Here is a 72,089-nt window from a genome sequence, read left to right as displayed (position 1 = left end):
CGCCAGCCTTAAGGTTGGACGGGCAGGTCTTTAAGTACTTTAATTACCCTGTCAATGGCCTTAATTGGTCATTGACAGGTCGGCGGGTGGACAGCTGATTTCGCTGTCCGCCCGCTTTCCTGACAATTTAAATGGCCCGGGATGACATTGGGGATTCCTCCCAACGTCACCCCACATCATTTTCCCGTCGGCGACCGGGCCCCGCCCCCAAATCGCCAAGGGGAAAATCCTGGCCTATGTTTTTGTGTGTCTTATGTGCCTTGTTTGTGTGTGTGTTTATAGGGATTTAAGAAGGGATAGAGTTTAGGTTATAGAGTTAGAAATTATCAGTTCATTTTTCTTTCTTTTGCCACTGGTTAATGTCAGTTTGTTCAATAAACAGTTATTTACTTATTAAGTTTACAAACCTGGTGCTTGTAATCTGTTAACCTAAATTAAACAGTCACGTAGAATCGGGGCAGTCTGGTGGTTTGATCAAATTTTTTCACGTTGGTTGTGGCTCGGGGGAGCAGTGGGGCTCGATATTACAGCGCACTACCCCCAGTGGGCCGAGACAACATAAAGCCAGTAAGTTCACTCCATAACAATTTGCTGTAGGCCCAATGTTTTGTGACGTACTGATGACGTGATATATTCTATCTGTCTATCACCTCCAGTAGTATTCTATGCTCTGAAGTAAACTTTTGTTTTCTAGTCGTGTAGAATTCCCATATAATGTACAAGGACCAAGGTTCATCCTGATAATTAATAGCAGTTTAATAATTATGATTAACCTCCTAACAACCTACTCATCTTCTCATAGCTATGAAGTTTAGAATAGTGGTAATATTACTGGTAGTCCAGAGGCCTGAACTAATGATCCAGGGGCATGAGTTTAAAACCCACCTGAGCTAAGGTAATTTAATTTCAATTAATTAATAAACCTGAAAAAAAACGCTAGTCTCATTAATAATGATCGTGAAACTCCTGGAATTTAATAAAAACCTATCAGGTTTACCAATGATCTTCAAAGGGGGAAAGCTGCCATCCTTACCCAGTCTGGCCTACATTTGACTCTAGGGCCACTACAGTGTGGTTGGCACTTGACCGCCCTATGAAATTGTCCAGAAAGCCACCGAATTCCACCACATGGACTGCAGCAGTTCCAGGCGGCAGTTCAGCGCCACCTTCTCTTGGGCAATTAGGAATGGGCAATAAACGTCGACCTTGTCAATGATATTCACATCCCAAGGACAAAATGCTCGTGCTGATTTTATGCTGTGTGAGCGATTGGGTTTGGAGTGAGTTAAAATCTCGACCCTGCTATCTGTGGTGAAGAGGTAAAATAGTCAATGTGGTCAGAGTTGCAAAAGGAATATGCCTCGAGAAAGGTAGAAACGCAGAAATAAATCAAACAGCAAATATCAAAAGTTGACAGGTAGAAGTGTGGGAGTTCACATCAATGGTCTCAACTTGAGAGTTCAGATCTCTCAATTTCTGACCTCATTCGACGCTTTTGAGTGCGTTGCACCTTCTTTTGCTCACTTGAGGTTTTGGTTCGTGTCCGAGCAACTTTTTTTAAAATTCAGTCATGCAATGTGGGCGTTGCTGGCTGGGCCAGCATTTATAGCCCACCCCAAATTGCCCTTGAGAAGGTGGTGGTGAGCTGCCTCCTTGAACTGCTGCAGTCCATGTGGTGTAGGTACACCCACAGTGCTGTTAGGGAGGGAGTTCCAGGATTTTGACTCAACGACAATGAAGGAATAGTGATATATTGCCAAATCAGAATGGTGAGTGCCTTGGAGGGAAACTTCCAGGCGATGATGTTCCCATGTGTCTGCTGCCCTTGTCTTTAGAAACATAGAGAAAAGGAGCAGGAGTAGGCCATTTGGCCCTTCGAGCCTGCTCTGCCATTCAATATGACCATGGCTGATCATCTATCTCAATGCCATACTCCTGCTGTCTCCCCATACCCATTGACACCTTCAGAGTCTAGAAATCTATCTACTATCTTCTTTAATATATTCAGTGACTTGGCCTCCACAGCCTTCTGAGCTAGAAAATTCTACAGGTTCACCACCATCTGAGTGGAGAAGTTTCTCCTCATCTCAGTCCTAAATGGCCTATCTGTATCCCTGTATCCTGAGACTGTGACCCCTTGTTCCAGACCCCAACCCCCCACCCCCAGCCAGAGGAACATCATCCTTGCATCCAATCTGTCCAGCTCTGTCAGAATTTTATATGTTTCAATGAGATCATCCCATTCTTCTAAACCCCAGTGAATAGAGTCGACCCAATCTCTGCTCATAAGACAACTCCGCTGTCCCAGGATTCAGTCTGGTGAACCTTTGCTCCACTCCCTCTGTGGAAAGTACATCCTTTCTTAGGTAGGGAGACCAAAACTGCACACAATACTCCAGGTGGTCTCACCATGGCCCTGCACAGCTGCAGTAAGACATCCTTGCTCCTGTACTCAAGCCCTCTCGCCAACATACCATTTGCCTTCTTAACTGTTTGCTGCACCTGCATGGTTGCTTTCTGTGATTGTTGTACAAGGACACATCAACATTTCCCAATCTATCACCATTTAAATAATACTATGCCATTCTGTTTCTCCTACTGAAGTGGATAACTTCACACTTATCCACATTATAAAGCATCTGCCATGTATTTGCTCACTCACTCAATTTGCCTAAATTGTCTTGAAGCCTCTTAACAAAACAACAGACCTGAGGATTGGGAGCAGTTTAGAATTCAGCAAAGGAGGACCAAGGAATAGATTAAAAAGGGGAAAAACGAGTACGAGAGTAAGCTTGCAGGGAACATAAAAACCGACTGTAAAAGTTTCTATAGGTGTGTGAAGAGAAATAGATTGGTGAAGACAAATGTAGGTCCCTTACAGTCAGAAACAGGGGAATTAATAATGGGGAACAAAGAAATGGCTGACCAACTAAATACATATTTTGGTTCTGTCTTCACAAAGGAGGACACTAATAACATACCAGAAATGTTGGGGAACACAGGGTTTAGTGAGAGAAACTGAAAGAAATCAGTATTAGTAGGGAAATGGTGTTGGGGAAATTGATGGGATTGAAGGCCGATAAATCCCCAGGGCCTGATAATCTACATCCCTGAGTATTTAAGGAAGTGGCCCTAGAAATAGTGGATGCATTGGTGATCATCTTCCGAGATTCTATAGACTCTGGAACAGTTCCTACAGATTGGAGGGTAGCTAATGTAACCCCACTATTTAAAAAGGCAGGTAGAGAGAAAACAAGGAATTATAGACCAGTCAGCCTGATGTAGGTAGTGGGGAAAATTCTAGAGTCCATTATAAAAGATTTAATAGCTGAGCACGTGGAAAACAGTGGCAGAATCGGACAGAGTCAGCATGGATTTACAAAAGGGAAACCATGCTTGACGAATCTACTGAAATTTTTTGAGGATATAACTAGTAGAGCTGATGAGAGGGAGCCAGTGGATGTGGCTTATTTGGACTTTCAGAAGGCTTTCAGCAAAATCCCACATAATCCCGCATGTAAAATTAAAGTGCATGGGATTGGGGGTAGTGTATTGAGATGGATAAAAAACTGGTTGGCAGACAGGAAACAAACAGTAGGAATAAACGGGCCTTTTTCCGAATGGCAGGCAGTGACTAGTGGGGTACCGCAGGGATCGATGCTGGGACCCCAGTTATTCACAATATATATTAATGATTTAGATGAGGGAATTAAACGTAATATCTCCAAATTTGCAGATGAAACAAAGCTGGGTGGGAGGGTGAGCTGTGAGGAGGATGCAGAGATGCTTCAGTGTGATTTGGACAATGTGAGTGAGTGAGCAAATGCATGGCAGATGCAGTATAATGTGGATAAATATGAGGTTCTCCACTTTGGTAGTAAAAACAGGAAGGCAGATTATTATCTGAATGGCTATAAATTGAGAGAAGAGAATGTGCAATGAGACCTCGGTGTTCTTGTACACCAGTCGCTGAAGGTAAGCATGCAGGTGCATCAGACGGTAAAGAAGGCAAATGGTATGTTGGCCTTCATATCGGGAAGATTCAAGTACAGGAGCAGGAATGTCTTGCTGCAATTATACAGGGCCTTGGTGAGACCACACCTGGAATATTGTGTGCAGTTTTGGTCTCCTTATCTGAGGAAGGATGTTCTTGCTATAGAGGGAGTGCAGTGAAGGTTTACCCAACTGATTCCTGGGATGGTGGGACTGATATATGAGGAGAGATTGAGTCGGTTAGGATTATATTCACTGGAGTTCAGAAGAATGAGGGGGGATCTCATAGAAAACTATGAAATTCTAACAGGACTAGACATGGGAGATGCAGGAAGGATGTTCCCGATGGTGGGGGAGTCCAGAACCAGGGGTCACAGTCTGAGAATACGGGGTAGACCATTTAGGACTGAGATGAGGAGAAATTCTTCACCCAGAGAGTGGTGAGCCTGTGGAATTCGCTACCACAGAAAGTAGTTGAGGCCAAAACATTGTATGTTTTCAAGAAGGAGTTAGATATAGCACTTGGGGCGAAAGGGATCAAAGGGTATGGGGAGAAAGCGGGAGCAGGCTATTGAGTTGGATGATCAGCCACGATCATAATGAATGGCGAAGCAGGCTCGAAGGGCCTATTGGCCTAATCCTGCTCCTTTTTCCTATGTTTCTAAGTTTCTATACCCCTCACCACTCACATTCCCACCTAGTTTCATGTCAACAGCAAACTTGGAAATATTGCATTTGGTTCCCTCATCCAAATCATTAATATATATTGTGAATAGCCGGGGCCCAAGCTCTGATCCCTGCGGTACCCCACTGGTCATCGTCTGCCACTCGGAAAAAGAACCATTTACCCCTACTGTCTGTTTCCTGTCTGCTAACCAATTCTTAATCCATGCTATATTTCCCCCAATCCCATGTGCTTTAATTTTGCACACTAACCCCTTATGTAGGACTTTATCAAAACCTTCTTGAAAATCCAAATACGCCACATCCACTGGCTCTCCCTTATCTACCTGCTAGTTAACTCCTCAAAAAATTCAAGTCGGCTTGTCAAACATGATTTCCCTTTCTTAAATCCATGTTGACTTTGTCTAATCCCATTGATATTTACTAAGTGTCCTGTTATCACATCCTTTATAATAGACTCTAGCATTTTCCCTACTGCTGATGTTAGGCTAAACAGTCTGTAATTCCCTGTTTTCTCCCTCCCTCCTTTTTTAAATAGTGGTATAGTGATATTATCACTGGATTAGTATTACAGAGACCCAGGGTAGTGCTCTGGGGACCTGGGTTTGAATCCTACCACAGCAGATAGTGAAATTTGAATTCAATAAAAATCTGGAATTACGAGTCTGATGATGACGACAAAACCATTGCCAATTGTTGTAAAAACCCATCTGGTTCGCTAAGCTCCTTTAGGGGAGGAAATCTGCTGTCCTTACCTGGTCTGGCGTATATGTGACTCCAGACCTACAGCAATGTGGTTGATACTTAAATGCCCTCTGAACAAAGGGCAACTGGGGATGGGCAATAAACTCTGGCCTAACCACCGATGCCCACATCCCATGAATGGATAAAACAATCTGCCAGGACTCTTCCAAAAACAACAGAGTTTTAGAAAATGACAACCAATGCATCCATTAATTCCATCGCCACCTTGTTTAGTACCCTGGGATGTAGATTATCAGGCCCTGAGAATTTATCAGCTTTCACTCCCATTAATTTCTCCAGCACTATTTTTTCTAGTAATACTAATTTCCTTCAATTCCTCCTTCTCACTAGACCCTTGCTTCCCTACTGATTCCGGGAAGTTATTTGTGTCTTCCTCCGTGAAGACATAACTAAAGTAGTTGTTAAATTGCTCTGTCATTTCCTTGTTCGATATTATAAATTTTCCAATTTCAGACTGTAAGGGACCTACATTTGTCTTCACTAATCTTTTTCCTTTTTACATACTTATAGAAGCTTTTAAAGTCTGCTTTTATGTTCCTTGCAAGTTTACTCTCATACTTCATTTTTCCCCTCAATAAACCTCTTGTTCCTCCTTTCCCAAATTCTAAACTGCTCCCAGTCCTCAGGCTTGCTACTTTTTCCAGTGACTTTATATGACTCCTCTTTGGATCTAATATTATTCTTCGTTTATTTTGTTATCTATGGGTGGGCACTTCTCCTGTTGTGACTTTGTGCAGAAATGAATGCAAAAGTGTTGCAATGCATATAATTGTTCCTTAAATATTAGCCATTGCCTATCCATCATCATGTCTTTTAATGAAGTTCCCCAATCCATCTTAGCCAACTCATACCTTCATAGTTTCCTAGATTTATGATCCTAGTTTCGAATCGGACAACTTCACTTTCCATTCTAATGAAGAATTCTATCATGTTATGGTTACTTTAGATGGTAGTGGTCGTGGGTTTGGAAGGTGCTGTCTAAGGACCTTTGGTGAGTTCTGCAGTGCATCTTGTAGATGGTACACACTGCTGCCACTGTGCGTCAGTGGCGGAGGGAGTGAATGTTTGTGAATGGGGTGCCAATCAAGTGGACTGCTTTGACCTGGACTGTGTCAAGCCTCCTGAGTGTTGTTGGAGCTGCACTCATCCAGGCAAGTAGAGGGTATTACCTTTTAGATGGTGAACAGACTTTAGGGAATCAGGAGATGAGCTACTCACTGCAGAATTCCTAGCCTCTGACCTACTCGTGTAACCATAGTATTTATGTGGCTAGTCCAGTTCAGTTTCTGGTCAATGGTAACCCCCAGGATGTTGATAGTGGGGGATTCAGTGATGGTAATGTCATTGAATATCAAAGGATGATGGTTAGCTTCTCTCTTGTTGGAGATGGTCATTGCCTGGCACTTGTGTGGCACAAATGTTACTTGTCACTTGTCAGCCCAAGTTTGGATATTGTCCAGGTCTTGCTGCATTTGGACATGGACTGTTTCAGTAGCTGAGGATTCGTGAACGGTGCTGAACATTATGCAATCATCAGCGAACATCCCCACTTCTGACCTTATGACGGAAGGAATGTCATTGATGAAAGAGCTGAAGATGGTTGAGCCGAGGACACTACCCTGAGGAACTCCTGCAGTGATGTCCTGGAGCTGAGATGACTGACCTCCAACAACCACAACCATCTCCCTTTGTGTTCGATATGATTCCAACCAGCGGGGAGTTTTCTCCCTGATTCCTATTGACTCCAGTTTTGCTAGGGCTCCTTGATGCCACACTGTCAAATGCTGCCTTGATGTCAAGGGCAGTCACTCTCACCTCACCTCGGGAGTTCAGCTCTTTTGTCCATGTATGAGCCAAGGCTGAAATGAGGTCAGGAGCTGACTGGCCCTGGCTGAATCTAAATTGAGCGTCACTCAGCATGTTATTACTCAGCAGTACGCTATGGGGAGGCAGTGGTGTAGTGATATCGTCATTGAACTAGTAACCCAGAGCCCCAGGGTAAAGCTCTGGGGACCCGGATTCGAATCCCACCACTGCAGATGGTGGAATTTGAATTCACTAAAAATCTGGAATTAAAAGTCTAAAGATGACCATGGAACCATTGTCGATTGTCATAAAAACCCATCTGGTTCACTAATGTCCTTGAAGGAAGGAATTCTGCCACCCTTACCTGGTCTGGCCTACATATAACTCCACACCCACAGTAATGTGGTTGACCCTGAACTGGCTTCTGAAATGGAAAGTTGTCCTGTTGTATTTCATTGGCAGAGCCCCACAGAGGTGGCAGTACAGTGGTATACAGTTGCCCTCGGAGCCCTCAACATTGACTCGGAACCCTATGAAGCCTCATGGCATCAGGTCAAACATGGACAAGGAAACCTCCTTCTGATTACCACCCCATCCACACACACCCCCTACCACCACCACCCCTCCACCCGCTTCAGTTGATGAATCAGTGCTCCTCCATATTGAACATCACTTGGATGAAACACTGAGGGTGGCAAGAGCGCAGGGTGCATTCTGGATGATGGGGTTCAATGTCCATCACCAAGAATGGCTCAGTAGCACCAGCACAGTCCAAACAGGTCCAGTCCTAAAGGACACAACTGCTAAACTGGGTCTGCGGCAGGTGGTGAGGGAAGCAACAAGAGGGAAAACCTACTTGTCCTCATCCTCACCACCTGCCTGCTGCAGATGCATCCATCAATGACAGTATCGGGTGGAGTGACCACTGCAATAGTACTGAAGAGTTGTGCTCCAGAACTCAAGAGTAGACTGATGGGCTGGTAATTGGCTGGGTTGAATTTGCCCAGTTTTTTGTGTACCGGACATACCTGGGCAATTTTCCACATAGCCGGGTTGATCCCAATTTTGTAGCTGTACTGGAAAAGCTTGGCTAGGGGTGCGGGGGGGTTCTAGAGCACAAGTCTTCAGTACTATTGCCGGAATATTGTTAGTTGAGTGTGGGGGGGCATTGGGGGTGGTACATGGTAATCAGCTTCCTTGCTCATCTTTGACCTGATGCCATGGAACTTTGTGGGGTCTGGAGTCAAGGACTCCCTCCCGACTGTATACCACTCTGCTGCCACCTCGGCGGGGTTTGTCATGCCGTTGGGACAGGGCAGACCCAGGAGTGGTGATGATGGTGTCTGGGACACTATGAGGATGACTATGCTAGGCTGTTGCTTGACTAGCCTGTGAGACAGCTCTCCCAATTTTGACACAAGCCCCCCAATATTAGTAAGGAGGAATTTGCAGAGTCGACAAGACTCATTGGCTATGAATGAATGTTCAAGCTGCTTTAACATTATCATTTGTCGCCGGCACGGTGTGTGAATCCACCTTCCCGTATCAAGGAGCTATCACAGAATGAAGACGGTCACCACACTCTGCCACTAGGGATCGTGGGTAAACAATTGCTAGAGCAACTCGAAGGATGAATTCCAGGTTTCCCACACTGCTAGTCGTGCACAACAATTACAGAAGGAAAGGTCTACATTTATGTAGAACCGCTCACAACCTCAGAACGTCCTAAAGTACTTTACAGCAAACGAAGTACTTTTTCAAGCGTTGCAATTATGGCAGCCAATTTGCACACAGCAAGCTCCCATGAACAACAAAGCAAATGTGACGGGATGATACATATGAACATGTGAATTAGGAGCAAGAGTAGGCCACTCAACCCCTCGAGCCTGCTCTGCCATTCAACAAGATTAAGGCTGATCTGGTTTTGACCTCATATTCCTTCCTACCCCCAATAATTTTTCACCTGCTTGCTTATCAACAACCTATCTACCTCCACTTTAAAGATGTTCAAGGACTCTGCCTCAGCCACCATTTGAGGAAGAGAATTCTAAAGTCTCACAACCCTCTGTGAGAATTTTTTTTCATCAACTCTGTCTTAAATGGGTGACCCCTTATTTTGAAACAGTGACCCCAGTTCTAGATTGTCCCACTAAAGAAAACATCCTCTCCACATCACCCTGTCAAGACCCCTCAGGATCTTATGTTTCAATCAAGTCACCTCTTACTCTTTGAAACTCCAGCAGATACAAGGCTAGCCTGTTTAACCTTTCCTCATAAGACAGCCCGCCCATTACAGGTATTCATCTAGTAAACCTTCTGAACTGCTTCCAATGCATTTACATCCTTCCTTAAATGAGGAGACTAATACTGTACACAGTACTCCAGGTGTGGTCTCACCAATGTCCTGTATAACTGAAGAATAAGCTCCCTATTTTTGTATTCAATTCCCCTTGCAATAAACAATAATATCATATTAACTTTTCTAATTTCTTGTGCACCTGCATATTAACCTTTTGCTATTCACGCACTAGGACACACAGATCCCTCTGCACCTGTTTTATTGATGTTATTTGAGGGGTAAATATTGGTTGGGACATCCGCCTATTCTTTGGATAGTTTGCAAACGATTTTTACATCAACCTGAGAGGGCAGATGGGGCCTTGGTTTATTTAAAAGGAGTGATGCATGTCGTCCAAAACTTTGTCCATCAGGGAATTCTCACCTATACACCTAATGACCCATATGGGGCTACATTTGGGAATCAAATTAGCCCAATTCAACACACTGATGCAAATCTCATCCATCTCATTTTCTTCCAGGGATTACTAATCTGTTTTCGGTACGTGTTGTGCACTTTCTGGAAAGATTTGATGTGCCAAGACTGGTCACATTCAGATGAATCTAATTTCCATGTTCAGCAAGTTCATTGTACATTGATATTCTGCATTCAGTCAAGCTTGAGAGGATAGCTGAATGCTAATTCACCGAAGGAGCACAGTACAGTGAGTGTGCATCACACTTCAATTCAGGTAGAGGTGAGATCAGTCTGTTGGGAAGTTTTTTGTATTGTTCATGATGCTACACTACAGGGGCCCTCTTAAGAACATAAGAACTTTAAGAATTAAGAGCAGGGGTAGGCCATTCAGCCTATCGAGCCTGCTCCACTGCTCAATAAGATCTTGGCTGATAAGATTGTGGCCTTAACACCACTTTCTTGCCTGTCCCTCCTCTCCCAAGATTAATGCCAAAATCAAAATATTTCTATTTGCACCTGCAATGAAGATCGTCATTTAATTCTTTCCAAACGAATTGCATGTCGGAACTCAGGAACACGTGAACAGTCAGCCCCATGAGATTGTTCTGGCTGTCAATCAGGTCATAGTTCATTACTACCTCAACCCTATTAACTCAAATGGATTCTACATCTTAAACTGAGTGAGGTCAATCAGGAATTTCTTGATGGGAAACTGATCCTTGTGGATCAGGAAAATTCCTGACTACTGTCCCTGTCAGAGCCCATGTGAGGACAGGAACGAGCGCCTGCAGTTAAATAGCAAGGGACTACCTCAGCTAGCATGGAAAGAATGGACCCTCAGGCAATGGTGTACAGATCTGTTGCAGTCTGACAGTGGCAGGAGTTACTAGGGCACAAATTAGTCTGGGCTCTGGCATAAGACAGGCCCAAATACACAAATTCCAATTTCTCGAGTGTCTTTCAGAACATCAAGACCCACAGCACCTTCACAGCCAATGACTACTTTTTGGCCTGTGGGGGAATGTTATTGACAATCTTCACGAAGACTGAATTTTGAGCCACTTACCTCATAGGCAAAAACCCTCGGGAGAACACCGGGGTGTATCTGGAGTTCCGGGGGAGGGGGGTGGGGGGGGTGGTGGTGGGGTTCTGGGGGTGGGGCGGAGAACAGGGACGGATTGGGAGGGCAATAAATAGAAGGTGGGTCAATCAGGGCTGTTGGAAGCATTTGAAACTGGGAGGAGCACTTGCTGATCATTATGAATCAACTACTGACAAGAAATTTACAGAGCTGGGTGGGGGACTGAGAAGGATGATTTAACAAAAAATGGATTGCATTGTTGCACATTAATAAGAAAAGGGCCAAAGGTATGAGGTAAATCTGTCACATAAAAGCTACATTTGTATAGCGCATTTCCTGGCCTGAAGACTTCTCAAAGTGGTTTGCAGCCAATGGGACTTTTTTTTGAAGTGTAGTCACCATTGCGTAGGGAGCGTGTAAATCTATTTGTACATGGCAGCCTCCCAAAAACAGCATTATGATAGTGACAAGAATATTTGTTTTAGTGAAGTCAGCTGACAGACAAATATTGGCCAGGATGCTGCGGACAATTCCATGCTCATGTTGAAATATTGTCATGGGGTCATTTATGCCGATCCAAGAGGGCAGACATAATTGTTTAGTTTTATTCTTCACAGGATGTGGGCACCACTGGCTGGGTCAGCATTTATTTACCATCCCATGCCCTTGAGAAGGTGGTGGTGATCTGCCTTCTTGAGCCGCTGCAGTCCATGTGGTGTAGGTACACCCACAGTACCAAAGGGGTGAGTGTTACAGGATTTTGACCCAGCGACAGTGAAGGAACGGCGATTTAGTTCCAAGTCAGGATGGTGTGTGGCTTGGAGGGGAACTTGCAGGTGGTGGTGTTCCCATGTGTCTGCTGCCCTTGTCCTTCTAGATGGTAGAGGTTGCAAGTTTGGAAGGTGCTATCAAAGGAGACTTGGCGAGTTGCTGCAGTGCACCTTGTAGATGGTACACACTGCTGCCACTGTGCAGCGGAGGTGGAGGGAGTGAAGGTTTAAGGTGTTGGATGCAGTACTAATCAAGCAAGCTATTTTGTCCTGGATGGTGTTGTTGGAGCTGCACTCATCCAGGCAAGTGGACAGTATTCCATCACACTCCTGATTTGTGCCTTATAGATGGTGGACAGGTTTTAGGGAGTCAGGAGGTGAGTTACTCGCCACAGGATTCCCAGTCTCTGACCTCCTCTTGTAGCCACAGTATTTATGTGGCCAGTCCAGTTCAGTTTCTGGTCAATGGTAACCCCCAGGATGGTGATAGTGGGGGATTCAGTGATGGTAATGCCATTGAATGTCAAGTGAAGGCGATTAGATTCCCTTGTTGGAGATGGTCATTACCTGGCACTTGTGTGGCATGAACGTTACTCGCCACTTCCAAGCTCAAGCTTGGATATTGACCAGGTCATATGGAGACGGACTGCTTCAGTATCTGAGAAGTTGCAAATAGTGCTGAACGCTGTGCAATCATCAGCAAATATCCGCACTTCTGACCTTCTGATGGAGGGAAGGTCATTGGTGAAGCAGCTGAAGATGGTGGGCCTAGGACACTACCATGAAGAACTCCTGTAGTAGTGGCCCAGGACTGAGATGATTGACCTTCAATAACCACAACCATCTTCCTTTGTGCTAGGTATGACTCCAACCAGTGGAGAGTTTTCTTAATTCTCATTGATCCAGTTTTGCTAGGGCTCCTTGATACCACACTTGGTTAAATGTTGCCTTAATGTCAAGGGCAGTCACTCTCACCTCACCTCTTGATTTCAGTTCTTTTGTCCATGTTGGGACCAAGGCTGTAATGAGGTTAGGAGCTGAGTGGCCCTGGCAGAACCCAAACTGAGCACCAGTGAGCAGGTTATTACTGTGTAAGTGCTGCTTGATAGCACTATCAACAACACCTTCCATCACATTGTTGATGATCAAGAGTAGACCAATGGGCAGTAATTGGTAGGGTTTGATTTGTCCTGCTCTTTCTGGACATGCCTCACCTGAATGACATATCTCTGACAGAATAGCACTCCCTCAACACTGCTGTGAGATGTTCAGCCTAGATTTAGTGTTTAAGTCTTTGGAGTGTGTAAGATCCCCTTGGGAGAATTATAAACCAAATGATCCCCAAATGAAGAAATTATTAACAAAATTTCCCTTTTTGGAACTTAGAGCCAGTGCAAATTAGAAATAAATTAACAGGCAAACTTTAAATAAAAAAGGAAAATTTCACTTTAAATAGACGATACAACAAAGGTACATATTGCATAACCGTAAGCACATGCGCTACTCCCCATAGACATGGCACCATGAACAATTCTAGTGATTTAACTCACTCTCTAGTAAGTAGAATCTCTCATTTTCCCACTCTATCGATCTAGAAGTGTGAGGTGATGCATTTTGGGAGGACTAACACAGCAAAGGGATACACAATGAATGGTAGGACCCTAGGAAGTGCAGAGGGTCAGAGGGACCTTGGTGTACATGTCCATAGATCCCTGAAGGCAGCAGCACAGGTAGATAAGGTAGTAAAGAAGGCATTTGGGATACTTGCCTTTATTAGCCGAGGTTTAGAATATAAGAGCAGGGAGGTTATATTGGAGCTGTGTAAAATGCTAGTTAGGCCACAGCTGGAGTACTGTGTGCAGTTCTGGTCGCCACACTATAGGAAGGATGTGATTGCACCGGAGAGAGTGCAGAGAAGATTCACCAGGATGTTGCCTGGGCTGGAGCGTTTCAGCTATGAAGTGAGACCCGATAGGCTAGGGTTGTTTTCCTTAGAGCAGAGAAGGCTGAGGGGGGATCCTGATAGAGGTATAGAAAATTATGAGTGGCATAGGTAGGAAGAAACTTTTCCCCTTAGCGAAGGTGTCAATAACCAGGGGGCATAGATTTAAGATAAGGGGCAGGAGGTTTGGAGGGGATTTGAGGAAAAAATTTTTCACCCAGGGGGTGGTTGGAATCTGGAACACACTGCCTGAGGGGGTGGTAGAGGCAGGAACCCTCATAACATTTAAGAAGTAATTAGATGAGCACTTGAAACGCCATAGCATACAGGGCTAAGTGCTGGGAAATGGGATTAGAATAGATAGGGGCTTGATGGCCGGCACGGACACGATGGGCTGAAGGGCCTGTTTCTGTGCTGCATAACTCTATGACTCTGAGCCCTCGAGTCGCGTTCACTGGCAGCCATATTCTCTCTGATGTCTCCGAGCCATTCATCATGCCAATGACACACTCCTGCAGAACCTCCTTAGCTAGGTCCATGACAGCCTGGGGCCAGATTCCCCAGAGACTCCTTTTTCCGATATCTTTAATGAATCCGGTTGAACGGTCTGGTCGGCTCTCACCAAACCTGAAGCAGCAGCAGTAAAATTGTCCAATTCGCCATCGCTGCTCCAGCTGAGTCTTCAGCTTTCTGCCCTTGTTAACCGTATTACACATACACACATCTCCACGCCAATGTGCCTCCTCTGCTCTCCCCTCTGACACAGCTCTCCTTTGTATCTTGCCACACGGCTTTCATACGTTAACTTTCTCCCTGTTGGTACTGTTTCCAGCTCGAGGGTCACCAGGTCGCTTGGCCCAGTGTTTCTTATTAGTCAAGAAAATTACAGTTGATTCCTTTACGCTTGTTGCAAACTCTTAAAAGTCCTTTTCAAATTTTCTTAAAACCAATTGCAGATTCCACAGACATTTTCAAAAATTTACAGATTTTCCTTACTGTACTGCTTCCAGGTCACAGGTGATGAGAAATGGAAGATTGAACCCACAAACTTCTGATTTAGCAAGAGAACTACCAACTGAGCCAAGAGTGTGTAAATATCACAGGAACATGGTAAGTATTCATCCACTGGTATTTTATATATTAATTTTGATTATTTGGTCTCTGGGCTCGATTGGATGAGCGCTGAGACTGGATACACTGGCTGCTTTTAATGCTTCATTTGTATTTGAACAAAGCTTTAAACACTTGTCTAGAATAATTGGTTTTGTGTTTGATGTTCTAAGTATCAGATAGTGACTGAAAAATATCCAATTGGGAATTCAGCAAAACTGGGAGTCCAGGAGCAGGGATGTCTTACAGCAGCTGTTCAGGGCCTTGGTGAGACCGCACACCTGGGGGCACAGTTTTACCCTTGGTGTGCGGGAAATAAAGCGCGTTGACATTGGACAAGCATCCCAACATCAGCGCGCACTCTCACAATATTTCGCTAGGCGGGCACACGGTGAAGATGGAGGCACGCCCGCCATTTGTTAAGTGGCCAGTTAAGGCCCTTGAGAGAGCAATTGACTCCGAGTTTACGTAGCTCATGCGATTTTCAGGCCGTCACACGGGGAAAATGGGCAGGCGGGCAGGCCACAATTTGCAAAACCTCATCCACGGGCGGGATAAGAGGGGCCACGAAGCAAATAGTGAGTAGTTTTGGATATCACTTGCTGCTGCTTGCTTCATTTCACTTCAGAGCTGCATTCAGAGCATTTAGAGACTTCAGGTCAGGACTCAGTGTTGTCTTTCAGGCCCCCCTAGAGGCTTCACACCGCATGGGGTCTTCCAGACATCAGACAGCCTTCCCTTTTCCTGGGAATGGGGATTGTGGTCTCTGCTGGAGGCACCTCCTCTGAGGGGGAAGAGAGGGGCAGGAGGGAGAGGAGGCCGGGTGTCCCTATGCAACTTCCAGGGGAGGGACCTGTGGGAGGAGAGGCGCAGGAACAAGGGGCGCAGGGCCAGCAGGAAGTCCAAGGTGGAAGGGGTCACAGAACACCCCACTATCCTGTTGACAGGGTTACCAGGCAACGATGCAGCTACCTCAATATGTCCGAGGTGCAAAGCGGAAGGAGGCTCCGCCTCTCAAGGGAGACAGTGACCTCGAGCTGTCAGATGATTGGCCCTGAGGTCAGCTCTGACTGGGTGGGTGGACACCCCATGCCAGTGGCTCTGAAGGTCACAATGCCCCTGAACTACTATGCCTCTGGCTCTTCCCCCAGTGGGGGATATGTGTGGAGTCTCCCAATCAGCTGTCTACACTTGCGTCAAACTGGTGACAGACGCTCTGTTCAGGCATGCATTGACTTTTATTCATTACAGTACGGACGAGGCCAGCCAGGCAGAGCGATCTAGAGGCATTGCAATGGTTCCTGGCTTCCCTCGAATCCAGGATGCAATCAACTGCACACATGTGGCCATCTAAGTGCCAACCAGTCAGTCGAGTGCCTTCATCAACAGGAAGGGCTTCCTCTCCATGAACGTGCAGATAGTGTGTGATCACAGGATGCTGATTCTACAAGTCTGTGCAAGGTACCCAGGCAGCTCCCATGACGCCTACATCCTCAGACACTCCCAGGTGCCGGGGCTCTTCAGTGCTCCAGCCCGACTGGATGGATGGCTGCTGGGTGACAAGGGCTATCCCCTCAGAAGGTGGCTCATGACGCCTCTCCGCCATCCAAGAACAGAAGCTGAGCAGCGGTACAATAGGAGCCACGGCACCACAAGGGCTGTGGTGGAGAGAACCATCGGTCTTCTCAAGATGCACTCCTGATGCCTGGATCGCTCAGGGGGCGCACTCCAGTACCCCCCAGATCGTGTGTCACTGATTGTGTAGAGTGCAGCTTGAAACCACTATCAGGACATGGAAAGGGGGAGCTCAGTGGAGGAAGATGATGTTGATGCAGCTGCATAGGCAACAGACAGTGAGTCCAGTAGTGAGTCCGAGGATGAGCACGGTCAGGAGGACGCTGAGGGCATAGATGCTGATCTGGGCAACCTCCAGGGAGGCACGGACGATACCCGGGAGGCTTTGATCCAACGCTCCTTCAGCTAGCCTACCAAATAAGAACCATTACCACATGCCAGGGCTGCAGGCTCCTTACTCAACCCCTGACAGGACCAGTTCCTTGGTCAACAACATAAACTTCACTGCAGTGGCACATACTGTCAGGAGTCACACGTCCATCAGAACACGATGACTTACCCACACCTACAGAGCAAATGAAGCATCCAGAGGCCAGTTGCACAAAAAACATCTCATTTACTTCTGAGTGACAAACAGCAGAAATTAACATTCACCGGTGTTTTATATCACACCATTAAAAATAAACCAGAAAAATGGGGGAAACACCCATGATCAGGCCGTGTTGTGCTTAAGGTGCTTTACGTTTTCGCTTGTGAGTGCTATGTCCAGGTGCTCCTGCCTCGCTGGTACTGGCATTGGAGGCAGTCTGCTCACTCTGCTGTCTTGTTAGCTTCAATGATCTTGGTGGGCATCCTCTGGCCAGTGGAGCCTGTGCTGGCCCCGCCTGGGAGGGAGCAGCCAGTGCCATGACTGGCATCTCCCCAGTTGCCGCAGGCTCAATGGATGCCACGGTCACGGGCAGAGGAGCTGCTGCTGTCAAACGGAGCGCCCTGAGAGGAGCCCGCAGAGACAACCAGCAGCTCATGCGCCAACGTCAGGTGGCTCTGAACCTCCCTGCTCACCAATGATGGACGGGCACCGAGCTGGGTTACTGGGTGCCCAATCCATCTCCCACATTGGCACTGACCAGCTAAGGTCATTGCCAGTGTGAGCACATCCCCGGGAAGCCCTGATTGAGTCACTGGAGGAGCCTCTCCACGAGAGTTGCCACTCTCTCCAGGGAGGGGGCAGTGCGCTCGGCCATGAGGGTCAACGCAGTGCTCACGCTCCGCAAAGACTCCTCCACAATGAAGACCATGGCACACATTCCCTCATGTATCTCCGCCAGATCCTCCCGCACTCCCTGCTGGATTCCCAGCATCTGCTGCCTCAGGGACAACTCCAGAGGCTCATCATCAGCCACCGACTGAGCATGTTCCTGGTCCCCTGCAGCCCTCTGACTGCCGGTGGCCTGGGCACTCTGCCTCCACCTGCACCTCAAGCCAGTATGAAGTGCCCTCACCGATGTGCACCGAGATACTAGACGCTGTTCCTATGCCCACTGAGGTGCTGGTATCTGCGTTGGTGCCTGCTTGACAGAGAGGGCGTGACGCTGGTATGTGCTCATTATGCTGGTCCTCAGGGGTTGGGGTGGACCTTCAGGCTCCTCACAATGAGAGGCTGCTGGTGAGCCTAAAAGGGAGAAGGAGGACATGTCATTAGTTTAAGTCATTAGACTGTCAGTGTGCATGCCTGACACCCTGATGAAACAGGAACCCGCATAATGGTGCCCTCGTCTTTCCATTATCAATGGACATTCCAGGTTCGGGGCTCACATCAATATACAGACTACACTGCAATGGTTGCAAAAAGCCACATTCTCACCTTAGTGCACGGCAATCTTACCTCCCTCTGGCACCCCAACCTCACCGCGGCCGCTTGACCGAGGTGCATAGTGCCTCTCCAGCTCCAGGGCCTCTTGCTTGTATCCACAGAGGATGAGGAAGTGCGGAGGAACCCCGCCAGTCCCCGACCTCTCTGCATTGCTATGGGGTGTTTTCTCCTGGAAGGATAGAGGAGCATTGGTTAGTGTACCCTCTACCTGCAGCGCCATTGCAGCCTGGCCAACCCCACCTGAGGAACACCTGGCAGGGCTCAGCACGTTCGTGACCCTGGAGCCGCAGGGCACTCAGTCCAAGCGGCCAGGGCTCACCCCCTCGCCCAGATCCTGCCTCATTGACATTTGCCACTCACACTCTAACACCTCTGAAGTCCACGGGGGGATGGGCAGCACTTACCTGTTCTGCAAGGTGACCCATGCCAACACGGAACCCACCCTTCCCGATCACAGGGGATCATTAAAGCGCTTCCGGCACGGGACCCATGTACACCCTCACACCTTCCTCTCCCTCCCAGAACCATGATAGGGTCTCCCTTGTCCTCACTTATCACCCCACCAGCCTCCGCATTCAAAGGATCATCCTCCGCCATTTCCGCCAACTCCAGCATGATGCCACCACCAAACACATCTTCCCTTCACCCCCCTTGGCAGCATTCCACAGGGATCGTTCCCTCCGGGACACCCTGGTCCACTCCTCCATCACCCCCTACACCTCAACCCCCTCCCACGGCACCTTCCCATGCAACCGCAGAAGGTGCAACACCTGCCCCTTTACTTCCCCCCTCCTCACCGCCCAAGGGCCCAAACACTCCTTTCAAGTGAAGCAGCATTTCACTTGCACTTCCCTCAAATTAGTCTACTGTATCCGCTGCTCCCAATGCGGTTTCCTCTACATTGGAGAGACCAAACGCAGACTGGGTGACCGCTTTGCAGAACACCTTCGGTCTGTCCGCAAGCATTACCCAGACCTCCCTGTCGCTTGCCATTTCAACACTCCACCCTGCTCTCATGCCCACATGTCTGTCCTTGGCCTGCTGCATTGTTCCAGTGAAGCTCAACGCAAACTGGAAGAACAGCACCTCATCTTCCGACTAGGCACTTTACAGCCTTCCGGACTGAATATTGAGTTCAACAATTTTAGATCATGAACTCTCTCCTTCATCCCCACCCCCTTTCCGATCCCCCTTTTTTCCAATAATTTATATAGATTTTTCTTTTCCCACCTATTTCCATTATTTTTAAATGTATTTCCATCCATTGTTTTATCTCTACCTTTTAGCCTATTTCGATCCCTTCCCCCCACCCAACCCCCACTAGGGCTATCTGTACCTTGCTCGTCCTGCTTTATACCCTTAATGTCCCCATAAGCATATTTCTTAGTTAATATCACCACCGTCAACACCTCTTTGTCCTTTTGTCTATGACATCTTTTGGTTATCTCCACCTATCACTGGCCCTATATCCATCTCTACCTGTCCCACCCCACCTTAAACCAGCTTATATTTCACCTCTTTTCTATTTTTCCTTAGTTCTGTTGAAGAGTCATACGGACTCGAAACGTTAACTGTGTTCCTCTCCGCAGATGCTGTCAGACCTGCTGAGTTTTTCCAGGTATTTTTGGTTTTGTTCTAATGAACTACTTACTCTGCCATTTAATAAGATATATCTGATCTTTGGCATCACCTCCATTTTCCTGCCCAATTCCCTTAATGCCCTTAAAATCCAAAAATCTCATCTTGAATGTAACAATGACTGAGTATCCACCGCTCCCTGCTGTGGAGAATTCCAAAGATTCACAACCCTCTGAGTGAAGAAATTTCTCCTTGCCTCAGTCCAAAATGGCTGATCCCTTATCCTGAGACTCTCCCATTTAATTCTGGACTCTCCAGCCAGGGAAAACAACCTCTCAACATCGACTTTGTCAAGCGCTCAAAAAAATCCTCTATCTTTCCATGAGACTACTTCTCAAACTCCAGAAGGTGTAAACCCGTTCTGCTCACACTCTCCTCGTAGGAAACACTCCCATTCCAGGAATTAATCCCGTGAACCTTCATTGCGTTGTATCTCAGTCAAGTATATCCTCCTTTACGCACAGAGACCAATACTGTACACAGTACTCCAGGTCTCACTACAGCGCTGTACAATTTTGGCCAGACATCCTTACTCTTGTGTTCCAATGTTCCCGATAGTGTGAGATGATGAGGGGCAAGAAGAGGTTAGTGTGGAGCATAAATGCTAGCATAGATCATTTGGGCAGAGTGGCCTGTTACGGTGGTGTGGACTCGCAGTTACTTGATGTCAGTCCCAGCTCTGTTGGCACGATATCATGCTAGTATGGTTTGGCTTCCTTTTTACAACATCTGGACGAAGTTTAAAAACAGCTGTCTGTGTGTGTGTGTATGTCGTGCCTCTACCATTCTTGTCAAGGGGCCAGAGGGTTGGTTAAAAGAATTTACGATGTGAATGTTGTGTGGGAATGTACCAAGCTGGAAATGTAGTCTTGTCATCATGTTTGTGGAACTAAAATTATTCATGAGAAAGGAAACAAAAAGGTCGAGGAAAATCATGATGTTTCGCCACTAGGGAAATTCAGGTGAGACGCCAGCTGAACTCCACCAGTCCCAAAAGGAAAGACCACTGGTCAACACTAGATTAAAAGAACAAGCAGATAGTCCAATTGTTTGGTTAATTTAATTGAAAGATTATACCTACCAGGAAAGATTGAACAGACTGGGGCTCTTTTCTCTAGAAAAGAGGAGGCTGAGGGGCAACTTGATAGAGGTCTTTAAGATTATGAAAGGGTTTAATAGGGTCGATAGATAGAGGATGTTTCCATTTGCAGGGTGGACAGAACTTGGGGCCATGAAAATAAGATCATTACCAATAAATCCAATAGGGAATTCAGGAGAAACTTCTTTAGCAAAGGGTGTGGTGAGAATGTGGGACTCGATGCCGCAGGGAGTGTTTGAGGCGAACACTATGGATACATTTAAGGGGAAGTTAGAAATCACATGAGGGAGAAAGGAATAGAAGAATCTGTTGGGGTGAGATGAAGAGGAGGGTGGGAAGAGGGTCATGTGGAGCATAAACATGGAGCATGGACCTGTTGGGCTGAATGGCCTGTTTTTGGGACTGTAAATTTCATCTGATAATTGACGTGCCTGGTGACCTATCAGGCCATCAGAAGTTTAGGTTTATTCTTACTCTGTGCTCAGTTGGTTGACGAGAGCTGGCAGGAGAGATGAGATTTATGGACACTGTGCAATCAGTCTCTGTGCTCCTGGACCAGGGTTGTGGTATATCTCACTCATGATCACCATCTATGGAAGTGCCACAAGCAAAGAATTGGACAGGATCAGGCCGGAGTGTGACTCCCGTGACTCCCATCCTTTCAATGTACCATCAGCAGTCACTCTCAAGGCTCACACAAGAATAACCCGAGATGAGAGACTAGCGGAATTGCCTTGAGGAAGGGGGATTAATGAAGTCTGATGGAGAGAATGCTGAAGCGTTTATAAAAAACGGCAAATAAAAATCAAACTAGGGGATGGAAACAGCAAGTGACAAGTGCAATTGGCAAAATACTTTGGGATCTAAATACCTTTAAGTGTGAAGCTTTTCAAATGTATCATGACTGCCAATTGTACACTATTCCCTGGGCACTGTGCTCTGTCCCCATAGAAAAGAAACATGTGTCAGATGGAAAGTTTCTGAATTTTTTCAGAATGTTTATATTGGACTTCAGTGGGAATATAAACTTTCAAACAGTAACTATTGTGGGAAGAATCAAATTCCCACATCTGGAATATGCGGAAAACTCACGCTTTTCGACAACAGAACTAATGGCAGATCAGAGGTCACATGTCCCCTGCAGATACTCCTTCCTATTTCGGAGGTGCCTTGCCTGTCCCTCCTGACAGAAGAAGAATGTGAATAATTTCTGATTAAATCATTTGCTAATTCTGAGATCGCTGCCTCACTCTGAAACTCGAGCCTAGAATCTTTGGCTGAAACCCCTCCTGTGCAGTGCTGAGGGGGGTGTGTCGGAGGGGGGCCATGCTTTGTTGGATTAAACCAAGGCCTTCTCTGCCTGTGGATGGGAAACATCGAAAAGAAACCATTTGAAGAAGAGTGGGGAGTTATCCTGTTGCCCAAGACACCATTCCTACTTCAGATAAAACCAGATTGACTGGCCTCTCCTCTCGCTGCAGTGGGATCTTGCTATGCAGCAATTGGAAGCTGCTATTACATAGGTCCCAAGCTCAATAATTACCTCTCTACCTTGTTTTCATCCTTTAAATGCTTCTTAAAATCTAACCACTGACCAAGATTGTGCTCATCTGGCCTAATATCTCCTTTTATGGCTCAGTGTCACACTGGGTTTTATAACGCCCCCTGTGAAGCGCTTTGTGATGTTTCATCATGTTGAAGGTGCTATATAAATATTTGTTGCTTGTGTTGCTCCTGCTACCACACCTTCCAAACAGAAGCTGTCGAGATACATTTGATCCGGTGTAAACTTATGAAACGGACGAATTCTAATCAGCTGCCCATGGTCCAGTGAGCCTTGATTTTGACACCACGAAGAAAAAGGTTTGAAGGAGAATGGGTGGAGTTAAATGGCAATGACATGGGTCCCATCCACCGGTTGGAGGACCAGTGGGAGCCCAGTGTTGCCATTCTACGGGAGGCCCGACCCGATTTCGAGGTAATTGGGCACCTACCTGGAGAGCATCTGGGCTCCCACTGAACTAAGGCCCCAGTAGGACAGAAACCCTGCCCCTGAAAGCTGCCAGCCAACCAGAGGTTGGCAGCTCTGCAGTACCGGGAGTGGTGACCACTGCCAGTATTGCACAGGGGCCTACCTAGAAGATCGGCGATGGATCCTAGGGAGACAGGTAAATGCGGTGGGATGGGTTTCCAAGGGATGAGCCCTTGACAGCAAGGGCAGAGGGGTTTGGCTTCCTGCAGCACCACCCCCCCCACCGATTCCTGATGCTGGGTTCCTCGGTTGAGCACACAGTGCCTTTGACAGAGGGACCTCACTCCAACCAAGGCTTTGCTGGGCAGCCTCCAGCAATGGGAGGCTTTTTTTTATTCATTCAGGGGATGTGGGCATCGCTGTCTAGGCCAGCATTTATTGCCCATCCCTAGTTGCCCTTGAGAAGGTGGTGGTGAGCTGCCTTCTTGAACCGCTGCAATCCATGTGGTGTAGGTACACCCACAGTGCTGTTAGGGAGGGAGCTCCAGGATTTTGACCCAGCGACAGTGAAGGAACGGCTGATATATTTCCAAGTCAGGGTGCTCAGCGGTTTGGAAGGGAACTTCCAGGTGGCGGTGTTCCCATGTATCTGCTGCCCTTGTCTTTCTAGGTGGTAGTGCTCATGGGTTTGGGAGGTGCTGCCTAATGAGTGGTGAGTTCGTGCAGTGCATCTTCTAGATGGTGCACACTGCTGCTACTGTGCATCGGTGGTGGAGGGAGTGAATGGTTGTGGATGGGGTGCCAATGAAGCAGGCTGCTTTGTCAAGCTTCTTGAGTGTCGTGGGAGCTGCACTCATCCAGGCAAGTGGAGAGTATTCTATCACACTCCTGATTTGTACCTTGTAGATGGGGGACAGGCTTTGCAGGGTCAGGAGGTGAGTTACTCACTGCAGGATTCCTAGCCTCTGGCCTGCTCTTGTAGACACAGTATTTATATGGCTGGTCCAGTTCAGTTTCTGGTCAATGGTACCCCAGGAAGTTGATAGTGGGGGATTGAGTGATGGTAATACCATTGAATGCCAAGGGGCGATGGTTAGATTCTCTCTTTTTGGAGATGGTCATTGCCTGGCACTAGTATGGTGTGATTATTACTTGCCACTTGTCAGCTCAAGCCTGGATGTTGTCCAGGTCTTGCTGCATTTGGACATGGACTGCTTCAGTGTCTGGGGAGTTGTGAATGGTGCTGAGCATTGTACAATCATCAGCGAACATCCCCACTTCTGACTTTATGATGGAAGGAAGGTCAATGATGAAGCAGCTGAAGATGGTTGGGCCTAGGGCACTACCCTGAGGAACTCCTGCAGTGAAGTCTTCTGCCTGCCACTAGTTGAATACCAATGATGGCAGAATGAGACCCTTAAGTGGCTACTTAAGATCTTAAATTGGCCTTGGGACAGGAAGGTAACTTGCAAGCCTTTTCGCTTGGACTTCATCAGAGGGAGGCAGGAAGGTAGCAGTTTCTTCACCCCACACTCCTGCTGACCCACCATAAATTTGATCTCAAGTTAACCTTCTCTGCTCTAAAGAGAGCAATCCCAGCTTCTCTACTCTCTCCATCAAAAGATCACAATAGGTTTTACTAGAACTCATGCTGCAGCAGAGACTATTAAAGACCTATCATTTGAACTGACACTCACATTTTGGCTTCAAAACATTCTAATTTTGAGATATTAACCATCGGTCCAGTTGATTGCAATGGTGCTCTGAAGAAGAGTCACATTGGACTTGAAACACTAACTCTGTTTCTCTCTCCACATATGCTACCAGACCTACTGAGTATTTCCAGCATTTTCTGTTTTTATTTCAATGGTTTTGCACTTGTTCTCGCTCTTTCTGACTCTGCTCTTTAACATTTATGCTTTAGAGATTTGATTTTGTAGTCTGGCTCACTCTAAAATGATGACATCTCTCTTCAGATGTGGGGTTTCCCATCGGGTATTTGGAAGTGATTGGTCTCTCCAGCTGGCCTCTCACATCATACCCTCCATAAACCTTGTCCTAAAACTCTACTGTCCTGTATCCTAACTCACACAAAGTCTCGTTCACCTGTTGTCCCCTGATGGTTGACCCACATTGGTTCCCCGTTCAGCAATGTCTCTATTTTAAAATTTTCATCCTTGTTTTCAAATCCGTCTATGGTCTCACTGCTCCCTGTTTCTGTAACCTCCTTTGGCTCAATATTCCTTTGAGATCGCTATCCACCTCTGAAGTGGGATAATGAAATGACTCGATATTAAAACTGATATTAAGATGTGCGTTAACCGCTTTAAGGTAGACAAGTGCAGCCATGAGGGCTCTTTCTAGGAATGATGGGAAATATAGTCAGCCCGTGAGAATTAGCTAAGAATCACAAGCTGTGAACCAAATGGCCTTCTCAGCTTGGGTAAACAAGGTGTTCAGGAGATAAGGAAACAGACAGGGAGTCATTAACCCCCAGACATGAATACATCCCTGCTGTAGCCAAATGCCGAAACTGTGGAGATAACAGGGAACATCTACAGGAGAAAGACTCCCCACTTTTAATTAGTAGTGGGAGACGGGGGTTGTAACAAACAGTGTTTTGCCATGTGAGAACTAAGGGCTATAAAATTGTCTCACAGGCTTTATATTGTCAGAGATCCTTGGAAAAACATCCAGGATAATCTTTCCCAGTATAGGCTTGAATAAAAACTTTTGCATACTGGAAACTCACAGACTAGAGCGATCTCATCTTTTTCCACATCACCCTCCAATTCTGGCCTCTTGCACATCCCCAATTTCCATCACTTCACCATTGGCGGCCGTGTCTTCAACTGCCTGGAACTTGAGTTCTGGAATTCCTTCCCTAAACCTCTCCTCCTCTCTTTTCTCTTTCCCTTAATTTAAGAGACTCCTCAAAACCACCTCATAGACCAAGATTTTGATCACCGTCCTTGTATCTCCATTGCAAAAATTTTATTTGATAATGCACCTGAAGAATTTGAGAAGTTTTACTGAATTAATAATGGCTTATTAAATGAAAGTTAGTGTTGTGTCCTGAACCTGCATCTGGTCCTCTTTTCACTCTGTTGACCTCTCAACTTCTGGTCAATACAGAATCGATCTATTTTGATTTTCAGTGCTGCAGGCTGACAATGTCCATGTAGCCTTATGTAACATTTTGTAACTAATTATTATAATGACATCCTGTATTCAGGATCTGGGATTGAATCCAACCTAGACAGATGGAATGAGCCTTCTATCTCTCTGATCATTACTGAGTGACAGAAGCAAAATTGTCAGAACGGTATTTTAGACCATAAGACCATAAGACATAGGAGCAGAAATTAGGCCATTCGGCCCATCGAGTCTGCTCCGCCATTCAATCATGGCTGATAAGTTTCTCAACCCCATTCTCCCGCCTTCTCCCCGTAACCTTTGATCCCCTTACCAATCAAGAACCTATCTATCTCAGTCTTAAATACACTCAATGACCTGGCCTCCACAGCCTTCTGTGGCAATGAATTCCATAGATTCACCACTCTCTGGCTAAAGAAGTTTCTCCTCATCTCTGTGCTAAAAGGTCTTCCCTTTACTCTGAGGCTGTGCCCTCGGGTCCTAGTCTCTTCTACTAATGGAAACATCTTCCCCACGTCCACTCTATCCAGGCCTTTCAGTATTCTGTAAGTTTCAATCAGATCCCCCCTCATCCTTCTAAACTCCATCGAGTATAGACCCAGAGTCCTCAAACGTTCCTCATATGTTAAGCCTTTCATTCCTGGGATCATTCTCGTGAACCTCCTCTGGACCCTCTCCAGGGCCAGCACATCCTTCCTGAGATACGGGGCCCAAAATTGCTCACAATATTCTAAATGTGGTCTGACCAGAGCCTTATAAAGCCTCAGCAGCACATCCCTGCTTTTATATTCTAGTCCTCTCGAAATAAATGCCAACATTGCATTTGCCTTCCTAACTACCGACTCAACCTGCAAGTTAACCTTAAGAGAATCCTGGACAAGGATTTTTCTGGACCTTACTGGATTGGAGACCACAGCACCAAGTTAAGGATAGAATTTAGACAGACTGCTCATTCCCCCTGGTTCCAGAGCCCTGCCACTTGAACCATAACATATTACTTACACATTTCACACAAGTGGTTAAGGGCCAGTCTCTCTGCCTGTCGCCTATCAATGAACTGCCTAATGTCGCACAGAAAGAAAATCTTGCATTTAGATAGCGCTTTCCACAACCACTGGCTGTCTCAGAGCAACTTTACAGCCAATGAAGTACAGTCCCTGTTGTAATGTAGGAAATGTGGCAGCCAAATTGTGCACAACAAACTCTCACAAACAGCAATGTGACAATGACCAGATAATCTGTTTTTCAAATGATTTTGACAATGTGGTTGACTCCTAACTGCTCTCTGACTGATGTAAAGTACAAAAGCTCAAGAGGCAGAGCTACGACCATCACCTCAGATCAACTCGGGATATGAACATAAGAACAACGGCCAGTCAGCCCCTGTTCCAAAAAAAAACACTTGCATTTATATGGCGCCTTTCACAACCTCAGGCATCCCAAAGTGCTTTACAGCCAATGCAGTACTTTTGAGGCGTATTAACTGCCGTAATATGGATGACACAGCAACAAATTTGTGCACAGCAAGCTCCCACAAATAGCAGTATGATAATGATCAGATATTCTGTCTGTCTTTAATGGTGTCGATTGAGTGGTACAAATTGGTCGGGCCAACAGGCAGTACTCAAATAACGCTACATGATATTTTACATTAACTGCCTCCTGAAAGACGGCACCTCCAACAGTGCAGCATTCCCTCAGCACCGCACCGGATTGTCAGCCTAGATTTATTGCGCTCAAACCTCTGGAGTGGGACTTAATCAACGGCATCAGGGACAGGTTGCGACTAAATGAGCCATGGCCAGCATCTTTATCAATTCATCATTCCACTATTCAAGTAGATCATGACTGAGTGCTACTTGAACACCATCAATCTATCGTGGTTCCAAGACCCTAAATACCCTGGGCGAACAGAAATCTAGCAATTTCGCTTTTGAAAACTTGAATTGACCCTGCCCCCAACCTCAACAGCTTTTTGAAGGAGAGAATTCTGGACTTCCACTACCCTTGATGTAGTACTCCCTGACATCACCACTGAACACCTCAGCTCTAATTTTCAGATTATGTGCTGCTTTGCCTGAACTCCAGCCCCCATTGGGGAAAGGAATTCCTCTCTATCCACCCTATCCATTCCTTTAATCAGCTTAAGCATTTCAATTAGATCATTCCTTAATCTTCTATATCCAGCGGAATATATAACAGTCTATAAAAGCTGTCCTCAAAGTTTAGCTCATGGGCATTGCTTAGTTCTGTTGGCTAGATAGCTAGAGTGTGGTGCAGGATGACACTAACAGTGATATTTCAACCCCCATGCTGGCTGTGCTGGGTCATGGAGGGACTGCCTCCTTGCCTTGCCCCGCACACCATTTTGAGTGGTGCCCCTCAAGCTGTATAACCAACTGTCTCTCGAGATGCCTATGGTCCCTCGTGGACTATGGCCAATTATTCTAATTTAACAAAACCAATATATTATTTCTGGGGTACAGTGGCTAGAACTGAAAATAAAACTCCAGATGGGGTCCGTATCAGAGAAAATAAATAACTTGCGCCTTGCCATAGAGGGAGTGCAGCGAAGTCTCACCGGACTAATTGCTGGGATGGCAGCATTGCTGTATGAGGAGAGATTGGGCCGACTGGATCTGTGTTCACTGGTGTTTAGAAGAATGGGTCGGGGAATCTCATTGAAACGTATACAATTCTGACGGGGCTGGACAGGCTGGATACAGGGATGACGTTTCCTCTGGCTGGGGGGGTCTAGAACAAGGGGTCACAGTCTCAGGATATGGGGTAGACCATTTAGCACTGAGATGAGGAGAAACATCTTCACTCGGAGGGTCGTGAGCCTATGGGGTTCTCTCCCACAGAAGGCTGTGGAGGCCAAACCACTGAAAAAATTCAAGAATGAAAGAGATAGATTCCTGGACTCTAAAGGCGTCAAGGGGTGTGGTGTCGAGATAGAGGATCAGCCATGATCATACTGAATGGCGGAGCAGAGTCGAAGGGTTGAATGGCCTACTCCCCTGCTCCTATTTTCCATGGGCAGAATTTTACGTTCTGCGGGTGTGTACACGCCCGACCAGAACGGGCATAAGATTGCGTGAGATGAGTCAGGCAAGCGTCCCAACATCATCGCACACTCAGGCGATATTTAGCTTGGCGGGGACACGCCTGCTGACAATTAAGTGGGCAACTAAGCCCATTAATGGCACAATTGTCTGCGATTTTTCATGGCCCGTCCAACATTACAGTTGGCAGATGGGTGATTGGCCAGGCGGCCTTTACATTTTTGATGAAACCTCACCCAAGGGTGAGGTGAAATAAAAAGAAATATCTGGGCCAGCGTTTTTATGAGGTATGCTTTCAGGTGCTTGATTGTGATGCATGGACATTTTTTTGCAGCTTTATAGTGTTTTACTTCATTATTTGCAGGTCTGCAGTTCCCCTGGGGCGGCTGTCTGCCTTCAGGGAGCTCTCTCACAGCGCTCGCCCGTGCCCACGGTGACATCGTCGCCCGCCCTCTTCCTGCCCCCCTACCCCGGCAGCGCTGAGCTTTTCAGTGCACGTTTCATGCCGGTTAATTGGCCAAGCAGCGTGAACTCGCAGTCAGGCACCAATCGCGGTGGGGGCCTGTTTCCTGACCACTCTGAGGCCCGCTGATCGCACGCGCTTGAAGAGGGAAAAATTCAGGCCTATGTTTTTATGTATTCAAAACCCTTTGAGATGAAGGCTGATATTGCAATGACCTTTTAAGTCATTTTTTTTTTAATACCTCCCCATAGATTTTGCCAATTTCTGAACTTGGATCCATCAATCTCTCCACCCCTCCACAACTTCTAGCATCTCACAATTTAAAAAAAAAACTTTGATCTCTCTCTCTCTCTTAGGTCCAAAGTGGGTGACCTCTCAGTTCACAACGCTGTCATAATTTCCCCCACTCACTCAATCTTTCGCTTGTTGAATTTCACCACCCAATGAGTCAGACTTTCTGTTGTGGTCTCACATGGGGAGCACTTGTCAAATGCCTTTGGAAAATCCAATTCAACTAGATCTTCTGGATTAACCATATGCCTAATCTTGATTCTCTTCAAAGGTGGTTTCTTAAGGCATGACCCATGACTTCTAGCATCATGGTGATATCTTCCTATCATCCCTATAACCCATATAGCATCCCATAATAATTAATTTGGTATGAAAAAGGTAAAGCCATCTATGTTTGCCATGATGAACATTTGAGTGTGATCAAGAGGGACATGTCCCACAGGCTTCTTGTACCTTTACCCAGCTTTAAGACAGTTTTCGGTTGTTGAAGCGGAAAGATTCAAGCACAGTGGGAAAAAGAGACTTTAGTGATGCCAGTTACAATGATAATGGAGCAACTGAGGTAAGACCACAAAGGAGTCCATTAGTTTAAGCAGCAGTAAATATCTCGGGGCTAAACACCTGATATAGAGGATGCACATTTCAGAATGGCTTGTTTGCTTTCATTGAATCTTTTTAACTTGATTGTGGACCCTTCTGTCATTGCTAAAGACAATGCAGTTTGTCATGTAGGCAATAGTTTACAAGCAGGGAAACCAAAGTCAATCGTCCTTTCCCAGCTTAGTTGATCTACTGTACACAGAGTTTATTGTTTTTTTTTTAGAAAGGTACACAGAATTAGTGGTAAATGGCTAAACTCTGCTAAGCTCATCAAACCCGACTGGCTGGATTGCTGCAGGGTGAGTCTCTAAGAGGTAATGGAACCCCACCCTGTGGCCAGATAATGTACTTCTAAAGACATCCAGAAACTAATTGCTCCCTCCGGTAGAGACAATGGGACATAATGGGAGATGAGTATCATCTCATCAAGAAATCCTGTGAGCAAAGCCCAGGCAGATTTGTGAATCCACGTCTCACTTGGAAAAGACAAAGAAAGGGTTAAAAGTGAGCTGAACAGTGGCCCCAGTGCCTGTCTGTTGGTGGGTTTTCTGAGAGAGCAAGTGCTGGAAGTTTGGCTCAGATATAACAGCCACATACAGCACCCCTGCAAATCATCATTTTGCAGGTATTCCGATCTCCCTCCCTCTCGACCAAATTCAACATTACTGAGACCTTGAAACTGGTTATTCGTCTACTGGAGTCATCTCTACTGGAACCTTGAATCACAACAGCCGCAACGCTCAATCACCTACTCCCCATCAGTTAAGCTAAATTCTTACTTTTAACCTGTATGACCGTACATGCACGTGTTTATCCTTTCTTGTCTTTAGTAGCTAATAAGCTTACTCTCACCTTTAACTCAAGAAGGCCTGATCAAGTTGACTCCTTCAAAACCGGAACAATTGGGTCTGGGAAAAAGATATATCCATGTATTAAATCTTGTTGTGACCAACAAGAGGTCGGGGGGTGGGGTGGGAGGGAAGTTGCAGGGAGTTGGGGGTGGTTGCTGAATAAAGGCAGGGAGCCAGTTCATCCCTGCTCACCCAGGGCACAACGATCCCAGACAGAAGGTTACAAATTGAGGGGGTCTCTCCCGGATCTACAACTTTGAGGAACCTCACCTGAGGGGTGGGTCGTAACACATTGGAGGGAATTTCAGTCTTCAGGCTAACGTTATTCTGCCTGAATCACATGGACAACGTTTGAAGTTCACTCCGTTGAGCCCCAGTAGTTAGAGAATGCAATATGGTCCCAAAATAACGTGCAGAAGTTCAGTGAGGTGCTTGCATCCGGTCAGTGTGACCGCTGGCTCAGTGGTGGTATTTTTGCATCTGAATCAGAAGGTAAAGTGTTCAGGCCAAACTCTAGATAGACCTGGTCTGAGGTCTGAATAGTGTATTGAGGTCCAGGGGGTACTTGCATGTTAATTCAACCCCAATCTTGATGGGGGAATTATGAAACAAGACATTAATAGTTTTCCTGATAATAGGTTTATTTACAGAATGCAGTGTTACACATGTCTACTTCCATAAAACTATCCCAGTCTCCCAAAAGTCTTTATATTCTTCTGAGTACCAAAAAAATAAAATGAACAAATTGACTAATTAAACAAATTGACAGCCCCTTAAAGGGGCACTGCAATAAAAGACAATATTTTAAAGGAAACGTATATCATTAAATGGAAGAGTGTTTCCAGAGCTGATGAAGCAATCCAGCCCAATGATGCAATCTCTCTTTATTCTATTTTGCTTGAAACAAATTAACCAGAGGAAAAGTTAATTAACAAAGTAAATTAAAGTGATAGCCCCTTAAAGAGGCACTGGAACAAAAGGACAAAAAGGGCAAAACATTAAAGGAAACTTATCAAACTAAATCAAAATGTCATTTTGGGGACTCCTTCCAGCTCCTATGGTGCCCACTGGTCTCAGAAGGCCTCAAACATTCCAGTGGACACCAAGCCCTCCCTCTCCAAGGTGAAACAGTGCAGAAAAGGAGAAGACAATCAGGCTGAACAGCCCCTTCAACCACCCACTGCCTGGACCTGTTGATGGCCATGTTGGCCGGGCCTAGGAGCGGACTAGCAAGAAGGTCCTTCTCCCTGCCTGTCCCACTCTGCACTGGGTGGTCAATGATCAGGAGCGTGGGGCTGAAGCACAACCAAAAGTTGAGAGACAGCCCCCTCAAATAATGAAAGAGGAACTACAACCTCTAGCAATCCAGGAGAACATGGATTTCTCAAGGCCGCAGGAAATACAGGCGACTTTGGAGTGCACAAACCAACTTCACCTACGATTATACACTGCAGTTTCTCTTTATACTCTTTGAGTAGCTATTAATGAAACAAAATTCACCCAATTAACTAATTTAAACAAGCTGTCAGCCCCTTAAAGGGGGTCTCTCCTTAGGTGTGGAGACAGTGACTGCCCTTGACATCAAGGCAGCATTTGACAGAGTGTGGAATCAAAGGGCCCTCGCAAAACTGGAGTCAATGGGAATCAGGGGGAAAACTCGCCACTGGTTGGAGTCAGACCCAGCACAAAAGGAAAATGATTGTGGTTGGAGGTCAATCATCTCAGTCCCAAGGCATCACTGCAGGGGTTCCTCAGTGTAGTATCCTCAGCCCAACCATCTTCACCTGCTTCAATGACCTTCCTTCCATCATAAGGTCAGAACTGGGATGATGGATGATTGCACAATAATCAACATCATTTGTGACTCCTCAGGTCCTGAAGCAGTCCATGCCCAAATGCAAAAAGATCTGCGTAATATCCAGGCTTGGGCTCCCAATGGCAAGTAACATTCGTGCCACATAAGTATCAGGCAATGACCATCTCCAACAGAAGAGAATCTAAACATTGCGCGCTGACATTCAATAGCATTACCATCACTGAATCCCCTACTATTAACTCTTGGGGACTACAATTGACCAGAAACTGAACTGAACTAGCCAATATAAATACTGTGGCTACAAGAGCAGGTCAGAGGCAAGGAATCCTGCTGTGAATAACTCACCTCCTGACCCCCCACCACCTGTCCACCATCTACAAGGGACAAGTCAGGAATGTGATGGAATACTCCCCTTTCGCCTGGATAAATGCAGCTCCCACAACACAAGAAGCTTGACACCATCCAGGACAAAGCAGCCCACTTGATTGGCACCACATCCACAAACATTCACTCCCTCCACCACCGACGCACAGTAGAAGCAGTGTGTACCATCTACAAGGTGCACTGCAGAAGCTCAAGGCTCTTTGGACAGCGCCTTCCAAACTCACGACCTCTACCATCTAGAAGGACAAGGGCAGCAGATAGATAGGAACACCACCACCTGGAAGTCCCCCTCCAAGCCACTCACCATCCTGACTTGGAAATATATCACCGTTCCTTCACTGGGTCAAAATCCTGGAACTCCCTCTCTAACATCACTATAGGGTACCTCTGCCACAGGAACTACAATGTTTCGAGAAGGCAGCTCACCACCACCTTCTCAAGAGCAATTAGGGATGGGCAATAAATGCCAGCCTAGCCAACAATGCCCACATCCCATGAATGAATAAAATAAATAAAAACACAGATGGGCAAATTAATAAATGAAACTAAAGTGATAGCCCCTTAAAGGGCACTGTTACACAAACACATATCCAAAGGAAACTTATCTAACAAAATGAATATGTTGTTTTGGGGGCTAATGGTGCACTCCAGCCCCCATGGTGTCCACTGGTCATGGGGGGATTCAAGCATATCAGTGGACACAGTGTGCTCCCTCTCCAGGGACAACCGACTGCAAACGTAGCCACAGAAGAGGACCAACAGCCAGGCCAGATGACACCCTTGGCCACCCGCTGCCTGGACCTGTTGCTGGCCGATTCGGCCAGGCCCAGAAGCAGGTTAACAAGGCAGTTATCCTCCCTGGCCACCTCCCCTGCACCAGGTGGCCAAAGGTCAGGAGCATGGGGCTGAAGTGAAACCAAACTTTGAGGAGCAGCAGTCTTTCTTCATACTCGAGTTCCAGTGAACCAAATTCAACAAATGAACAAATTAGCTCATCAAAACAAAGTCAATTAAACCAATTGAAAGCCCCTTTGAAAGCAGGGTGACAAAAACAATTTAAAAGGAACCTTACCAAATCAAACTGAAATGTCATTCTGAGGGGGGGCTAATGATACACTCCAACCCCACAGAGACCACAGCTCATGGGAGGCCCCAGTCTCTCTCTATACTTTTTTTTTCAATGAAACCTTCCAGGACGATTTTATTTTATTTTTTTTTAAAACCACGAAACAAACCGATATTTTGGAACAGATTTACAATCTAATCCACAGATCCTCTTTCACATCACCTCCAATCTGCCATTTTAAATTACATTTCAATAAAGCTCCATTATCATTCAATCATTTCAACAATACAAAACAGGATCACTTCTTACAATTCTCAGGAAAACCCACCAACTCAGGTCTTCAGTTCACCTCAGCTGTATATCCAGTTGCTAGATGTACATATATAAATAATAGTGCTTCGCATTAACACTATCTATTGATCGCATTTAGACTCTTCTGTTGCTACTCTGGGCGAGCGTTAGAATCTTCCCAGGGATGTGGTCCTTGGATGTTTACCCAGTCACCTAAGTTCTGGGCCTGTCGTTTCTGATGCCCTGATTTCATTGGAACCTTATTTTTATTCTTGTTCAATTGAGCTTCAAGGGCTGGATCAATCTTTCTCGTCACCTTGCGGAGATCGTGCCGAACTTGCGCAAATTCACGGAGGCCAAGGGATCCACCAATAATAAGCAACAGCACGGGGAATCCGAATTTCAGCCTCCTGCTCCTGTTCAGGGGTTCCCATGACACCAGGCCTGGGGCACCATCGGCCGAAACCACTCGACACTGACTCCCACCCACCTGGGAGCCAGATGGGATGGGGGCAGAAAGTCAAGCTTTGAAAGTCAAGGTTTGAGCTCCAGGGGATGTTTTGAGTACCTATGACCTAAAATAATTAATCAAATTAACTAATTTAAACAAATAGCCCCTTAAAAGGAGGTTTCTCTATACATTCTTGATTATATCAATTAAACAAATTAACTAATTAACAGATCCTTTGAAGGAGCATTCTATCTCTCTTTGTACTTTTTTGATCACAAGAATAAACAGATGGTCAAATTAACAAACAAGAAATGAAATAGCTCCTTAAAGAAGAGTCTCCTCTTTTGAGTTGATCAATTATCAAAATAACCAATTTTAAAAAAGCCAATTGAACCAATAAACACAATTGTGACCCTAAGGGCAAAAGAATTAAAGGAAAAAAAGCAATAAAGATAAAAGCAAAAAATTGCGGATGCTGGAAATTCAAAACAAAAATAAAAATACCTGGAAAGACTCAGCAGGTCTGACAGCATCTGCGGACAGGTACACAGTTAATGTTTTGAGTCCATATGAGTCTTCAACAGACCTAAGTAAAAATAGAAAAGAGGTGAAATATCAGCTGGTTTAAAGGGGGGGGGGGTGGTGTGGGACAAGAAGAGCTGGATAGAGGGCCAGTGATAGGTGGAGATAACCAAAAGATGTCACAGACAAAAAGGGCAAAGAGGTGTTGAAGGTGGTGATATTATCTAAGGAATGTGCTAATTAAGGGTAGAAAGCAGGACAAGCAAGGTACAGATAGCCCTAGTGGGGGTGGGATGGGATGAAGGGAAGGGATTGAAATAGGCTAAAACAATGGATGGAAATACATTTAAAAATAATGGAAATAGGTGGGAAAAGAAAAATTTATATAAATTATTGGAGAAAAAAAGGGGGGATCGGAAAGGGGGTGGGGATGGAGGAGAGAGTTCATGATCTAAAATTGTTGAACTCGATATTCAGTCCAGAAGGCTGTAAAGTGCCTAGTCAGAAGATGAGGTGCTTTTCCTCCAGTTTGCGTTGAGCTTCACTGGAACAATGCAGCAGACCAAGGACAGACATGTGGGCATGAGAGCAGGGTGGAGTGTTGAAATGGCAAGCGACAGGGAGGTCTGGGTCATGCTTGCAGACAGACCGAAGGTGTTCTGCAAAGCGGTCACCCAGTCTGCGTTTGGTCTCTCCAATGTAGAGGAAACTGCATTGGGAGTAACGAATGCAGTAGACTAAATTGACGGAAGTGCAAGTGAAATGCTGCTTCACTTGAAAGGAGTGTTTGGGCCCTTGGACAGTGAGGAGAGGGCAAGTAAAGGGGCAGGTGTTGCACCTTCTACGGTTGCATGGGAAGGTGCCGTGGGAGGGGGTTGAGGTGTAGGGGGTGATGGAAGAGTGGACCAGGGTGTCCCGGAGGGAACGATCCCTATGGAATGCCGCCGGGGTGGGGTGAAGGGAAGATGTGTTTGGTGGTGGCATCATGCTGGAGTTGGTGGAAATGGCGGAGGATGATCCTTTGAATGTGGAGGCTGTTGGGGTGATAAGTGAGGACAAGGGGGACCCTATCATGGTTCTGGGAGGGAGAGGAAGGTGTGAGGGCGGATGCACGGGAGATGGGCCAGACACGGTTGAGGGCCCTGTTAACCACCGTGGGTAGAAAACCTCGGTTAAGGAAGAAGGAGGACATGTCAGAGGAACTGTTTTTGAAAGTGGCATCATCAGAACAGATGCAACGGAGGCGAAGGAACTGAGAGAATGAGATGGAGTCCTTACAGGAAGCGGGGTGTGAGGAGCTGTAGTCGAGGATCCTGTGGGCGTCGGAAGGCTTGTAATGGATATTGGTGGACAGTCTATCACCAGAAATTGAGACAGAGAGGTCAAGGAAAGGAAGGGAAGTGTCAGAGATGGACCATGTGAAAATGATGGAGGGGTGGAAATTGGAAGCAAAATTAAAAAACTTTGCCAGGTCCAGACGAGAGCATGAAGCAGCACCGAAGTAATCATCGATGTACCGGAGAAAGAGTTGTGGGAGGGGGCCGGAATAGGACTGGAACAAGGAATGTTCCACATACCCCATAAGGAGACAGGCATAACTGGGGCCCATGCGGGTACCCATAGCCACACCTTTTATTTGAAGGAAGTGAGAGGAGTTTAAGGAGAAATTGTTCAGTGTGAGAACAAGTTCAGCCAGACGGAGGAGAGTAGTGGTGGATGGGGATTGTTCGGCCCTCTGTTCAAGGAAGAAGCGGAGAGTCATCAGACCATCCTGGTGGGGGATGGAGGTGTAGAGGGATTGAACGTCCATGCTGAAGAGGAGGTGGTTGGGGCCAGGGAACTGGAAATTGTTGATATGATGTAGGGTGTCAGAGGAATCATGGATGTAGGTGGGAAGGGACTGGACAAGGGGAGAGAGAATGGAGTCAAGATAGCAAGAAATGAGTACCGTGGGGCAGGAACAGGCTGACACGATCGGTCTGCTGGGACAGTCCTGTTTGTGGATTTTGGGTAGGAGGTAGAAGCGGGCCGTCCGAGGTTGGGAGACTATGAGGTTGGAAGCTGTGGAAGGAAGATCTCCAGAGGAGATGAGGTCAGTGACAGTCCTGGAAACAATGGCTTGATGTTCAGTGGCCAGATTAAATCTGAAACACATTTTGAGACAGCACTCCAGCCCTCATGGTGTTCATCGGTCACGGAAACCCTCAATCATGTCAGCAAACACCGGATGCTCCCCCTCCCTTGACACCCAGCCATTAGTGTAGCTGCAGAAGAGGGATAGACAGTCAGGCCAGACAACCCCCTCTGCCACCTCCTGCCTGGACCTGATAATGGCCGACTTAGCCAACACAGGGGCAGGCTTACAGGGGGATCCTCCTTCCTGCCCGCGCCCCCTCTACACCGGGTGGCCAAAGACCAGGTGCATGGGGCTGATGGACACCGCATGCTCCCTCTCCAAGGAGGCTCAGACATGAACATAGCCGCAGAAGAGGGGCAGACAGTCGGGTCAGACAAGCCCCTCAACTACTCACTGCCTGAACTTGGGGGTCTCTGTGTATCATCTTTTGTGGCTAAACAATAAACAGGTGGACAGGTGGGCAAATTAACAAGTCTCAGTGATAGCCACTTAAAGCGGCACCTGTTACAAAAGACAAATCAAAAAAGAAAACTTGTGAAATCAAATTAAGATGTGTTTTTGGGGGGGGGCAATGATACAGTCCAGCCCCCATGGTATCCACCAATTGCATACTCCCACTCCAGGAACACCCAGACATGAACATAGCCACAGAAGAGGGGCAGACAGTCAGGTCAGGGGCTCTCGATATAAGTGCTCCAGGTACTTAATGAAACAATGCCCTTCACCTGTCTATCTTAGCAATGTCTATAATGTACCATTAACATCACATCCTGACGACTGTGGATGAACCAACACAATTTTAAGTGGTGGGTGGGCTTAGTTGCAGCCCATCTAGGTGTTGGTGCTCTGAGGGTGAAAAAAGAAGTGGGAACACCTCCACATATATGTTCCGCTAGTAGTGGCTCAAATACTTCATGTGGTGACTTGCATTCGGGTCCACCCTGGGTCAGGACGCGATGGACAGTCAGGCTGCCACCAATTTAATCTCACGGAAGTGTGTGCGCCTGTCTGCAACAACAAGAGCATTGCATTTATATATCCATTTTAACATATTAACAGAGAGGATAAAAAAATAATTTGCATTTATACAGTGCAGCACAAGAACTCCGCAGAGTACACAACAGCCAATAGATTTCTTTTGCAGTGCTATCATTGTTGGTTTTTGGTCAAATGCACAACCAACTTGCATGCAGCAAAATCCCTCAAACAGCAAATTAAATAAATTAATAGAGAGCTAAATATTGGCATAGAGAGCAGGAGAAATTCATGGCTTTGCAAAGAATGCAATGGCATCTTTCACACTCATGCGGACAAGCTACTCAAAAAAAAGCAACAATGACAATGTGGCATTCACTCAGCGCTGCATTGAAGAGTGAACTTCGACTAGTTGGTGGAGTGAGGCACTTGTGAGTCTACACATCCCTATTTCAGAGGTTAGAAGGGTTGCACTCAGCCGACAGCAGCCACGGAAAGAAATTGGAGGGAAGCAGAGAAGAAAGGGCAAACACAAGGTCTACAGTGGGGTGGATGGGGCCATTTTATGAGGAAGACAAGGTTTCCCACTGTTAAAGCGATGAGTGTATCGTCTAGGACACATGCTGAGAAAACGTACTGACTCCAAGGTGACAGATTGTAAAAGCACTTAAAATTAGAGCTCTGAACTAATGAGGTTTTAATGCAGAACTAGATTTCTAATGGGAAGCCCCACTGTTTTCATCTTGCCAAATTTCCAGGACCCGAGATTCTCCAAGGTAGGGTCTGGGTGCTAATTGAGATTAACAATAACAACACTTGGAATTGTGACATTAGTTCCATTAAACTAATAGTAGAAGCGGCTAATAATCAAATATTTTATATAAATATGTATACCCTTGGATAACCTTTCCAATATCCTGTTCCTGGAATTTTGCCCATTGGTTGCACATCTCAGCATGACTTATCTATCCATAGCCAGATCACAACTTTAACAAACACTTTTATGTACATTTCCAATTAGGATAACTGACGTCATCATCGTTAACAAATGCCCCCTTTCTAAAGGATCACAAACAATAAACCCTACATGAATTCTGAAACAAAATGATGCTTAACAACTTGAAGGGAAATATTTCTCAGCGTTCAGCTCCAGTGTTATGGTGGGGCACCTGCCTTGCCCTGAACGTTCATACACATAAGGGGGAGGAGGACAGATCAAGGGTGAAGGTTCCCTAAGTCAAGAGTTGTTAAATGGGGACTTCATACTCCTTGTTCCTCAGTCGGGCTCCCAGTCCGTGGAGGTAGACCACACTTGGCAACTTTTTGGGCTCCAGTGGAGGGTGCAGTATTTTCCATCTCAGCACTAACAAGCCAGCCTGCTTTTGCCAGTGTTTACCACGCCTTTGGCAGGGGCAACACCGCAGACGTGCCCTTGCCACCAAATGGTGGAATGTCTATTACTCAAGTCCTGGCCACATGAACTTGAACACCAGCTCAGAGTTCCAAACCGTGAGCAGCCCTGTCATCGATACCGGGGTTTGTGGATCTGCAGGACTGTATAGGCTTGTTAGCAACATTTATTCTTATCAGACATGAGAATGTTCTGGCTGAGTAAGGCCATGAAGTGATTTGAAAACACAGATGAGGATTTTAAATTTGATCATTGCTGATGGCCTGGAAATAGGTTCCTTGAAATGTGCTTTATTGATTCATGATTTGGGGAAAAAATATCTTTATAGCTCCTTAAAATCTAAATGAATCAACCTCCAGGTTTTCACATTCGCTTTTCAGCAGTTTATATGCAATGTGCTTTCTGAATTGCATAGAATTTACAGCACAGAAACAGGCCATTCCGCCCAGCTAGTTTGTGTTAGCAATATTTACAATACTACAATTTATCGATGTAACTCTAACTTAGTTTTAGATCTGAGCAGCTTCATACTATTGTCCACCTTAAGCCCCTCATCCATGCCTGTCTTACCCATAGACTTGACTGTTCCAACAAACTCCTGGCTAGCCTCCCACATTCTAACTTCTGTGAACTTGAGGTCATCTAAAACTCTGCTGCATGTTTCCTAATTCAAATCTAGTTGTGTTCCCCTCTCACTCCTGTGCTTGCTGAACTACATGGGCTTCTGGTCAAAAAACAACTTGATTTTAAAATTCTATCCTTGCTATCAAATTCTTCCATGGCCTTGCCCCTCCCTATCTCTATAATCTCTTCCACAACCCTCTGAGATCCCTGTGCTCCTCTAATTCTGGCCTCAATTATATCCCCTAATTTTAACCACTCCAGCATTGGTAGCCATGTCTTCAGCTGCCTGGATCCTAAGCTCTCCAAGTCCCTCCATAAAGCTACCTGCCTCTTGAGCTTGCTTTCTTCCTTTAAGGTACACCTTAAAGCCTACCTCTTTGACCAAGCTGTGGTGTGGTGGAATACTCTTCGCTCGCCTGGACAAATGTTGCTCCAAAAACACTCAAGAAGCTTGACAGCATCTAGGGCAAAGTAGCCTGCTTGATCGACACCCCATCCACCAAATTAAGAGTTCACACTCTCCATTACTGATGCACTGTGGCAGCAGTGTGTGTACCATCTACAAGAACTCACCAAGGCTCCTTAGGCAGCACCTTCCAAACCCACGACCTCTACTACTTAGGAGGACAAGGACATCATGGGAACACCACCACCTGCAAGTTCCCCTCCAAGCCACTCACCATCTTGATTTGGAAATATATCGCCGTTCCTTCACTGTCGCTGGGTCAAAATCCTGGAACTCCCTTCCTAACAGTGCTGTGGATGTACCTACAGCACATATACTGCAGCAGCTCAAGAAGGCAGCTCACCACCATTCCTCAGGGGCAATAGGGCTGGGCAATGAATGCTGGCCTAGCCAGCGACACCCACATTCCACAAAATGATAAATTTTTAAAAAGCATTTGCCATCAGCCCTAATATTCCCTGATGTGGCTTGGTGTCGAATTTTCCTTTATAACGCTCTTTGTGAAGCACTTCCGTTATATTAAAGGTCTTATATAAATGTAAGCTGTTGTTGTCATTGGCCCTCACCTAATGCTGTCAACTCTGGGTGTATTCCTGGAGGTTCTGATATACCAACCTGCCCCGCCTCACATTCCTGTCATTGGCTACACAATCTACCTTCGCAGTAAGTGCATTCCCTTCCTCCATCCAACTGGAAGGCACATAGGTTGTTGTCAGTCAAACAGCCCCTTTTATTCCGTCTCCAATATTTTTATAACGAATAACGTTCGAAGAATGGTAAAAATAAGCTACGCGCATATTTTTCAACATCTCTTTCTCATCTTCTCCTCATCTGATCTGGCAGCGCCTTCCAGATTTACCTTTAATTCCTGGAGACCCCGGGACAAACCTGGAGGATTGGCGACCTGACTTTCAAATAATATTTTGTGGTGATCGCAGGCTCCTACAATCTTTTTTTTCATTTTTGAAATGTTAAATTTTTGGTCAAGTGAGTGATTTCTTTTTTATCCACATATTTTGCAAAGGGTTACACTTTTTTTCCGTTTTTGATAAACACTCGGACTCTCTCACAAAGGTCCCGGTCCTGCCCGCTGAGAGGTGGCTTATGCCACACTGGAGTTTGAAGCATTATTTTCCTTCCCATTGAAGCCTGAAGTACTCATAAAGGTCAAAGGGTTTCTTTCCATTTGTTAAATTAAGCTGTTTAATTTACATGATTCCATTAAACATTCCATTAGTGAGCTTGTCTAATCACGGCTGTGAATTAAAATGTGGAAAGTCATATGTCAACACTTAGGCTCAAAAACCAGTTAATTATCGCTGAACTCTGAGATTTCCACCTCTCCCTTGAACTCTTCCAGTGCAGTTATTTGTAGATTTACCACGGCTGTTTCCTTTGCTCCATATTTTTTTGTCCCGAAGGTTTTGAGCCCTTTACTGCGAGCGCTGGTCACCAGAATTTCACCGCAATTCAGAATTTCCATACGTAGATGAGAAAAGATCTTGCATTTGCACAACGTCCTACAAAGAGCTGATTTGTTGTTGTGAAGTCCGCTGAGGGGGAAATGCTGGCCGGGATTCCTCCCTCACCCTTCCTCAAATAGTGCCATGGGGTCTTCATATGCAACTCACTAGGCAAATGAAGCCCTGCGTTAATGTTTCATCCAAAAGTCAGTCCCACTCGCTTGTTACTACAGTGAGAGTCAAACCTCAGGAATGAGTCCCCAATAAGGGATTGGACCCACAGCTTCTAATTCAGAGACAAGAATTTACAGCACAGAAACAGGCCATTCAGCCCAGTTAGTCTGCGTAGGTGTTTATTCTTCACATGAGACACGTCCCATCTCCAACCCTATCAGCAGGGTTGATACCCTTGTACTCTTACTCTTATATTGCTTTCACCCCGATGTGTTTATCTAGCTTCCCCTTAAATACATTTATTCTATTTGCCTCACTACTCCCTATGGTTGCATTTTGCACATCCTAACGACACGGATGTTTTTTCCTACATAAACCCAGTTGTCAGCAAATACCAGCAGACTTCAGTAGCACTGGTAGGTTTTAGGTAACTAGTGTTATTAGATAGGGATTTTACACAATCAGGTTGTCTGCTCATCATTGACCAAGAGAGTTTGATTTCTGTGTGGTGACCCCAAAATTTGCAATTAAAAATGGGGCAGTGGTATCAAAATGATACAACTGGCGGGTGTGTTTCCTTACAGCCGAGTTGTCATGTTCCCAGTTACCTGGCAGCTATTTGATTTGGCGGCTTGGGCTTCTCACCAAAATTAGATGGCCAGTTTAGAAATAGTTACAGGTCTTCACAGAGTTATTGAGTGGCCGTGAAGTACTCTGGGCCTTCCTGAGAATGGGTGATGTGCTGTGAGGAATACACAAGTGATTAGCACCATTAGGACCTCTTTAAAACAGTTATCTGTTTTCTTTTTGGAGTGATTAATTTTATCTTCGATCGTGTATTTGTGGAATACCCTGACTCTATTCTCTTCTTTATCATCCCCTCAATGGCAGCTGTGGCTCAGTGTGTAGCACTCTTGTCACAGAGCAAGATTCCATTGATTTGAGCACAAAATCCAGTTTGACACAGCAGCACTGAAAGAATGCTACACTACCAGAGGCACCATCCTGCGCTTGAGGTGAGATGGTTGAAGCCTTGACTGGATGCGAAAAATCCCATGTATCATTTTGAAGAAACGTGGTCTGTGAGGGGTGGTAGTTCTCCCTGGTGTCCTGGCCAATATTTACCGCTTGACAAACACCACTAAAACTAACTATCTGGCCATTAATACATTGCTGCTTGTGGGACTTTGCTGTTCACAAGTTGGCTGCTGTGTTTCCTACATTACAACAGTGATTAAACTTTACAAGTGCTTCATTGGTTGTAAGTTCTTTGGAACGTCTTGAGGGCAGTGAAAGGTGCTACATAAATGCATGTTTATCTTCCTTATATCTCCATGCCAATTTATTTTACTGTAATTGCCAAAGCTTTACATAACCTGTCTGATTTTTTTATTCCATTAATTGCTATGTTAACACATTAGACTGAATTGGACCCATGGGGGTCAACTTTAGTCTTCCGATCGACCGACAGTGGGAATTGATCAATCCACCCTTTCCCATGGCACAACATCATTTAGCTAACAAAGAGGCCCAAAAAAGTGGTGACCTGTTTGTGGAGTGCAGTTTCTAAGCTGAAGAAGGGGTAGTTGGGAGGTTTTAGCTGACACAGTTTTCTTCACCACAAGAACATTTTCTGATTCAGAAGCAAGGACAGATCATTGCTTCAAATCTTACTTAATTGTGGTTCATAATCGTTGGGCTAATTGCAATCATTAAAATGAAAAGAGCCTGCGTTATGTGCTAAAATTCACATAAAAATTCCCACCATCAGCACTTTGAGGACATTAAATGGGGAATTAAATTCAACCATTATATCCTGTTTTCCCACCCTATGCATTTCTTATGAATTTGGCATTTATTTCTATTTAAAATGTGTTTTCTTTGCAATAGAGAAAATAACTACCTCAGTATTAGACAACGTGGATCTAATTTTGTAGGTGGTGACTATCTTTTTTTGTGTATGCCATGACACTATCTCTCCTCAACATAGCCTTTTGCCTCCAAACATGTAGTTCCAGGTTGTGCTGGGTCTCAAAGTTGGAACATAAAAATGCTTTGGAGAAGAGGAGAAGCCATTAGATCCAACATGCTTGCTTTCTGTGATCAATCATTCTTGACTTTTCATCACGTCTCTCAATGGCTTCTTAATGCATTTAATGTTTCCCAGGCCATTTTCACTTCCTGCTTCGCCAGCCTTCCCAACAGCCAACTAAACTATGGGGGGGGATTTTTCCCTCATCGGGTGGGCTTGGCGGGGAAAGCGGGTGGGGGGTGGCTGTCAGGAAGCCGACAGCCGCCCGTGATCAGAGCCGGACCCCGATTTCAATGCTGGCGCACCAATTAAGGCCCACCCAGCTTGAGTCGCGTACGGCAGCGCTCAGCGCTGTCAGTGTCGGTTGCGGGGGGGGAAGGCGAGAGCACAAGTTTGCACATGCACGTGGGTGCGCGCTGGAAAAGCTCCCCGAGGCACGGAGCTGCCTCAGAGAGACGAAGAGTTTAAAACATTGCAAATAAAGATTTTTAAAATGTTAAAAAAACATGTCCCGCCAAGTGACTCTGTCACATGAGCAAGGGCATGTTATTCATGAAATGTTTTAATTTTGATTTAATTTTTAATTTCCTAAAAAAAAAACCAAGGCCGCTTTTATTTCAATTACCTTTTTAATGACCTTAATAGGCCTTTTAATTGTCGGCGGGCGCGCTGCTGACTCCGGCGCGCACCCGTCGACCGAAATATCGCACGGGTGCGCGATGACGTCGGGATGCTTGCCCGGCGTCATCACACATCATTTTATGCTCGTTCGGGTCAGGCACACGCCCACCCGCCAAGCTAAAAATTCTGGCCTATAGGTTTTTGCAGAGGGAAATATTTCCACCTTCTTACTCCTAATATCCCTCATATTTAACTTCTGGAATTTTAACCCTTTGCAAACCACCATCAATATTGCTTTGCGTTGGTAAATGAGGAGCGTGGATGATATGGCGTCTCCGTATTTGGCCACCATCTATACATAGAACATGCTTCCTCCACATTGAGCTCCACTTGCCAGCCTGGTGAAAAATGGATTGCATCAACTTGACTGAGGCACGTGCACCGGATTATCAAGCAAGGCAGAACATTGAGACCTGAACTCCCTCGTCTATTTTCTTGAGATTGCCATGCATACAAATTGAGCAAAGCCAGTTCTGTACTCATGCCAACTATCTTAAACAGAACTATTGATTCTGTTTGGCATCGAGCGTTCATTGCATGACTTTTTTTTATTATTCATTTGCAGGATGTGGGCATCACAGCCAAGGCCAGCATTTGTAGCCCCTGAACTGAGGTGCTTGCTCGGCCAGTTCAGAGGGGCAGCTAAGAGTCGACCACATTGCTGTGGGTCTGGAGTCACATGTAGGCCAGGCCAGGTAAGGGTGGCAGATTTCCTTCCCCCTGAAGGGCATTAGCGTTGAGTCTCTGATTCTCTTTAAAAATAAAGGTAGATAGAAATAGATGAGTTTGTAGATTGGATCAGGTTTAGCAAGCAGGTTATCTAATGGTGCCTGTCATTCGTTAGACTTGCCCCTACACCCTTCAGCTCAAAATAGGTTTGCCCGCTAAACTGTTGGAAATGTGGGCTGGTAATTTCACAGCGAGGGAAACAGGGAGCCTGGGAACAATATGAACAGGACAACCAACAGGGTATCTCCTTAATCAATCAGATTGAAGGATTAAGGGAAAAAAAAACAGTTGAAAGACTGAGAAACCAGTGTAAATTGGGTGTAGTGAGTTCCAGTTCACTCAGGGAGCCTGAGTTGATTTGGCAACAAGCATATCATAGCCCGGAGCTATGGATAGTGATGGTAAAGGTTCAAATTTCTTTTCATAACATTGGTGGCCAGGAATCTCTTGCACTCCTGCTACCTGCCATTGGTGTATGTTGGAAGGATTTACAAGTTGATGCTCAACCTGTTTGGTCACATTTCAAAACCACATTCCTTAGCCATCAAGTCCTGGGATGGATGTGGGAGTGGGGGTTGAGTGAGGAGGGCTTGAACCCAGAGCTTCTGGCTCAGAGGCAGAGACACTCTGACAGTGCCACAAGCAATTAGAGTGTATGAATTCAATGTCAAATCAGGTACATAATGAGAAATAAAGAGAGGGAAAATAAATCAGATTAGGAAAGGGACGGAAAGGAAATGATTGTTTTTTAATTTAATGTTTTTTAGACCTTCAACAATTAACACCTGAAGGAATGCATCCACACAATTGTAAATAAGGACATAAGAAATAGGAGCTGCAATTTCCCATTTGACCCTTTAAACCTCCTCCACCATTCAACAGAATCATGGTTGATCTACCCCAACTCCATCTTCCCACACTGTCCCCACATCTCTTAATTCCCTTTGCACCCAAAAACCTATCAACTTCAGTTCTGAATGTAATCAATGATCGAGCATCCTGTAATGGAGCAAAGACCTCATGCTATATTCTTATAAAACATGGCTATTTCCTAAAACTTTAAAACTGGGCAATGACCTTTTAACATGGCTGAAACCATGTCTGGCTGAGACCTTTGAACAAGAGGAGCTAATCTAGAAGTATCAAAGAACTTTGCACTTTATTATCTCTGAAGAAATGCTAATGACCCTGTGGACTGCAGAGACCAAATTCGAAAGGGAATTATACAAAGTTATCTACATGTCATAAGCCAGGCCTGGCCACTAGAGCCTACTAGTCTGCTAGGACAAGGAGCCCTTCAAACATCCTTTGTAATTCTTAATGGCCAGAACGTTCACAATCTCAAGAGCCCAAAGAAGTATGCACCCTTTGTCAAACTTAAAGTGGAGAGGTGGGAGTCATCTGATATGACCTCCTGGCTGGAGGAACCTGCAATATTGCCTTGTGAAACTGCAAAGCTCAGTCTGCCCGTTTTTTCAAACTACCAAGCAGCAGCTCAGAAAAAGGGGCTCTGTCCAGGTTTGAATGCCTGGCCCCCATCTACAATGTTTCTACTGGAACTTCTGAACTGCTATACCCATTGCATACAAGCCTAAATCATCTCTACATGCTTATCGCATTGTGGAAGCCATCTCTAGAAAAGTGAATTATCCAGCATCTGTCTTCAACCTGCTGACCTCTGTGAAGGAATACACCATTGTACTTTGATTCTGGGCTCTGAACTCTCAAGAAGCAATAACTATTTGCTGTGTGGTCATTGCCCTGTACATCTTTCTTTCTTTATCCCTCTTTTTATTGTATGAGTGCACCAGGGGTTACCTAGTGACTCTCCCCTCCCGTCTTTTGATTTTGTGCAAATAAATTATCCCTCTAAGTTTACCATGTCTCAAGTTTGCTGCGGGGTAATTAATAAAAATTGGGTCTCACCAAAACTGAGGGGTTGAAAAAGACGTCATCGCTTATAAAGGGGGAAATAAAAAATCAAAATATCTTTCTGTTTACAGGCAGGTGGTGAAAGGAGAAATCAGGATTGTTTAAAGTAAACCCCCTCCTGTCCATAACAACCCCTTACTCTCTGAGTAGAGAATTCCACAGATTTATAATAGTAGCCTGAGATTGACTTTAACATGTTGTTTAGCACTAATTTACACTTATCACTTCTTTAAAGGTATTTACACTAGAAATAACAAGACTTAACTTTCCGAGACAAGTTTAGTTTGTATCTACTGTATAAATAAGTGGCTCCACGTTATATGTCGCATATCGATAGTGAGCCAGGCTGTAAGATACTACTTTCATGGTGAAAAGGTACAAGTCAGACAGCAACCTTTGGTTGTTGACATTTAACTGAGCTTCAGTTCCTCATCTGAATGGTGAGGAACCGTTTCGCACAGTGAGTGGTTAGGATCTGGAATGTGATGCCTGAGAGTGTGGTGGAGGCCGATCCAATTGAGGGGATTGAATTATTATTTGAAGGTAGTGGAATAGAGAAAGGTAAATTGCTCATTCAGAGAGCCAGCATAGGCATGACATGCCGAATGGCCTCCTTCTGTGCTGTAACAATTCAGCGATTCTGTGGAGATGCTATCTTTACACAGTAGATACAAACTAACCCCACCACAAGAAGTTAAGTCTTGTCATTTAATGTGTAAGTACCCTTTTGAAGATGTGATAGTGTTAATTATTTCTAGTTAACCTCTCTGGCACAGAGTATTAATAATGACAAATGCCATTAGCTTCATTGTTATTTTGACTACAGAGTCTGGCCCAGCAATCAAACTTACTTGAAGATCAAAAGTTTGATGAGATTCCAGTGGAGTTGTTGTGGGCTGTGGTCTTAGCTTTTTTGATTTGTGTTGAAAAATGTTACACATTAATAAGGAAATAGGATCTGGGAGTATGAGGTTAGTTAATCTGCCAAACATCTTACATTAATCCCTTCTTGTCCAAATCTACTATTCTATTATGGGATTCAGACAATGGGAAGGATATTGAAGTTCCAGAGCACAACACAGAACAATATGATGCTGCCTGTATGTGAATATACAAATACAGAAATCTTGAAAATGTTTGCTTTTTAAGTAAAGCAGCATGGATTATTGTATGATATGGTCAGAGAGTCTGAAATGATGAGAGTATGGAATGGGACAGTTAGAGACAGACTGTTTTTACGAGTTGGAAGCTCTGGAATGAGCAAACAGGAAAGGTTTGGAACAGAGAACAAGGGAAAATTGTTGACAAAGAGCTTTTGAGAAGCTGTGGGATTCACTTCCCGGTTTAATGGTTGAGGTTGAACATGTGTTAATAGTCAAGATTAGATTACACAGATGGATGAAGGGAAAGAGAAGAGGGGATATGGGAAAACGAAGAGTAAATGTGATTGTTCCACTTGCACAAAAGGAATGTAAACAGTCTTATAGATTGGCTGGGCCGAATGGACTGATCCCATGTTGTAAGTTCCATGTTTAACTTACCGATAGTAAGCCTGAGGAAGAAGAAAATTTATTGCCTCTTTTTATGACTATTTGTTCTATATTAATTTTCACCTCTTTTCTCATATTCCTGATTATTCCAATGATCTCCTGGCTGGCCTCCCACCTCGCACCCTCTATAAACCCTCTCTGAAAATCTACTGACTGACCAAGTCTTATTCACCACCCACCAACCCTATACTTGCTGGTTTATATTGACTTGCAGTCTGACAGGGTTACGATTTTAACATTCCCATCCTTGTTTACAAATTCCACCATGCCCTTTCTCCTCCCTATCTCTTTAACCTCCTCCAGCATTAAACTCCTCCAGAAACTCCATGTTCCTCCAAATCTGACCTCTTACACCTCCCCAGTTTTTGTTACTGCCCCACTGGCACTCTCACTTTCAGGTTCCCAGATTCCGAGGTGTGAAATGACCTCCTTAAAACTCCCTGCCTGTCCCTTATCCTTTAAGACACTTTTTAAAATCTACCTCCTTGACCAAGCATTTGGCTACCTCATTTAAATATCTCCCTGGCCAGAATTCTATGCCCTGCAAGCGGGCGCGCGCCCGACCTGATCAGGCATAAAATAGCGCGTGATGATGTCGGGCGATCATTGGACATCATCGCGCACTCATGTGATATTTCGGTCGGCGGGCACGCGCGAGAGTCGGCAGGATGCCTGCTGACAATTAAGAGGCCTTAAAGTTTTAATTAACAGCAATTTTTCACTGCCCATCCAACCTTACGGTTGGCGGGCGGGTCAATCGGTCAGGTGGCCATCGCATGTTTCAGGAAACCTCATCCAGGGGCGGGATGAGGGTTCCATGGTGAAGTTTTTAAAACTTTAAAATGTTTGGACAGAATATTTATCATGCAAATGTTTAGGTGAGTGAGTCCGATGTGTTGACATTTTGTTCTGCATTTATAGATCTTTATTTGGTTGTTTTATATTTTTTCAGCTTTTTGAGGCAGCTCTCTGCTTTCATTGTGGGCTCCGCCAAACCTGCACTGACTTCCGCGCTCACCCTCCTCCCACCCTCACCCTGGCAGCACTGAGCTTCTCAGCGTATGTTTCGCACTGGCTGACCTTTAATTAGCCAGAAAATCCTCCCCCTGATGTAGCTCAGTGTCAAACTTCTTCTCACAAAGCAAATGAACAAAAACAAGTTCCATTTATATTTTTTTAATTCATTCACGGGATGTGGGCTTCGCTGGCTAGGCCAGCATTCATTGCCCATCCCTAGTTTCCCTTTAGAAGGTGGTGGTGAGCTGTATTCTTGAACCGCTGCAGTCCATGTGGTGTAGGCACACCCACAGTGCTGTTAGGGAGGGAATTCCAGGATTTTGACCCAGTGACAGTAAAGGGGTGGCAATATGTTTCCAAGTCAGGATGGTGAGTGGCTTGGAGGGGAACTTGCAGGTGGTGGTGTTCCCATGATGTCCTTGTCCTCCTAGGTAGTAGTGGTCATAGGTTTCAAAGTTGCTGTCAAAGAAGCCTTGGTGAATTCCTACAGTGCATCTTGTAGATGATACATGCTGCTGAGTCGGTGGTGGAGTGAGTGAATGTTTGTGGATGTGGTGCCAATCAAGCGGGCTGCTTTGTCCTGGACAATGTGAAGCTTCTTGAAGGTTGTTGGAGCTGCACTCATCCAGGCAAGTGGAGAGTATTCCATCATACTCCAGACTTGTACCTGTAGATGGTGGACAGACTTTGGGGAGTCAGGAGGTGAGTTACTCATCGCAGGATTCCAAGCCTCTGGCCTCTCTTGTATTTATATGGCTAGCCCAGTTCAGTTTCTGGTCAATGGTAACCCCCTAGGATTTTGATAGTGGGGAATTCAGTGATGGTGATGTCACTGAATGTCAAGGGGAAATTGTTAGATTCTCTCTTGTTGGAGATGGTCATTGCCTGGCACTTGTGTGGCACGAATGTTACTTGTCACTTGTCAGCTCAGGCCTTGATATTGTCCAGATCTTGCTGCATTTGGACATCAACTACTTCAGTATCTGAGGAGTTGTAAATGGTGCTGAACATTGTGCAATCATCAGTGAACATCCCCACTTCTGACCTTATGATGGGAGGAAGGTCATTGATGAAGCAGCTGAAGATGGTTGGGCCTCGGACACTACCCTGAGGAACTCCTGCAGTGATGTGCTGAAGCTGAGATGACTGACCTCCAACAACCACAACCATCTTCCTTTGTACTGGGTATGACTCCATCCAGTGGGAGAGTTTTCCCCTTGATTCCCATTGACTCCAGTTTTGCGAGGGCGCCTTGATGCCACACTCGGTCTAATGTGGCCTTGATGACACCTCAGGAGTTCTGCTGTTTTGTCCATTTTTGATCCAGGACTGTAATGAGGTCAGGTGCTGAGTGGCCCTGGAGGAACCCAAACTGGGCATCAGTGAGCAGGTTATTGCTAAGCAAGTGCCACTTGATAGCACTGTTGATGACCCCTTCCATTACTTTACTGATGATGGAGAGTAGACTGATGGGGCAGTAATTGGCCGGGTTGGATTTGTCCTGCTTTTTGTGTACACACATTCTTGGACAATTTTCCACATAGTTAGATAGATTCCAGTGTTGTAGCTATATAGCATTTTTAAATAGTGAAACGTCCCAATGTGCTTCACAGGAGCAATTATCAAAAAATAATTGACGCTGAGCCACAAGAGCAAATATTAGGATGGATGACCAAAAACTTCGTCAAAGAGTTAGGTTTTAAGTTACGTCTTAAAAGAAGAAAAAGTGGTCAAGAGGCAGAGAGGTAGAGGAAGGGAATCCCAGTTGCTGTTGGTGGAACAATTAAAACCAGGGATATGCAAGAGGCTCGATTTGGAAGAGTGCAGAGACCATGGATAATTCCAGGCTGATGTAGATTATGCGAGGCCATCAATTGACTGGTAATGATACAAACATACGAATTAGGAGCAGGAGTGGGCCACTCGGCCCCTCAAGCCTGCTCCGCCATTCAATAAGATCATGGCTGATTCAAATGTAATCTCAACCCCACATTCCTGCCTAACCCTCATAACCGTTCACCCCCTTGTTAATTAAGATTCTATATAGCTTTGCCTTAAAAATATTCATCACTTTCCATTGCCTTTTGAGGAAGAGAGTTCCAAAGACTCACAACCCTCTGAGAGAAAAACTTTCTCCTCATCTCTATTTTAAATGAGTGACCCCTTATTTTTACACAGTGACCCCTAGTTCTAGATTCTCCCACAGGAGGAAACATCCTCTCCACATCCACCCTGTCAAGGCCCCTCAGGATCTTAAAGATTTCAATTAAGTCAACTCTTACTCTTCTGAATTCCAGTGGATACAAGCCTAACCTGTCCAGACTTTTCTCAGAAGACAACCTTCTCTGAACTGCTTCTAACACATTTACATCTTTGTTTAAATAAGGAGATAGCACTGTACATAGTACTCCAGATGTGGTCTCACCAATGCCCTGCGCAACTGAAGCATAACCTCCCTACTTTTTAAATTAATTCCCCTCAAATGATAACATTCTATTAACTTTGCTAATTACTTGCTACACCTGCCTACTAACCTTTTGTGATACATACACTAGGAAACCCAGACCCCTCAGAGCACTGCAATCTTTCACCATTTAGGTAATAAGCTTCTCTTTCATTCTTCCTGCCAAAATGAACGATTTCACATTTGCCCACGTTATACCCCTACATCAAAGGTCACATGTAAATTGAAATTGATGTTGTTGTGATACAGTTTCAGGTGCAGACAGCCCTTCAGTATCTCAATCAAATATTCGAGACAAGACCGTGAGTTCTGGTGGCCTATTCAACTAAAGAAGGCAGGAATATACACAACTAAGTCTGTCCTTGATGAATGTCCATTCTGCACTAGATACACATACTCCATCAAGAGATAGAAACATAGAAATATAGCAACTAGGAGCAGGAGAAGGCCATTCAGCCCTTCGAGCCTGCTCTGCCATTCAATATGATCATGGCTGATCCTCTATCTCAATGCCATACTCCTGCTTTCTGGCCATACCCCTTGATGCCCCTAATATCCAAAACATTATCAAGTTTTCTTGGATATACTCAATGACCTGGCCCCCACAGCCTTCTGCAGTAGAAAATTCCACAGGTTGACCACCCTGTGAGTGAAGAAATCTTTCCTCATCTCAGTCCTAAATGGCCTGCCCCGTATCCTGAGACTGTGGCCCCTGGTCCTAGACTCCCCAACCAGGGGAAACATCCTCCCTGCATCCAGTCTGTCTAGCCCTGTTAGAATTTTATACATTTCAATCAGATCCCCTCTCATTCTTCTAAACTCTCATGAATGAAGGCCCAGTCGAACCAATCTCTCCTGATACGGTGGCCCTGCCATCCCCGGTATCAGCCTTGTGAACCTTCGCTGCTCTCCCTTTATGGCAAGTATACCCTTTCTTAGGTAGGGAGACCAAAACTGTATGCAATACTCCAGGTGTGGTCTCACCATGGCCCTGTATAACTGCAGTAAAACATCCCTACTTCTGAACTCAAATCCTCTTGCAATGAAGGCCTACATACCATTTGCCTTCCTAATTGTTTGCTGTACCTGCCTGTTTACTTTCATTGACTGGTGTACAAGGACACCCAGATCCCTTTGTACATCCACATTTCCCAATATATCACCATTTAAGTAATACTCTGCCTTTCTGTTTTTCACACCAAAGTGTATAACTTCACATTTATCCGTGTTATGCTGCACCTGCCATGTGTTTGCCCACACACAAAACTTGTCTAAATCGCCCTGAAACCTCCTTGCATCCCCCTCACAACTCACAACCCCGCCTAGTTTTCTGTCATCAGCAAACTTGCAAATATTTGGTTTCCTCTTCCAAGTCCTTTATATGTATCGTGAATAGCTGGGGCCCAAGCACTGATCCCTGAGGTACACCACTAGTCACCACCTGCCATCTGGAGAAAGACCCATTTATTCCCACTCCCTGTTTCTGGTCTGTCAACCAATTCTCAATCCATGCCAGTATATTACCCCCAATCCCATGTGCTTTAATTTTGCCCACTAGCCTCTTATGTGGGACCTTAACAAAAGCCTTCTTGAAATCCAAATACACCACATCCACTGGTTCTCCCTTATCTATTCTACTAGTTACATCCTCAAAAAACTCCAGTAGATTAGTTAAGCATGATTTCCCTTTCATCAACCCATGCTGATTTTGTCTAATTCCATTAGTGCTTTCCAAGTGATCTGTTACGTCTGTAGAGTCTAGCATTTTCCCCACTACTGATGTTAGGCTAACTGGTCTGTAATTCTCTGTTGTTTCTCTCCCTCCATTTTTAAATAGTGGGGTTACATTTGCCACCCTCCAAACTGTGGGAACTGCTCCAGAGTCTATAGAATTTTGGAAGATGACCACCAATGCAACCAATATTTCCAGGGCCACTTCCTTTAGCACTCTGGGGTGTAGATTATCAGGCCCTGGGGATTTTTCAGCCTTTAACCCCATTAATTTTTTGAGTACCATTGTTTTACTAATACTGATTTTCTTCTATTCCTCCCTTTCATTAGACCCTTGGTTCCCTAACATTTCTGGGAAATTATTTGTGTCTCCTTTTATGAAGACAGAACCAAAATATGTGTTCAATTCTTCTGCCATTTCTTTGTTCCCCATTATAATTTCCCCTGTTTCTGACTGTAAGGGACCTATATTTGTCTTTGCTAATCTTTTTCTCTTCACATATTTATAGAAGATTTTACAGTCAGGTTTTATGTTCCCAGCAAGTTTACTCTCATACTCCATTTTCCCCTTCTTGATCAATCTTTTTGTCCACTTTTGCTGAATTCTAAACTGCTCCTAATCCTCAGGCTTGCTGCTTTTTCTGGCAATTTTATATGTCTCCTCTATGGATCTAATACTATCCCGAATTTCCTTTGTAATCCATGGTTGAGCCACCTTTCCTGTTTTATTTTTCTGTCAGACAGGAATGAATAATTATTGTAATTCATGCATACATTCCTTAAATATTAGCTGTTGCCTATCCACTGTCAACCCTTTTAGTAAGGTTTCCCAATCCATCATTGCCGACTCGCGCCTCATACCCTCATAGTTCCCTTTATTCAGATTCAGGACCCTAGTTTCGGATTCAACTTCTTCACTCTCCATCTTAATGGACAATTCAATCATTTTATGTTTGCTCTTCCCCAAGGAGCAAGATTGTTAATTAATCCTTCCTCATTGCACAATACCCAGTTTAGGATAGCCTGCTTTCTGGTTGGTTCCTCAATGTATTAGTCTAAAAAACCATCACATACACACTCCAGGAAATCCTCCTCCACAGTATTATTGCTAGTTTGGTTTGTCCAATCTATATGTAGATTAAAGTCACCCATGATTACAGTTGTACCTTTATTGCATGTGTCTCTAATTTCCTGTTTGATGCCTTCCCTTACATCTCCATTACTGTTTGGGGGCCTATAGGCAACCCCCACCAACATTTTATGCCCCTTGGTGTTTCTTGTCTCCACCCAAACAGATTCCACGCCATGATTTCCTGAGCCAATATCCTCCCTCACTATTGCATTGATTTCCTCCTTTACTAACAGCGCTACCCCACCTCCTTTCCCTATTTGTCCTTCCTAAATATTTAACACCTCTGGTTGTTCAGTTCCCATTCTTGGTCACCTTGCAGCCATGTCTCCGTAATTGCAACTATATCATAACTGTTTATATCTATTTGCCCTGCTAGTTCCTCTACCTTATTGAGAATGCTCCATGCACTAAGATACAATGCCTTTAGACTTGTCTTTTAACCTTGTTGGTCATCTTAGCTTTATTTTGCACTATGACCCCATTTGCTTTTCGCTCTTGTTTTTTCTGCCTTCCACATTTGCTTCTTACTTTTCTGTCTTTCGTTTCTATCCCTGTTTCCCCCTCCTCTGTCTCCCTGCCTCAGGTTCCCATCCCCCTGCCATTCTAGTTTAAACCCTCCCCAACAGCATTAGCAAACATGCCTCCCACACCCCCAACCAAGGACATTGGCCCCAGTCCTGCCCAGATGCAACCCGTCCTGTTTGTACTGGTCCCAACTTCCCAGAACTGGTCCCAATTACTCAGGAATATGAATCCCTCCCCTCTGCGCCATTTCTTCAACCATGTATTCATCTGATATATCCTGTTATTATCCTGAGTTATTATCCATCAGTATCCTGAGATTACTACTTTTGAGATCCTACTTGATAATTTACATCCTATGTCCCTATATTCAGCTTGGGTGACCTCATCCCTTTTTTTACCTATGTCGTTGGTACCAATGTGTACCACGACCACTGGCTGTTCACCCTCCCCCTTCAGAATGCCCTGCAGCCTCGCCGAGACATCCTTGACCCTGGCACAATAAGGCAACACACCACCCTGGAGTCTCTTTGGCGGCCGCAGAAATGCCTGCCTGTTCCCCTTACTATTGAATCCCCTGTCACTATAGCCCTGTCGCTCATCTCCCTCTCCTCTAGTGCAACAGAGCCACCCGTGGTGCCGTGGAATTGGCTCCTGCTGTTTTCCCCTGAGAAGTCGCCTCCCCCAACAGTATCCAAAACGGTATTTCTGTTAGAGAGCCACAGGGGACTCCTGCACTACTTTGCCTTCCTCTATTCTACTCGTGGTTATCCATCCCCTTTCTGCCTGTTCAGTCTTTACCTGCGGTGTGATCACCTCACTGAACGTACTGTCCATGACAACCTCAGCATCGCAGATGCTCCATAGCACAATAAAAGGGTCAGGAGTGAGAATTTTGACTATTTTTTTTTACTTTCAATCAGTTATTTCAACCACACCCCGGCTGACTCCCGTGCCTTAACAGGTCTACGTGTATATGCAAGAAAGAGGAAGCAAATAGTTTTTTACAAGAAGTTTATGAATCAAAAGGTTTTTTTCCCCCAATTATGAATATAATGAATGCTTCTCCACATTGGAAACTCAAGTGTTCTTTTTGCTATGAAGTGTGATACAGACTCATCGAAAATTACTTCTCCCAATTTTTCTGTGACAGGAAATATATCGAGCCCCTGCCAGCTAACAGCGATTTCCCTTTGAAGGGAAGATTCTTACTTAGGATCAATTCTCTGCCAAATCATTAAATCAGTATTGATTTGCTTCTCCTTAATGGGGACAATCTGATAAAGTGGTTGAGTTTATCTGGATAATAATGCCCCAATTAGCCAGTTTCATCCCGAGCACTCAATGCCCTGAGGGTGGACAAATTTCCCAGCTGAGAATATTATACATCTATACGCCAATTTTATCCACATCTATGGCAACAGTGGAAAGGTTAAGTTCTAATTAAAGTAATTTATGTTAGAAGCCAATTTAATGTTAAAACATCATGTTTGTTCCCAAAAGGAATTGAATTCATTTTAGTCTTTGAACCTACCAAGCATAAACTAGCATTACACACCCAACTCCCATTACAACACTTCTCACCAACTCCTCTAGAAACAAAGATCTAATAAACTTGCTTTTATATAACCACATTCGCAACCTCCTTCACAGCCAATGAAGTTCTTTCTGAAGTTTTGTCACTCCTGTAAAATAGGAAAACACAGCAGCCAATATGTTCACAGTGCGTGAGAAAACAATAAGATAAATAACCTGATTGTCTGTTTTAATAATGTTGGTTGAGGGACTACAAGGAACCCAAACACCAAGAGAATCCTTTTCTGCTCTTCTTCAAAGGGTTACATTGGGAAACCTTTATGCACACCTGAGAGGACAGGTGTGGCCACAGCTTAAGGTCTCATCCAAAAGACGGCCTCTCCACCAGGCTGGTACACCCTCAGTACTGTACTGGGGTGTGTCAACTCAAAGTTTCAGCCAGGGGTGTTTGAGTCTGTGACCTTTGTAAGCCAGAGACAAGAGTGCTACTGAGTTAACAATGGCCTACAATCCTCCAATGGTTTAGTGGACAAAGACCCCAGATTGGATCCCTGCTCTATATAAATTGGCCAATTTCAGTCAGATTGGGACACTTGGTTTACTAGAAATTATAGAATGCTGCAGCACATAAATATGCTGGCTGTATGATGGCTGTACTGAAGGTTTTCTCCATTTGGTTAATCTCACTTGCCTGCTCACATTCACTTTAATATTCCTCTCTTTGCTGCTTTTTTGATGAAATGAATTATGGATTCTACACCAACAAGAGTTGAGAAACATAGGACTTGTTGGACAAAACAGGGTCTGCCTTCCACTGGTCTGACAGTTGCATGATGCAACAATAATCGAGTTGTTGATTTATCTTAGCAACCCATCTCCATCAATTCATATACAATAGACCGAGAAATGAGATGAGGGGAACCCCAATGGTGGAGAAGCCTTAGGAATATTGGATAAAGACACATATTGGATTTTTGCACATTGTCCTGGCCAATATTTATCCTTTAATCAATGACACAGAAACAAATTGGTCATTATCACATTGTTGATGTGGGAGCTTACTGTGTGTAAATTGGCTGCTGCATTTCTGACATTAGGACATTGACTACACTTCAAAAGTACTTAATAGGCATTGGGTTACCCTGATGTTGAAACAATTATATAAATGCAAGTCTTTCTACTTTTTTAATACGTTGATAGTCACCTTTTTCTTCCCAAGCACACTTCACTTACCATGTGTCATGCCTCATATACTGCCACCCTAAATGTTACGTTCACCAACAACAACAACTTGTATTTATATAGCACCTTTAACGTAATAAAATATCCAAGGGTGCTTCGCAGGAGCATTATAAAACCGAGTATGACACCAAGCCACATAAGGAGATATGAGGGCAGATGACCAAAAGCTTGGGCAAAGAAATGGGCTTTAAGGAACATTTTAAAGAAGGAAAGAGAGGTAGGAAGGCAGAGAGGTGTAGTGAGGGAATTCCAGAGCATGGGGCCCAGGCAACTGGAGTCACAGCCGCCAATGGTGGAGCAAATAAAATTGGAGATACTCAAGAAGCCAGAGTTAGATGAGCTCACATATCTTGGAGGGTGATGTGAACTGGAGGAGATCACAAAGATAGGGAGTGGTGAGGCCATGGAGGGAATTGACACAAAGATGAAAATTATAAAATCAAGACATTGCTTGGCTGGGAGCCAACGTAGGTCAGTGAGCACAGGGGCGATAGCGGAACAGAATGTACTGCAAATTAAGACACGGGCACAAAAGTTTTGGATGACCTCAAGTTTATGGAGCATGGAATGTGGGAGAGCAGCCGGGAGTGCATTGGAATTGTTCATTCTAGAGGTGACAAAGGCATGAATGAGGGTTTCTGCAGAACATGAACTGAGACAGGGGCGAAGTCGGGCAATGTTACGGAGGTGAAAATAGGCAGTCTTAGTGGTGGTGCAAATATGAGGTTAAAAGCTCATCTCAGAATCAAATACAACGCTAAAGTTCAAAAAACGGACAATTTAAGACCGTTGCTAGGGAGAGGGATGGAGTCATTAGCTAGGGAATGGAATTTGGGGCGGGGACTGAAATCAATGGCTTCAGTCTTCCAGTTATTTAATTGGAGGAAATTTCTGTTCATCCATAGAGTCATAGAGTTATACAGCACCGAAACATGCCCTTCGGCCCATCATGTCCATGCCGGCCATCAAACACCTATCCTGCTTAACCGGCATCCAATACTGGATGTCAGATAAACAGTCTAATAATTTAATTACGATCGAGGAGTACCAGAAAGGTGGTGGTGAGACGGAGCTGAGTGTCATCAGCTTAAGCGTGAAAACTAATGCTGTGTCTTCAGATGATGTCAGAGAGGGGTGACGTGTAGATAAGAAACAGGAGGGGGCCAGGAATCAATCCTTGGGACACACCAGAGGTAATTGTGTAGGGGCAGGAAGAGAAGCCCTTGCAAGTGATTCTCCGGCTAAGATTAGAATGAGTCAAATCCCAGGGGATTTGCTAACAAACTTGTGTTGAGCAGAATTTTGTGATTGCTGAGGAGGCACCTTCCCACAAGAATGTGCCTCTATGTAACCTGATATGGCTATACAAGTGTGACTGGTGTCAAAAATAACAGATTCAAATGCCAAATGAATACATAGTAAAGCAGTAAATGTGCGAAAGTGTCTTTATTCAATTAATTTACACTGTACAATAGCCTGACTGTTAGGAACAATGTATAGCTTTAAGTTTAATTTATATTTTGTATTTGGGTGTTAAGAAAGGTGAAACCTGTTTTTTTTTTGTTTCATTTAGAGGTTTTTGTGGGTTGGGTGCTGGTAAATCTGGGGCGCTGTTTGTATACATGAATTTTTAATGAGGTTTTACAACTCTTGAAATGAAGAGATGGGTTACCAAGGGGTTAGTTGTCTGGTGAAATTATGTAAAAACATAAAGTAAAAAAAACCCAGCGCTTTTGCCTAGTGACTTTGGTTTAGAAACACACAGAGAGACAGGGAAACACAGAACGGCAGTCAGTTAGTGTGTACATATCAGACAGTCCAGGCAGAAGGTCTAACCTCTCAAATAGGAAATCCTGCAAACCTGCTGGGGAACTTGGTGTAGGGAACTCATGTGTTTGCCTTGAAGTTGAAGTAAAAGTGAATTTAGATTGTGGTTTTTGGGTCCCTCTGGGAGAGAAAAGCATCCAGTGAATGTTCAGCAGTCTTCCAGAAGAAAACTGTTTGAAACTGAGCTAACCCAGGCAAGAAGCCTTGGTGTTGAGACAGTGGTAAACCTTCACTGGGGTTTTGTGTCTGTAAGGGTTGCTGGAATGAAAGGAATAGTGTGAGTTTGAACCATTTTCTGGTATCCGTATTGAAATCTTTCCAATCTTTTTGCCTCGTGTAATATAGTTCATTTTTTTCTGGTTTCTATCTTTGCATTAACAGTATACTGGCAAACTCTTGTGAATATGTTCAGTAACTGACCTCCACGGTTTCTAAAAAGAAACAAAGTGAGGGTCTACCAAGCCAAGTTTCACTCTGGGATCTGAGTTGTCCAGTGATAACATCAGCTGGGATAATACTATTGGCTTTGTGAAGCTTTGCATTGATAAATGTCAGGAGTTAGCTCCGGAAAATCCCCATAATCTTCCTCTGCTTAACATGCTGTTTTTAGACGTGCACGGTACAGTGCACCATGTCATCAATGCAGTCATATATGCTTTCAACGCTATTATGCTGTAGCATAAAATCCCGGAGCGTCTCTACAGCCTTTGCAGCATTGGCTAGGGAAACAGGTGGCGATCTCCAATCTACAACACTTTTGACTCTCTGAAAGGTTTAGCCATATTCATGGATTTTGCACGTCCTTTCTCAGAGAGATCTCGATGTCAAATGATGGTTTGCCCAGCGCTCCACGATTTCGCACTCTTGTCTGGTCTAACTCTGTTCTGACTGGTGAGTGCGGTTAAATGACAAACTTAGATAAGTTTGGCGAACCCAGAGTTATCAATGTGGAATTTCAATTTATCGTGGCTATCGTTCTATGGGATTTGCTATTTTGCCGGAATGACTGATAACTTTGAGACAACTGGAATTTTGTGTTACCCAAGTTTGGCTCATCGCGATTTCACTGTAGGTAAGAATAGAACCAGGTGAGAGCAGCCCCACCCACCTGGATGTCAAGCGAGGTGTGTTGGAGGAGGATGGTGTGGTCAACCCTGTCTGTCAAAGGCTGCAGACAGGCCAAGAAGGATGAGGAGGGAAAGCTCACCTTAGCCACGGTCACATGGATGCCATTAGTGAGTTTGGTAAGAGCTGTGTCGCTACTCGCCATAGAGGGAGTGCAGCGAAGGTTCACCAGGCCGATCCCTGGGATGGCAGGATTGTCGTATGAGGAGAGATTGGGCCGACTAGGCCTGGATTCACTGGAGTTTAGAAGAATGAAAGGAAGTCTTACTGAAACATATAAAATTCTGACAGGCTGGACAGACTGGATGTAGGGATGATGTTTCCTCTGGTTGCGGGGGGGTCTAGAACCAGGGGGCCACAGCCTCAGGATACGGGGCAGGCAATTTAGGACTGAGGTGAGGAGAAACTTCTTCACTCAGGGGGCGGTGAACCTGTGAAATTCTCTACCACAGAAGGCTGTGGAGGGCAAGTCACTGAATATATTTAAGAAGGAAATGGATAGATTTATGGACTCTAAAGGTATCAAGGGATATGGGGAGAGTGCGGGAGTATGGGTGTTGAGATGGAGGATCAGCCATGATCATATTGAATGGTGGAGCAGGCCCGAATGGCCAAATGACCAACTCCTGCTCCTATTTTCGATGTTTCTATGTTTCTATTCTGTGGTGGGGGTGGAACCCTGAATGAAGGGATTCAAACATGGAGGTGCAGGAAGGGTGGAAATGGACTTGGGAGACAACAACACATTCCAGGGATTTTAAAAACAGAGGGAGGAGAGAGATGGGATGGTGGTTTGCAAGCTGACTGGAATCAAGGGTTTTTTTTTTTCAAAGGGATGGGTGATGGCAGCAAATTTAAAGGAGGGGAAAAACCTGAAGCTTCTGATAGAAACCTTACAGAGGATCAAATCACAGAAAATATTAAAAGGAACGGTAAAAGTTATCAATAAAGAGAGGAATTATTCAGTGTGATGTGGGACTCCTGAGAGGAAAAAAAAGGTAGAGAATAATTGGAGGAGAAGCAGAAATAGGCACGGCCACTTAAAAATACTTTCCTTTAGTGTTTATGGAAAGGATGAGATCAGAGAAGAGGAAGATCCTGAGGCAGTTAAAGATGAGATGAAAACTATTGTAATAAAATAACTATATGTGAGGAGTTAGTTAGGCCTGGAGCAGAGGCCGGGAATGCTGAAAGACACCAAAGAACATCCATTTGAAATGGCAAGATGCAACTGGAAAGATAAGATGCTTTATCTCCCTGGGATTTGCAATTTTATTCAACTACCTGACTTGAGACCATCCTAATGAATAGAAGAAAAGAGCAACCTGTACCTTGGGAAAACAAGGTATTCTATTGATGTTATAAAATGAATAGATGCAGTTCTAAAATGAGGGCCTGGTACAATGACCTTCTTCCACCCCTTAGTTGAAACCTGGCACACAGGAGATGCTCTCCATAACTGGCCTTAGGTTCCTCACTGAAGTGGCATCATTTTATTGGTGTATATATTGAGAAACAGAGGTTAAAAATGGTTAGCAGAGAGCACGTAAGGTAAATCAGGAAGTAGTGATAAGGTAAAAAATAAATTTGGGTTTTCAAAGCCCGCAGTTTATAGGAGGAAGGGCAGACTAAGGGAAGAAAGCCATTCTCCAATTTTGAGATCGGAGGACGGATTGAATTAAAGTCAGAGATGGTGTGAGGGATTTTGATTTCAATAAGGATTGAGGGAGGAGGACAGTGTGCATATATAAATATATTTACATTTTATTGTGATCTCGGTTCAACTCCTTCAGCTTCAGTCCCTAGACAATAATTGGCATGAGGAAATAATTAAAGCTTAAAAAAAAAAGTATTGAGAGCAAATAGCATGGAAAGGACCACATTAAAGTCCAGCCCTGTTGGCATTTTCCAATTATGTCTAGTACTGGAACTTGGAGACAGCTGTTCCCTGACTAACAGCTTGTGGAGCACCAGTATTAATACATATCCACAGTGGTGCCTGTAGGCCAGACAATCTGTCACTGTGATGGCGGAGTCCATTTGTCATGGAAGTGATTCCTCACTGTTTAAAGCTTTGCACGTTCTCCACAGGTAGAATTAACTCTCACAGTTCTGAAATAATTGGAAAATTCCTTAGGTTGCAAAGAATATTATAAGGGATGTTAATATTTAATTAGTTCCTCACCATGGAGGATTAACCAACATTTAACCCAGAGAACGTGAGGTTCAAATTATACCATTACAGTTCTACAATGGGGGAGCTTAAGTCCAGTTTAAAAAAGCTATGGCCGCAAATTTCGTTTGCCTGTATTTTCAGCGCTACAGGTGCAATTTCAGATTCAAAATGGCATGTGGAGATTTCTATTGCAGGCTGCGCTGGGCCTCATTTTGTGGGTCATTAACACAGGTCCAGGAAATTTGGACCAGAGGTCCACAGAGTGGGAAGATCATGAGGTCTCTCATAATATGGCACAACTGAACATGCATTCATGTTCGTGCACCAGGAAGAGCCTCCCTCCCCCACCACCCCCAACCAGCACTACTTAAAGGTTTCATGTTAGTTACTGATTGATTTCTCCTCTCTGGTGCTGAGTTAGTGGAATTGTCTGGTGGTTTGCACTGTCATTTAAAGTTAGTGAAGTCTATAGGGAGTGAATTCACACGTGATGATTGTCTTGGTTCTCACTTCAATGGTTCTGATCAGACCACTTGCACCCAGTCCTGGGTGCTGTGGTTTCTATCCTCATTGGCCTGCAGCATGACAAGGAGGGTGAGCAGAGGCAGCACAGAGGAGGACAAGCTGTTGGAAGAGTGAGGAGGAGGAAAGGGTTTTCAGCAGGCGGCCTTGTATACGCGGGGTCTTCAGGGAACAATTGTCCCACCTCAGCCCAGTGAGGAACCATCTTCCCTTTACTAAGGAGGTGCGAACTGAAACCTGTCACCTAATGCAGACAGAGCTGCAGTCTCAGAGCAGGGCAAGGATAACATTGCCAGTGGCTGTGAATGTGACAGTGGTCTTGAATATTTTTGCATCCAGCTGCCTCTAGGTTGAGCCCCGGGGATAGCTTCAACATCTCACACTTCCCCACCCCGTGTAGTGTGAGGGAGATCACTGTGTGGGACCTTATCAAAAGCCTTCTGAAAATCCAAATACATCACATCCACTGATTCTCCTTTATCTGTTCTACAGGTAACATCTGCAAAAAATTCCAACAGGTTTGCAAACCTGATTTCCCTTTCATAAATCCATGTTGACTCTGCACAATCATATCATTGTTTTCTAAGCGTCCAGTTATCACATCCTTTATAATAGATTGAAACATTTTCCCTACAACTGACATCAAACTAACAGGTCTGTAGTTCTCCATTCTTCCTCTCCCTCCCTTCTTAAATAGTGGGGTTGCATTTGCTACTTTCCAGTCTGCAGGAACTCTTCCCGAATCTATAGAATTTTGAAAGATATTTGCCATCCACTATCTCTGTAGCCACTCAACACTCTTCAATCTTTATTAATACTAATTTCTTTCAGTTTCTCATTTTCATAAGCCCTCATCTTTCTGGGAGATTTTCTGTATCTTCCTCCATGAAGGCAGACACAAAGTAATTGTTTAGTTTCTCCATCACCAAAGAGCGTGAGAGGGAGCGGAGGAGATGATTGGTGAGTGGCAGGTGAGTAAACACTTTATATACAGTTTAAGGTGTGTCAGTGCAGGTTGGACATGTGGAATGTGCATCTTGCAAGCTGTGGGAAGTTTTGAAGGCAGAAAGTGTCCTTGATGACTACATCTGCAGGAAGTATCACCAGCTGCAGGAACTTGAGCTCCGAGTTGTGGAACTTGAGCGACGGCTGGAGTCACGGTGGTGCATCCGCAAGGTTGAGGATTATGTGCCTAGGAAGTTTAGTGTGGTGGTCACACCGCAGCTAAGAGATACACAGGCAGAGAGGGAATGGGTGACTGCCAGAGTATCTAAGAGAAACAGGTAGGTAGTGCAGGTATCCCCTGAAGCTACCTCGCTCTCAAAATGCTTTTCCATTTTGGATACTGGTGAGCAAGACAGCTCCTCAGAGGACTGTAGAAAGAGCCAAGTTCATGGCACCACAGGTGGCCCAGCTGCACAGGAGGGGAGGAGGGAGAGTGGAAGTGCTATAGTGATAGGGGATTCCATAGTTAGAGGAGTAGATGTGACTCCAGGATGGTATGTTTCCTCCCTGATGTCAGGGTCAAGGATGTCACAGAGCGGTTGCAGGACATTCTTTTTGGGAGAGGGTGAGAAGCCAGAGGTCATGGTCCACATTGGGACCAATGACATAGGCAGGAAAAGAGATGAGGTCCTGAAAGCAGATTTTAGGGAGTTAGGAAGGAAATTGAAAAGCAGGACCTCAAGAGCAGTAATCACAGGGTTACTCCCAGTGCCATGTGCTAGTGAACATCAGAATAGAAAGATTGAGCAGTTTGTGGCTGAAGGAATGGAGCAGGAGGGAGGACTTTAGATTTCTGAGGCAGTGGGACCGGTTCTGGGGCTAGTGGGACCTGTACAAGAAGGATGAGCTACACCTTAACAGGACTGAGACTAATGTCCTTGCGGGGACATTTTCTAGGGTTTAAACTCGATTGGCCGGGGGGGTGGGAACCCGAGGGAATTCAGAAAACTGGCCGTGAGAAATAGAGAAATATTAACTGATAAGGAGGATATATCAGAGAGTAATATCAAGGTAAATAGAATACTTGGAGAGTTTTGTAGAACCAGAGTAGGCGATAGGAAGTCATTAGATGTGGTCAGAGCAAGTGGGAGTGTTAAAGAGCCTAAATCAGGATTAATGTGCATTTATGTGAATGCGCGGAGTGTGGTTAATAAGATTGGTAAGCTACAGGCACAGGATGACAAATGGAACTATGATATTATTACCACAACAGACCTGGCTTAGAGAAAGGCAGGACTGGGTGTTAAATATTCCTGGGTACAAGGTATTAAGGAGAGACAGGAAAGGAAGAAAAGGTGGGCTAGTGGCAGTATTGATTAAAGATGGTGGTACAGCACTGGAGAGAGAGGATGTTCCAGAAGAATCAAAAGACGGAATCTCTCTGGCTAGAGCTAAGAAATGAAAAAGGTGCAATAACATTGATCGGTGTAGTATATAGCCGGCCAACCAGTGGAAGGGATGTAGAGAAACAAATTTGCAAAGAAATTACAGAGAGGTGCAAGAATTATAGAGAAATTATAATGGGGGACTTCAATTATCCAAATATAGACTGGGATAGGAATAGTGCAACAAAAATAAAAATAAAAATAGCTGGAAAAACTCAGCATCTGCGGAGAGGAATACAGTTAACGTTTCGAGTCCGTATGACTCTTGATTAGAACTGAGGAAATATAGAAACGTGGTGAAATATAAGTTGGTATAGGAATAGTGCAAATGGGCAAGAGGGGCAAGAGTCCCTGAAGCGTGTTTCTGGTAATTTTCTGCATCAGTACGCTTCTAGTCCAATGAGAGGGCAGGCACTGTTGGACCTGGTTCTGGGGAATGAATTGGCCCAAGTGGATCAAGTAACAGTGGGAGAGCATTTAGGAGACAGTGACCATTGTACCAGAAGGTTTAGGTTGGCCATGGGGAAGGACAAGGAACAATCCAGAGCCGGGATAATTAATTGGGGGAATGCCAGCTTCGATGGGATGAGAAAGGGTCTGAGTCGAATGAGTTGGAATCAAATGTTGGCGGAAAAGACGACGGCTGAACAATGGGCCACCTTCAAAGAGATAGCACTGCAAACAATGTCAAGGTGTATTCCCTTGAAGAGGAAAGGTAGGCCAAATAAATCTGGATGACAAGAGTGATGGAGGTGAAGGTGAAAAGGAAGAAGTGCGCGTATGACAGATGTCAGATAGAAAATACAATGGAGAATCAGGCTGAATATAGAAGGACCAGAGGAGAAGTGAAAAAAAAACTAATCAGAAAAGCAAGCAGGGAGCGTGAAAAGAGGCTGGCAGCTAACATAAAAGGGAACCCCAAGGTCTTCTGTATGCATGTAAATAATAAATGGATGGTAAAAGAAAAGGTAGGCCAATTAGGGATAAAAGAGGAGACTTGCATGTGGAGGCAGGAGAATTAGCGGAGGTTTTAAGCGAGTACTTTGCATCTGTCTTTACAAAGCAAGAGGATGTTACGGAGGCCGAGGTGAGCGAGGAGGTAACTGGTACACTCGAGGAATTTACAGTTGAGAAGGAGGAGGTGTTAGACAGGCTATCTTTACTTAAAATTGATAAGGTACCAGCCCCGGATGAGATGCATCCGAGAATACTGAGGGAGGTGAGAGTGGAAATTTCAGTGGCACTTCTGATAATTGCCCAATCTTTCTTGGACACAAGGATGGTGCCAGAGGACTGGAGAATAACGCATGTTACACCCTTGTTCAAAAAGGGATGTAAGGATAATGCCGGCAACTCCAGACCAGTCAGTTTGACTTCAGTGGTAGGGAAACTTATGGAAACTATAGTTCGGGATAAGATCAATAGTCATTTGGACAAGTGCAGGATAATTAAGGAAAGCCAGCATGGATTCATTAAGGCAAAATCATGTTTAACTAAGTTGCTGGAGTTTTTTGAGGAGGTAACAGAAAAGGTTGATAAGAGCAATGCTGTTGTTGTGGTGTACATGGATTTTCAAAAGACATTTGATACAGTGCCACACAACAGCAAAATTCTAGCTCATGGAATAAAAGGGAAAGTAGACACTTGGATAAGAAATTGGCTGAGTGACAGGAAACTGAGAATCGCGATAAATGATTATTTTTCAGATTGGAGGAAGGTTTATAGTGGAGTTCCCCAGGGGTCAATGTTGAGACCCTTGCTCTTTTTGATATATATTAATGACCAAGACTGTCGTGTGCAGGGCATGATTTCAAAATTTGCAGATGATATGCAGATTGGAAGCGTTGTCAATTGTGAAGAGGATACTCTTGAACTTCAAAAGGACATGTTGATGGATTGGGCAGATAAAAGTCAGATGAGGAAAAAGATTCCCCCCATTGTTGGGGGGGAGGGGGGTGGTGTTTGTCCGGGGGTGGGCACAAACCTGATCGGCGCACCCAATCGGGGCCGTGCCGCCATTTTACGTGGGTGGGCCAATTAAGGCCCGCCCATCGTGACAGTCGTCCGGAAGTGCTGTGCGGTCCCTGTGCGGGCAGGGGGGATTCCCCAAGTGCGGGTCTACACTGTTTTGCACATGCGTGCGAAAGAGCACAGAAATCTGGTGCCTCAGGGAGATCAGTTTGACATTTAAAACCTGAAATAAAGCATTTAAAAACTTTTAAAACCTGTCCCCTCATGTGACACTGAGACATGTCAAAGAATTATTCAAAACGTTTTTATTGAATTTTAAAACCCTTCATGAAACCTCATCCTGCCCGCCGCCAACCTTAAGGTTGGATGGGCAGCTCATTTAGTTGCTTTAATTAGTGTTTAACAGGCCTTAATGGGCCTTTGATAGTTCAGCTGCACCCTGTCGACCCTGCAAAGTCCTCCTTCCTAACATCTGGGGGCTAGAGCCAAAATTGGGAGAGCTGTCTCACAGACTAATCAATCAACAGCCTGACATAGTCATCCTCACAGAATCATACCTAACAGATAATGTCCCAGACACCACCATCACCATCCCTGACCCTCCGTCATGTTGTGTGGCACTACCACCGTGCTAATTGGGTTAGATTTTGAACAGATCTAGCAACTCAAGACTGGGCATCCATGAGGCGCTGTAGCCACCAGCAGCAGCAGAATTGCACTCGACCACAATCTGTAACCTCATGGCCTGGAATATCCCCTAATCTACCATTACCATCACAAAAACAGGACAAATATACCCCGGCCAATTAACGCCCCATCAGTTATCTCTCAATCATCACTAAAGTGATGGAAGAGGTCATCAACAATGCTATCACATGGTGCTTGTTTCGCAATAACCTGCTCATTGACGATCAGTTTGAATTCTGCCAGGGCCACTCAGCTTCTGACCTCATTACAGCCTTAGTTCAAATATGGACAAAGGAACTGAACTCCCAAGATGAGGTGAGGGACAGTCCATTGATATCAAGGTATTTGACCGAGTGTTGCATCATGGAGCCCCAGCTGAACTGGAGTCAGTGGGAATCAGGGAGAAAACCCTCTGCTGGTTGGAGTTATACTTAGCACAAAGGAAGTTGGCTGTGTTTGTTGGAGGTCAGTCAACTCAGTTTCAGGATATCATTGCAGGAGTTTCTCAGGGTAGCGTCTTAGGCCCAACCATTTTCATCTGCTTCATCAATGATCTTCCTTCCATCATAAGGTCAGAAGTGGGGATGTTCACTGATGGTTGCACAATGTTCAGCATCATTCGCGACTCCTCAGATATTGAAGCAGTCCATGTCCAAATGCAGCAAGACCTGGACAATATCCAGGCTTGGCCTGATAAGTGGCAACTAACATTCACACCACACAAGTGTCAGGCAATGACCAAACGCAATGAGAGAAAATCTAACCATTGCCCCTTGATGTTCAATGGCATTACCATCACTGAATCCTCCACTATCAACATCCTGGGTGTTACCCTTGACCAGAAACTGAACTGGACTAGCTAGATAAATACTGCCGTGACAAGAGCAGGTCAGTGACTTGGAATCATGTGGTGAGTAGCTCACCTCTTGACTCCCCAAAGCCTGTTCACCATCTACAAAGCATGAGTCAGGAGTGTGATGGAATATTCCCCACATGCCTGGATGAGTGCAGTTCCAACAACACTCAAGAAACCCCACACCATCCAGGACAAAGCAGCCCACTTGATTGGCACCACATCTAAAAACATTCACTCCCTCCACCACCAACACACAGTAGCAGCAGTGTGTACCATCTACAAGATGCACTGCAGAAACTCACAAAGGCTCCTTCGACAGCACCTTCCAAACCCATGACCACTACCATCTAGAAGGACAAGGACAGCAGATAGATGGGAGCGCCACCACCTGGAAGTTCCCCTCCAAGTCACTCACCATCCTGACTTGGAAATATATCGCCGTTCCTTCACTGTCGCTGGGTCAAAATCCTGGAATTCTCTTCCTAACAGCACCGTGGGTGTACCTACACCACATGGACTGCAGCGGTTCAAGAAGGTAGCTCACCACCACCTTCTCAAGGGCAATTAGGGTTGGGCAATAAATGCTGGCCTGGCCAGCAACGCCCACATCCCGTTGATGAATAAAAAAAAAAAATCCCTTAGTGCCTGTAATAAAGATGCCTTTGCCTGTCCTAGTGTTCATAGGGAGTGCCCAGTGG

Source organism: Cetorhinus maximus, chromosome 10 (genome assembly GCF_964194155.1).
Source record: "Cetorhinus maximus chromosome 10, sCetMax3.hap1.1, whole genome shotgun sequence".
NCBI classification, from domain to species: Eukaryota; Metazoa; Chordata; class Chondrichthyes; order Lamniformes; family Cetorhinidae; genus Cetorhinus; species Cetorhinus maximus.
This window is presented reverse-complemented; position numbering follows the sequence as displayed.